Here is a 69,593-nt window from a genome sequence, read left to right as displayed (position 1 = left end):
GGGTTTATTTGCTTGGAAACCCGGTAAGTTGGAGTGAGAGGTTCCAAGCCAATGTCTTTAGCAAACTTTAGCTTAGTCTTGCTTCTGCCAGTTTCCTTCCTTCTCCTTTTGGACTGCCTCTCTTATTGTACTCTTAATGTTTGCACATCACGTGCACACGTCCAGCATGAAGTCCCAAATCTTTCTTTTTCTCTTGTGTAGGTGATTTGGTGGCTAAATCTGGTCACTATTGGGTTATATCTTCTGATAACAGTTGCCACTGCAGTGGCACTGAAGAGAGGTGTCCAACTGACATCTGAACTCAAAGGTGAGGTCAGTCTCCCTTTTCATAAATGCCTTTTGCAGGAACCTTAAAAGTGTGTGGATGGCAGGACTTTGTGTGTCAAGGGCGGGAAACCACTGAGCTTGGATTATCAAGCAGCGTCCACAGGGCAGAGAGTGGGATCTTCATAGCTGTAGTTTAATAGTGAACATCACAGATCTTCTACAAAAATAGTGCATGGCTACCTACACTGGCTGCAAGGGATACAGGCTAATTAATCAATGCCCTGCTGTCAAGCTCTGCATGTGCTCTGTACTTGGTAGTTTGCACAGTGTCTTAAGACAAGAAATGTTTTCTGATGTTTATGCAAAGCAAATGACAAATGCAAGAGATAAAATGATCCTTTATTATATGCATTGCCAAGGTTTTGAAGCTTTTCACAAGCCCTAATTAGTCATACTTTTACCATTCCTGTTTATTTCAATGGTTGCTTCATTTTGTAGGTCTCCTTATGGGAAGTCAGTTCTAAAATATGATGGGAAGCCACTCAGTTATACAATAAATTATTGGCTAAGCTGTATACAGATACCAGAGCTCTTAGTCCCTTCCCCAGGCTCTGAAAGCTAGGCACCACTTCTTTCCAGGAAGGGCTGACAAAGTGATCAGCTGGATGGCTCTCATTGCAGAGACATTGAAAATCTTCAGAAACCAGAATCACCTGGTTAGTCTGATGCACAGCCAGAAAAGTGGCATGTTTGGTCTTAGAGCATGGTCAACCTCCTGCCATGCCTGGAGACTTAGGACTTTGTATATCTTTTCTGGCAGCTGTTCTCCTGAAGAGTGCTTGTATGTTTATCAAGAATGCAGCTAGGATGTTGCAGAGGCTTGAAGCAATTCCAGACCAATACATGACTTCCTGCAAAGATCATTCCTGCTGAGTTTACTTAGTGTGTTAAGGTTTGCAAATAGGAGCTGTAGCTGAGTTTTTCTCTGCTGAAGTATGTTTATTTGTGTTCCAGAACTGTCCAGAGTCGTGCTACGTGCTGGAGGGCAGATCACACTGGGCTGGCTCCTTCATTACCTCCCTTTTTTTATGATGGGACGAGTTCTCTACTTCCACCACTACTTTCCTGCCATGCTTTTTTCCAGCATGTTGACAGGTAAATACTAGAGTCTTGGAAAAGACAAGGTAGGGAAAAAGGTGATATTCTGTTAAATTGAATGTTTTTCAGCCTAAAAGGTTTATTATTTTTATAGCCTTTGCTTGTGCAAATTACTTGAAAGCTTTGACTTACTCAAAGTGTTTTTCACAAAGCAGCTTGCAGTGCAAATTTTGTGTTTGTCTGTTTGGTTTTGGGTTTTGATAGTGGTTGGTTGGTTGGTAAGTTGGTTGGTTTTTTATTATCACCCTGAAGAGGCAGTCATGTCTAGTGCTTAGGGCATTTAAATTTAGAGATGGGATTCCTGGTCTCTGCTATTATCACTGTTCTTATATATTCTTGTGTGTAAGTTACTTCCCTCTGTTTACTGCCAATACCTTTCTGTCATGTCTGTTTATGATTTGGCCTTGGTAGTTTTTCCTGTGATTTTATACCACCTTCATTAGCATCTGGCACCCAGATCTCTTTTGCATTTATTCAAATGGAAATGTAGGATAAAAAGAACCTTTGCTGATGCAAAACAATCTCTATGGTTCTGAAGGTTACCAAGGTAAATTAATTTAAAAATTGACATGGTCTTTTGGTGCTAACAGAGTTTCATCAGCCTAGTCAGTGAACACAGCAGCTCTGTTCTTCTGACTTTTACCTCTCCTTCTCCTAGGAATCACCTGGGATGCACTACTGAAGTTCTGTGCTGGGTTCTTGTCACCCAGCACTACAGCTAGAAAGGTGTATGGAGGTGGATTCCTGGCACTGGTTCTGCTCATCCTGTACAGGTGAGTACAGCTGAACTTTTCATGAATGGAATGTATGACAATTACCCTCTCAATAGAAACTTTGCTGCCTGTTAATTATCCTTAGCCTTTGTTCCCTTTTCTGTTCTCTGCTGAATTTGTCAGACATCCTCAAGCCCAATCCTAAACCTTCAAATTTTATTAGATTCAGCATCTGTGTCCCTGTAAGGCTTTATAGAGCATCTTTCCATTGCAGGGAATCTTTCTTTTGTTGCAGCACACAGCACACTGTTCTCCTCCAGACCTGCCATTCAGTGGTTTGTGGTTCTATTCCCAATGATGGTGACATATTCCTCAAATACAGGCAAATTTTTCATTATTGTAAGTTTTTTCAGATTCTAAGAGAAAATACCACATGTGATAAAACTGTGTGCTATGTATATAATTAATTCAGCAGAGATTATGTGGTTCCCAGTAGAGCTTAGAGCAGCCCTAAGACAAAGATCCCATAGGCTGTGAACCTCTTGAGACAGAAAACTGCGCTGTGTTTGACGGGCATTTGGTTTCTTTCCACAGCTTCTACCTCTTCCATCCGCTGTCCTATGGGATGATAGGACCCATGGCCTCCAACCCGAGCAGCCCCATGGCAGGGCTCCGGTGGATGGACTCCTGGGAATTCTAGAACAAAGGAAGCCTGGGAACAGCGGATCAGAAACACGAGATCTGCTGCAAGTCAGGCTGATTCTGGTGCTTTGAGGACGTGACTATAAAAGGCCCTTTCTGGACGACTCTGGGTATAGTAACCCTGTTGCTTTGGCATTTGTTTGCACTGCCTGCATTGGAAGATGCAGAGGACAACAAGGTCCCCTTAAATTAAAAGACTCATGTCATGAATCCTTAGGTTGTATTAATGGACAGCTGGCTGCCTGAATGCCACTTCCTCGAAGCAGTATATGTCAGTCAAACAGCAGTGGCATTCCAGCAGCCAGACCAGTACAAGTTGGAGGCTGTCTGCAGTGGCGTGTACACTCTATGTGTGTGTGTGTCTTCCTTCTTGTAATCTAAGCACCACTACAGTTTGAAGCACTATAGGATTTCTATCAAGATTAACAACCTTTCTTATGATGAGGTTTTTGAAAGCTTACTGTAAGTATCTGGGGACCTTCATTCTACCTGCCTTGGCTGTCTAAAGGTTTTTTTGTTCTGACCCTGGGTTTTAAAATTTGACTGAAAGGGTCTGTTTGAAATCTCCTGAGCCATTGTGCCTTGCCTGTCTCCCAGGCCCTCTGCAGAAATGGAAATTGTTTATTCCTCTATACTGCCTTTCTCTCTGGTCACCTTTAATCAGTTATACAACTCACCTAGCAGGCCTGTTTTCAGGGCCAGACTGTTCCAGCTCAGCTCTTTGTAGCTTCCTTCAGTTCTGTCTGAAGGTGCCAAGGAAATTACAGTAGAAATGACAGGTGGTTTATTTTCAGCCCCAGTATGCGGTGGAGACCAGCAGGGGGATGTACAGGAGACTGTAATGATAGCCTGGAAATCTTACAGACAGCTGTCATTCAGCTTTTGTTCCCAGCTTTTTCAGTGCCAGTGCCTGTGCTTTTAGGGGAAGGCTGCATCTCAATGCATGTGGCATCTGCAAAACGGGCTGCTGGTGCCAAAGTATCTGCTCAGTGTTCCCATATTGAACAAGTTCCTTCTCTAGACTGCTGAACATCAAATTACAAGGAAATGTGAGGCCAGGCAAAAATTCTTTGTCTGTGAAGTGTCAAGAGCCATTGGATTTTGAATCCACCCCTTCCAAGAAAGTGGAATTTGATTTATCAGGTGCCTTTGTCTTGTGTTAGGTGTATTTTTGTCTATGTTTCTTTTATTCCATTTCCTACTCTTCATCCAGTGTCAATTTCTTGTCACAGTTCAAGTTGCTCCCTTGTAGTATCCAATGTGAATGACACTTTGATCACAGCTGTATTCCTGTCTCAAGAAGTAATACTTGAAAAACTCTTTTGTGTATGTTTCATTGAACTCATGCTTTTCATTTCTGAGTTCTTGCTTTGCTTCCCAGCCTTGCATCAAAATTACAGGTAGAGGAGAGGAACAGGTGGGTGTGTCAGCCTTTAAAAATGAACTCTGCATTTAATTCTCTTACCAAATCTTGGGCTCCAATATATTTCCTACCACATGGAAGGGCTGCATTAGCAAAGTTGTTCTGTGGGGGGGACTAGACTCCAGTCAGACTTGCTTTGGTTCCTCTTTACTGGAGATCCATAGCACTGTTCAGTAAGGCAGCTGCTTGCTTTGTAAGGCTCTGGCTTGGTATGTCACATCTCTCCAGAAACTGACTCCTATAGATACTAGCTCAGATAGGATGGGCTTGTGCTTTTGATTCTAAAGGTTTTGAGTTGATCACCTGCTGCTTATACATGGTGGGAAGTCATTGCAATAATTAGCTGCTGGGTTTGATGATTCTTTTCCACTTGTTAGTGCAGGAAGTGCTCTTACCTGCATGAGCCAGGAATTCACAGAGGTGATATACAGGCAAGAAGGATGTGGGGGAAGGCTGCAAACTTCTTCAGAACCTGCCAGATCTGACAGCAGCAGCAAATTGCTAACTGTTGGCAATGTGGAAGGCAGACAGTGCAGTGCTGCCTTGTAACAATGTGATCCCCCAATCTCTTGGTGAGATTATTGATTTAGTACATTGCTATCCTCAATATGAGCTTTCCCTAAGGGAGTCCCATTGTCATGGGGAGGATTTGCCAGAAGAGCTGGCAAAAGTCATGATTTAAAGTGCAGTTTTTTCCAGCACATACAATTACATACTTCTCCTTAGCATTAACAACAACAAAAAATCTAAGAAGTTTGCGAGTGTTTTGGAATTACTGTTTGTAACACCCTTTATTCATCATATTAAACCTTGGGAGTGCAAAAACTGAGCCAGTAACCTTGGTTTCTTCAGTTATCATTAAAGGGTCAGTTTTGTAGGAGTTGTCTGAGGAAGATGAGCCAGTCTGTTTCTTGGCTAGGATTCCTCCATCCTTTATTACTAATAGTGTTTTGGATGTGTATTGGCAGCTGAGTGCTGAAGGTGGCAAATTTAATGCTCCCATCCCACTTTCCTATGCACAAGTCCAGCTTCTGTTTCAACACAGACAAAAGGTTTATTTTTCTTTAGGACTGTCACTTCAGAAATTTTTTTGAGAGCATTTGATTGACATTGAGACTGTTTCTTAGGTCTTGTCTGATGGTAAGTGGTTGGAGGCATACAGTGAAAAAAATCTAGCTATTCCACAAGAGGGAGCAACAGCAGAATTTTTATTTTTGATCTGGAGTTAAAAGGATTGAAAGGTCTACATTGAAGACTAGAGGCAGACATTTCCTCTGCGCTCTCTGGACTCCAAGGGTTGGATTTTCGAGTAAGTGTACATTGATGTAGCTCTGTCTTTTTTCAGGAGAAAAATACTGAAAAATTACTCCTGTTAGAATTTGACCTTCAGTATTTGCTTCTTAAAACAAAATCTGTCAGGCTATTACTGAAACATAATAGTAACATGTTTTGTGAGGTCAGTAAAATACAATAATTTGGATTCCCTTCCTGACTCTGTCTTGAAATATCTTAAGTGGTACTGACATGAGGCAGGGGGTGCAAGGCACTCTTTGCTTTTGGGATGGAATTTGGGTTGCTTCAGTTCAGTTTTTCCAGTTGTTCTTGTGGAATGAGTTCAGGTTCTTTTTGAGAACTGCTCATTAGTCATCTTCTCCAGTCACGTGGAAAATAGCTAACGGTGCTTCTGAGGCCAGAGGTGCTGTTCTCTGGAGCAGCTGCTCTCTTTGAACCCTGCTTGACAGGGCTCCTTTTATCACTGACAAAGTATTTCATCAAACTGTATCCATGGATTCAAATCACAAAAAGCTGCAGGCTGCCACATTCCCTGCTTCACATTCTTTTTTGTGTGTAAACTCTATTTTCAACTCGTCAGTCTCTGAAAGATAGATAGATAGAGGGCCTCTAGGCTCATCTAGCTTTATCCTAGGCAATCCATCCATCTTAAAAGGTTTCTGCTAACAGTCGCTTCAGGACATCGATACGCACACATCTATTCCAGCAGCAGGGACTGGCCTGTTTCCAGGAACTGGACCACTCATGCTATGAGACACAGATGTGACTGTGAGGAGGATTTGAATGGAGATTTCTGTGCCAAGGTTGCCCTTGGTCCAGGTGGAGGACTTTGTGTCATCACTGTTTACCACCATTGTTAGCAGCCCTGGGAGCCACCACCATTCTTCAGTCTGTACAGGGTTTTCTTTTTGCATCTTGATTGGAAAGGCTGATTCATGCACAAAGGACATTGGCAGAATATACTCTTTTATATCTTCCTCCTTCCTTCTGGTTCTTGAAGAACGCCCAAATTAAAGGTCATGTCCTTGCTTTCCTTAAATTTTGGAGTATTCCCATTTCATACAGGTGCCTGGACAAGGGGTAGGACAGGACATCTTGTAGTAGCCTGAGTGAATGAATACCTGTCACGTGGTCTGAGAGCAAAACCAGAACCTTGTTATGGAAAGGTAAACAAACCTGTTACCTATAGTTCCCTCTTCTCCCTCCTGAATCCTTTAGAGAATTGTTTTTAAGGACTTGAGAGCAAACCAGCTGCTGATGTGGAAACACAAGGCATTTACCTGAAATTCTTCAAAATTCTCCGTTGCCACACTTAGCAGCTTCCCTTCCTTGCTGTGACTGAGTGACCCTCTGGGCTGGCACTCTGTGCACAAGCACTGTTTCCTCCTCTCAGGATCCTGCTGGCAATGTGAAAGCCTCCTTAGCCGTGCCCTGTGTCTCTGCCAGCTGGGCAATGTAGGTAAGATATTTTTTCTCCCCTTTAAAGCAAGTGACCCCATGACCCCACACATGGGCAAGTGTGTCATGAAAGCAAAAATGTGTGGACTGTTAGAACAACATAAGGTTCTTCCTGCTGGGAAAGCAAAGCTGAGGATAAGAACACCACCTCCGTAGCATGCTTTCTTTGGGGTGGGGCTGTTGGCAGCAAGCGGTTAGGACTGAAAATTCTCTATCTTTTTTAAAGCACTAAGACCTTGGTTGTATGGTTGGTTGCAAGTTGCTTCACTTTGTTAACTTTTTTATGCTCTTTATTTGAATGTCAAGGGCTATGGTTATCACAAATAATATCTGAGGCTGTCACATGTTGGCATAGATACCACTCCTGCTGAATTTATAATTGATTCTAAAACTTTGCCAAGTGAGCTTACTGTGTTTTACAAGAGACAGGGTTTAGAGGCATCCTTGAAGAGCTTGCTTCTGGCTAAGCAAGTGTTTGGAGCTACAGTGAGAGTAGTTCTTTGGTAATTCTGTTCTACATCCTGAACCTTTCTTACTAATGCCGGGGGATGTGTGCGTGCATCTGTCTGAACTGAATTCTTTTAACTACAGTGCAATTACTGTACCATATGGTGTGGATGGGAGAATGTTCCCTTGAGCTATACATGTGTTTTTTACAGGTGATAATGGAAAATGAGGTAGAATTTGGAATTTAATTTTGTAATAAATATCTCTTCTTTGAAGCAATCTCTTTGTGTCTAGATTTTGGGATGGGTTTTTTCCCCCTTTCATTTCTTCCTCACATACATGCTTGATGTAACAACAAGAACTTTAAATGGGCCCATTTAGGAATTTAATCTAGGATAGTGATGGTGTACATCAGGTTTTAGCACGCGAGTATTGCTGGTCTGCAATTCTAGATCAGATTTTACTGCAATCCAACCAATGTATTGGTAAGCACAACAGAAAGTAAAGCAGGTACATTTGGACAAGAATAAAGTATTGTCTGTTGAAGCAAGTTAGATGTGGTAAATTGTTAATATGTATATGTCAGGTTTAATAGATATTTTCCTCAAGCTTCTGATGGGTTACCTATGAAGACTTCATTTGACAGGTCAAGCACTTTATTCAGAAACCCAGCATTTTTCTGTAAGTCATGTTCAGTCTAGTGTTCATAACACCAGACAGGTGCACAATTTTGTACAAATGAAGCCCTTACTATGAATTAAATGTGAGAATCCATAATAAAATTAGAACACTGAAAATCAGAATCTGACTCTATACAAGGATGTAGTGAGGGGCTGGTATATACTTTTGAGTAGAGCACAATAAAGGGTTGCTTGGGGTGGAACTAGATGGGAAAAACCAAAATAAAGCCACCTTATCTGGGCCTATGCATTGATGCCCAGATGAGTGCTGCAGGAGAGCCAACCAGTCTGTTTGGACATGTTCCAAGGGCTGCTGAAGTACAGCCAGGACAGCTAGAATCTGCACTGTGGCCTGTGCAGTGTGATGTAACAGGCTATTAAATGGTTACTGGAAAGCCTATTGACTTCTTGTATTGCTCCACACAGTGCAAGTCTGTCTTTGGATGTTGTCTGATCAGGGCTTTGCTCTGGAAGGGAGGACTGCTGATACAGAGGCTGTGCTAGAATGTAAGGAGATGACCAAAAAAGAAGGAAGTATTGTTTGTGAAATGCTGATAATATCTGAAGTAAAACCTTTCTTCTCACTGACCTCTAAAGGAAGAATGGCTTCTTTCTTCAGGTAAGTGATCTCACGTGGGTGAACAGTGGTGACTGATTCCAATTTGCATTTGATTTGAACCTACCGGATTTGTAGGCTTCTAGATTCCAGCCATCACCCCATTATCTCTTCCTTAACAAGAATGAGGCTTTTTTACGACCTGTTTTAATATAGATTTTGTGCTCTGTCTTCAAGCTGTTTCTTAATCTTCTATTTTCTAACCAAATAGAAACTTCCCATACAAGATGCTTCCTTTGGCCCTCAATCTCCCATGACCTCCTTTTCATTTGCTTTGGTTTACCCTTAAGGTTTCCCAATCCATACCTTGTCTTCCAGCATCAGTCTCCTGAGGTCCATATGCTGAAATCATATGGATTTCATCTTCGCTACACCTACCACTGCTGCCTGGTTTATGTCTGAGGATTGTGGTACACTTTGGAGTTGTTTTCTAATACACCATCACTAACTGTGCTCTGGGCCATGTAATGCATGCTCTGGAAGTAGAAAGTTTGTGCTTTATAGAATGGGTGTAAGTCTGACAAGCATTATAATTGCTGTAAATTGCTTTTCCATTTTTATCCTTCTTGCAGTCATTGCTTTATCTCTGTGTTGCATCCAAAGCCTGTCATCTTGTTGTCAGGCAGCTGACAAAAGGTAGTCTTAAGGCTTCATTCACCTGACCTATTTTTTTCACCATGTATTTTAGGATGAGGTTGTTCTTAATACCGGGGTTTGTCCATTGACCAGAATGGGAGTTTAGATTATGTGTCCTTATGAAAGCAGCTGTGTTGGATCACACCCTGGCAGTGTGCTTGTGCCTTGCAGTGCTTTAGGGACAATAACTCTTCCATGACAAGGTGGAGAAAGAAAGCAGCTGAGGAGCGGGGGAATCAGATGAGAAAGTGAACATGCATTAAGATGGTACATTTTTGACATGCATCAGAAACAGTGTGGCCAAGCAGGACCAAGGCAATGATTTTCCCCTTCTCAGCACTCACCCCTGAAATCCTGTGTTCACTTTTGGGATCCCTCACTGCAAGAAAGACATTGAGGTACTGGAGCGTGTCCGGAGAGGGGCAACAGAGCTGGTAAAGGATCTGGAGCACAACTCTGATGAGAAGCAGCTGAAGGAGCTGGGGATGTTTAGCCTGGAGAAGAAGCAGCTCAGGGGGGACCTTATCTCTCCCTGCAAGTACCTGAAAGGAGGCTGTAGCAAGGTAGGGATCAGTCTCTTCTCCCAAGTCACAAGTGACAGGATGAGAGAAAATGGCCTCAATTGTACCAGGCCAGGTTTAGATTGAATATGAGGGAAAAAATTCTTTACTCAGAGGGTGGGCAGGCTGTTCCAATGCTTTTTGACAAAGCCCCAAAGCTGTAATGGCTGAGGTGAGGAGAAGAAGGTCTCAAGCCAGAAGTGTCCCATACATAGAAGGAATAATACACGGGATTTGCTTTGAGACCAGATGGCTGAGTGCAAAGCTGAAATGTGGGGATGCTGGCACAGCCCTGACATGAAGGAATGGGTGCAGTAAAATACAAAATTTTTGTTTTAATAGGTCTTATAAAAATGCTATTCCTGGAGACAACAGCTGTAGGTCAAACGTTTATAAGAGATGACCTAATCAATAGTGTGAATTAAAATTGCAAGGAGGGAGAGAACAAAGACAGTTGAGACCAGAGAGAAGATGATCAATGACCGCTTGAGAGACCAGCAGTGCTTCTGAAACAAGAAGTCCAGGGGGGAAATTACAGAGGAGACTCTGTCTCCATCTCTCTGGGTGCCTCCCAGTGAACCCCGGCCAGCCCCGGGTCGGCAAACAGCGGGGGGGCAGCCCCGAAGTGGCCGACAGCGGGGGGACACTCTCTGGTGCCCCGAGGGGACTGAGGGCAGCTAGGCTAGTCACCTTTGCAGCAGAAGAGACGTTGGAGACATCGGTGGAGGGTAAAAGGCCGACTCTGAACAGGGGGCCAGTCCAAGGTTTATTCGGAGCTCCCCAGGGAGCCCCACTCCTCAGGGGTGCGCCGTGCTCAGTCAGACAAAGGAATCTCAAGGTTACATTTAAAGGGCGGGAGGTAACCGAGGGTAGATACATTTGCTGACCAATAGGGATGTACCCTTAGGGATGGACATTTGGGATAGTGTATAACATCATCCTTGGGGGGCTGACCCCTGGCTTCGGGCTAATCACTCGACGGCTTTGACCAAAGATCTAGATAGAGGGGATGGGATGCTGAGTGACTGACACAGAGCCAGGGCGAGGATTTGGGGGATGATCTCAACACAGGAGAATGGTTACACAGGTAGAGGAAGGGGATACAAAAACGGGTACATCATCTGGGGAAAATAAGGGGATACAAAATCAAAACTATTACAAAGTATTACAAAGTATAAAAGCACACTACAACAATCATCCTCTTTGCATGTCAGTGAATTTCTCCAAAAGCCTCCCTCCTCTTTCTTCAAGTGCTCTACAGATGGAGCAGTCTGTGCTGCTGGCCTGGTTGTTCTTCACTCATGAGAGCTCCAGGGACAGCCTTGCAGGAATCCAGCAAGAAACCCTCAGGCCTCAGAGCACTGCAGTGCTTAACCTCTTGCTGAGATTCTCATGCTTAAAGGCTCACAAAAAAAAAAAAAAAAAAAAAAAAAAAAAAAAAAAAAAAAAAAAAAAAAAAATTTAGAACAAGAAGAGATGTTTTTTTGTTTGCTTCCTTGTACTTTAAATCCTCTCTAGACTCCACTTGTGCTCTCAGCACCTCGGTGCTGTGATAGCAGGAGGAACTCTGACAGCCACATAGCTGCAAGGGAGTAGCTGCTTTGCACACAGGCAAAGCACTGTCTCTCCCAAACCCTTGGTCTTTTAAATTGTGTGAATATTTCTTATCCCTGAGCTCTCCCTGTCTCCCACCTCAAGTCCCTCCTTGCAGCTCCTTCTTTCTGTGCTGGAAGACCTATGCTGTCACAGGGGAAAAATGCTGGGTTTTTTGAGAGAGTGGAGATGTATCAGTGCCAGAAGGCAGTAAAGGGATGTGTTCACTGTTCAGACAGTCAGGGAAGATGGGGAAACTGCTCCTGAATGTATCCTGCCCAGAAGGAGCTGTTGCTCCAGCTGTTGCTGGTGGTCAGGGAAGAGTTCTTGGACTCTACTGTGTGTCATACCTGTGTGGGGTATGGGTACCAAAAGGTGGGTGGGGATATGGCCAGACCATTGCCCCTTTCATCAGCTGAGGCACCCCTATTTTCCATGGAAGGAATGCATATCAGTCTCAGCCCTCTCATTGCTGCCCTTATGTCTGATCTGTTCTGACACTTGTGCCTTGTCTGTGAGTGTTCAGCTGCTACCTGCAGCACAGAGGGAAGGTGCAGGGACATCATTTTGGACAAGAGCCACCATTTTCTTTTGTCATCACAGCTTCACTGCTATTGTCTGAGACACCCTTTCTATCAAGAGCAATGGCTGAACCTGTACTTTGTTGTTGCCCTGGGATAGGGTAGCTGATATGGTGCCCTGTGTGGGTGGGAGCAAAGGTGTCCCACATCCCAACAAATCTTCAGGAACTGATCACTCTTAACTACAACTTGCTTTTGTGGAGTTTGTCTTCCTTCACTATCAGCCAGCTCTGAATATATTCAAAATGTTTTTAGGGAAATAATCAGCCTTGGTTGCTACTTTGACTGCACCTATGTGCTTCAACTCTACTCCTCAGTATCCTGTGGCCTGGGATGACTCTCCATGCTCCTTTCCAGTACCCTGGGACCACACCACTGCCTGCTGTTCTGCCCTTTATTGTTAGCAGGCCAGGCTGAACCTCCAGCCAGGCTCTGGTGAAGCTCCACGTCTGGGTGCCTGTGACAACTGGCTGAAATGTCAGAGTGCCTTGCACAGGTGACCAAGGATGACACTTCCTGCTCCTTGCTGGTTCGCTCCTGCAGCCGCTCCTGCAGCCGCAGGATGGCTAAAGGGTAATGTTTGCGGTGTCGCTGCCGGGCTGGTCTCCTCTGCCTGCTCGGATTAACCCTGTGTCTCCCAGCTGCCCTTTCTGGTCTCCTCTGCCTGCTCGGATTAACCCTGTGTCTCCCAGCTGCCCTTTCTGGTCTCCTTGCTGCTTCAGCAGTTATCATGGCATGATTTATTATCAGCCCCCGGTGTGAATATGCCCTTTGAAACCACACAGTCAGGATGCTGTTTTAGCTGACTCCTCAGTCCCATCAGTTCTGACTCGAGTGCCTGACTTTAGGAGAGGGTTTTTCAGCTTCCTTTAATGCATGTGGAGCTTTTCCTGTGCAGCTTCTTTTCTGGTCTGTGCTGAGAACGTGAGATCTCAAAATCCTAAGAAAACAGGTAATTTATTCTGGCACTTGCAGAGCCATATCAGGTGGCTTCCTGCTGCCACTGCAGTCAGAGCTGTCACTCCAGCTCTATAGGAGAAAGGCCCCTGGGAGACAAGCTAGGGCTGAGAACATAACATTGAGCCTTTGAACTTGTCTCCTCCCAGGGAATGTTCTCAATTCTCCCAAAAGAAGAGCCTCCTTTCTGCCTACACTTAGTCAATGTGCCCCTAGGATGGGTTGGAGGCTTCTGTCTTTTCTCCTGATTACCAGCAATAAGTCTGATGTACAGAAGCAGAACATGTAATAAGATCAGCACAATTGTCATTTTGGTGTAGATTGTGATGGTTTCAGTAATAGCTGCACTTTTGTATTGCTCTCATCCTTCTGAAAACCTTAACTTTCCTGACTTCCCTTGTGCTGCTTGGGACCTCATTTGCCATTTCTTGCTTTGTTTCCTCTGTTCTATGTAAATCCTGCAGCCAAATTAAGCAGTGTCTGAACAGCAAAGAGAGTCTGTGCATCCTGAACACATTTGACAAAGATGTCATGTATTCTCATCTGTTATTAACAACTTTGCCTGCTTCGGCTGGCATAATTAGCCTTAAATTAGACACGTACTTTGCAGTGTCTAGACTTCATCTGCCTGTGGAGATAGCAGGTGGCTGTGTGCCATCCAGGGTCTCAGTAAAGTGACCAAGAGCAAGAGGATGCTGTGGAGCATCGCCGAGGCCCTCCCAAGCAAAGTTACGCTCAGAGGGAGCTGTGCAGATGGGAGCGAAGGTGGTCAGGTCCCGGTGGTCTCCTCGCTGTCACGACTCACTATTGCTTCACTTGTAAAATCAAGACGACAGAAAATGTCAACCGTGAACCATCTGAACTTTCTGCTCTGCCCCGCGGGCCCGGGATAGGGAAGTTTGGGCATTTCGAATTTCTTTTTTCTTCCTTCCTTCCATCCCTCCTTCCTTCCTTCTCCCGAGTGAGAAACACTCGGCGAGCTCTTCCTTCCCCGGCCGGGGCCGCGGGTGGAGCGGCGTGGCCGCGGTGCCGGCGGGCGGAGCGCGGCTGCGGCCGCCCCCGCCGAGCCGCGGAGCCAGCGCCTGCCTCGGGCGGCGAGGGGCAGGGCCCCCGGCCCGCCATGGCGAGCGGGACGCCGCTGTCGGGCGGGCAGCGGGCGCTGATCCGGGAGAGCTGGCAGCGGGTGAGCGGCAGCCCCGTGCAGCACGGCCTCGTCCTCTTCACCAGGTGAGCGGCGCGATGCGGCCACCGCACCCCGGCGCCGCCCGCCCGCGCCGACCCGTGCGGGAGGGACGGACGGGCTCCGCTTCTTGGACAGAAACGCTGCCCCGTGCTTGGCACGGCTCCCGGCCGGCTCCCTCCCCGGCCTCTCTCCCCTCCCGCGGCTGGCGGTCCGGGGCGGCCGGAGCCGCTCCGCCGCCCAGCCGCAGGTGCCGTGGGGCGGCGGCGGGCCCCGCTCCGCGCCGCTGCCCTGCCTTTGCCGTCCTTCGCCGGTGAGAACTTTGCCGCGCGGAGACGGAGAGCGAGAGGGAAGATGCGGGCGGGTTTTGTGCGTTTCTGCCCGCCGATCCCCGCCTTGCCACCTCGACTTCTGCTCTCCGAAGGGGCCGCCCTGTCATTCCCTGGTCGGGGAAGTGCTGTGCAGCCCCAGGAGCAGACCTGGCCGCCAGGGAGGGAGTCAGTCGCAGGGCAGGGGAAATGGTGTGCCAGATGGAATGGCTGATACCCAGCTTCTTGCCTCTCCTCAGCAGATTATGTGCCAATTATGTGAAGAGAAAAAAGGAAAAATCAATGAAAAGTCGTTTAAAAAGGACATTTGGAGAGTTGATAAGCAGCTTTTAGAGCGAGAGGGATCCAAATCTCCCAGGGCAGGACTAGACGAGTGACAGCAGCGTGGGGGAGAGAGAGGGGTGCAGTAGTTTAATGTGCAGTGTGAGGAGAAGAGACTGTCTTGCCTGAATCACAGGTGGCCTGTTCTATCTGCCTGGGTGGCTGCTATTGAGTCCCATTTGTGCCTGACATACACTGGCAAGGGAGGATGGGGCAGGGGGAGAGGAAATGGGAGCTGGTGTCGGGGAGTGGGGCATCAGCTGAGTTTGTACATTCCCCCCTTGGTCCAGATGGCTGCTGGAGCTTGGGGACCTTCCCTGGTTTGGGAGCTTTTGGGTTCAAGGGGATCAAAAAGTGAGAATGGGAATAGTTGAGATAACAGCCAACTCTTTGAGGAGAAGGGCCAGGCTGGAAGAAACTCCAGAGGGTTGGATGCCAGTTCTCAGGTGCCATAAATATGTATCTGAGAGCTGGGGTTATAGACTAGAGAAACAGAAAGGTTTTGTCTATAGGCAATCTGGATTGCCCCAAACTAAAACTTTTCAGAACTTTTGGATCTTTTACAGATGGAGAGAGATCAGTAGGTGGGAAGAGAGGCAGAAGTAGGCTGTGGGTGTGCTGCTGATGGGGTGAGTGGGACTTTAAATAAAGCTGAGGAAGTAAGAAGATGGGGTGTTCTTTCTTGCTCTTGCAGGCTGTTTGACTTGGATCCTGACCTGCTGCCCCTTTTCCAGTACAACTGCAAGCAGTTTGCCAGCCCTCAGGAATGCCTGTCTGCCCCTGAGTTCCTGGATCACATCAGGAAGGTGAGAGAGAGGCTGTGGCATGGCTGGAGCACAGCCTCCATGGAGAACGAAACTCTTAGGCAACGATTTGGGACTGTGGTGTGTCTGACCAGGGAGCACATGGGAAGTCTCCTCCTGAGCTGGTAACTGCAGGGGGTTACTCGTGCTAGCAAAAGGCCAGGACAAAGTGTCCTACAGCAGTGGGGAGGGAATGAGAATGCAGGCTATGGTGGCTAAGAGGCACCATGCTGATTTCTATGCCCTCATCTCAGAGTGGATTGCTTCCTGTGAAAGCTGAAAGAATCCTTCTCCTACAGTGGAGGTGCCTCAGGGAGCTCACCTGCATCCAGGTGAGGACTGAAGCTCTCTGCTTGCCACACGCTGGCCAGGAGGTGGCACAGAGCTGGGCTGTGGGCCAGGCTACCCTGGACCTGCTGCTGTGGAGAGGTTGTTGGTGCAGCTGCAGAGCCAGCAGGCCCACAAGCACCTCTCAGAGAGCCTCCGAGGGACTGCTGCAGTTCCCCTCCACCCAAACACAGAAAGGAGCAATGCTGAGGAGAGGCTCTTGCAGGCACAGTACTCCTGGTGCAGCAGAGACCCTTTGCTGAGCCCTGAAGAGAAGCCACACCAGGACAAAGCACAGCCTTGGCTTGCAGATGCCTTCATAAACTGCCTGGCTCCATCTTTAAACCAGCTTGGTGCTTTCCTTGCCTGCCTTTATTCCTTGTTAAGAGGCTGTTTCAGGACTGAGCTCCTCTGATAGCTGCGAGCTTTTTGTTATTTTCCAGCCTCTCTTTATTGGCAAAGTTAAGATTATTGCCTTGAGCTGAAATAGTTTTTTGCTCTTGTTGGAGATAAATGGCCTGTTGAAATTACAGTGCACAATTCTATCACCTCTTGGCTTTGCCAAGATAACCATGCCCTGGCTTTAATCTCTTCTTCTAATTCGTTGTGTCTGTTCCCTTCATCCTTCATTAAATCTTTTCTGTCCTGTTTCCATTTGACTCTTAATGCTCCTGGGAGGCTATGGTATGTGTTCTGCCAGACCAGGTCAACAGACCTGGCTGTACTCTCTATCCCATCTCTTCAAAATGCCTTGGCTGATCTTAGAATTGGGGTGGCCTTATTCACAATCGCACCATTTTGGCAATTTCTAATGGGAAACTCTAGTCCTGGCAACTTCTGGGGTTCCCATGCAGCTGTCCTGGGGTCCTAGGAGTTGTAATGACAGCATCAGCATTAGGTCATAACCTGCAACTGCTCTGCTGCATGGCTGTTTGTCCCCTCTGGGACAGGGTGGTCAGCAGTGCTGCTTGCTGTGCAGCTCTGCTAGTGTCCCATGGAAGGATGTGGTGTGTGCTGCTGCCAGCCTCACTGATGTGGCACATGGATCACAGCAGAGCAAAGAAAAGCTCAGAGGGCATCTGGGCTGGGAGGGGGTCAGGCTGACAAGGGTGAAGTAAAGGATCAGACACTTTGTTTCCTCTGGGAGGGAAGCTGAACCTTTCTGTTAACGCCATTCTGCCTTTCTGCTCCTGTGCTAGGTGATGCTGGTGATTGATGCTGCTGTGAGCCACCTGGAGAACTTGTCCTGCCTGGAAGAGTATCTCTGCAACCTTGGCAAGAAGCACCAGGCAGTTGGTGTGAAGGTTGAGTCTTTCTCGGTGAGGTTCTCTCTTGTGTTTGTTCACCCCTGCCTGCAACCCTCAGCTGTCCCCATCCTTCCTCTGGGTTCAGCTGTCTGGAGAGAGGTGATGGCTCAGGCAGCCTGTCCAAGGTGCTGATACCAGTGTAGTGACATTGCCCAGTGAGGGAAACGTTTGAGCTCCCCTTTTTTTTTGCCCCTGCCCAGTAAGCCCAGGCAGAAAGGATAGATGGGAGCAAAGCATTTCCACTGTTTGAAGAGGACCATGGCTTAGGACACTGCAGTCTCTCCTGTGCCACAGGGCTGCAGGCTCAGCCTTTGCCCTGGATCCTTTGCATCTAATGCTCTGGGCAAACCTCACCACACCTGGAAAAGGGAGAATCCACCTCTCTGTGTCTGCACTGGGATGGGGTTGCTGCACCTCAGCCCCTGCTTCCTCCATGCCAGTAACACCCAAGCATCTTCCATATGAAACCCTTGATTGCACCTCTCCTGCTATCAAGCACGGACAAAAATGCAGTGGGAAAGGGTGGGCTGAAGAAAAGCTTTCTAACTCACATATGGCTCATTCCTATTGCTAGCTTTTGTTCTTTTGGTCCCTTTTGTTTGGGGTATGATGCCCACCAGCCCTGTGCTCAGTGGGAGGATGCTCCTGCTTGGGGCTGCTCACAGCTCTGTGAGGAGCAGTGCCCTGTGGAGAACCATGAGAGGCACTGAGACATGCCCTAAGCATCCAGCATGGAGTCTGATCCACTCTCCTGGCATCAGGGCATTGCTCAGCTCTGCTGCTCCACAGCTGTGCCACGGGATAGGGCCAGGCACCTGCACCTGGGAGCCACAGAAACAGGACATGCACCTCTCCCCTGGTGTTACAGGTGCAGTGTCAGCCCTTGCTCCCTGACTTCCACTCCACGCTCATCCATGGGGAGGCCATCATAGGGCAGGGGAAGAGGAGGACATGGGCTGGTTCGGGGCCCCCTCTGACAAGCCAGGGACTGGGGGGGCCTGGTACTGTTGGTGGAAGAGGAGCAGGTGCCCTGCAGCTGGAGAAGTCATAAAAGGTGGCAAAGTGAGATAAGAGACTGAATGTCATCCTCTGGTGCTGAGCTTAACCCCTCCTTGTTTGGTTTGCAGACTGTTGGCGAGTCCTTGCTGTACATGCTGGAGAAATGCCTTGGTGCTGCCTTCAGCCCAGAGGTGCAGGAAGCTTGGAGCAAACTCTACAATGCTGTGGTGAAAGCCATGCAACGTGGCTGGGAGACCCTCCCAGAAGGGGACTAGATCCTGCCAGCCATCCCTATCCCTATCCCTGACCATGCAGCAGTCCTGAGCACGGCGAGTCTCAGGCCACACTCGCTGCCTGTCCCCACCTCTGCCTTTGTGTGTGCACCAGCCCATGGCTGCCTCTGCCACTCACACGTGCTGCGGGGCTCTCACGTGGTTCCACCCTGCTTCAACACGAGCGTGTCTCTGCCTTTGCTAAGGGCTGGCAGGGCATGTCCCTGCAGCAAAGCCTGGCAGTGCCACAGCACAGGTATGCCACCCTGCCCCAAGTTCCTTCAGGAACACCAACACCCAGGTACCTACTCTGGGTTTTAGCTTGCTCATCTTCCCTCGTCTTGCTACCCACCCTAGGTAGGCGACAGCTGGCATAGGCCTCTTGGGCTTATTTGCCCAAAATCCTATTTGCTGTGCTTTACCTGCCAGGTCTGACACTGCTCAGTCCTCCTGTGCTGCTGTACCTGGTTCACCTGTAGTAGTGACAGATTTGGCTCCATCCAGGTCAAAAGGCAGCAAGAGAACGAGGCTGGTCACACCGTGTGGCTGTCCTCAAACCTTGCAGAGAGTTTCCCCCTCTCCCTTCATCAATATATCACTACCATATGGTTAATCCTGGTGCTTCTTTCTGCCTTGCCTCTGACCTGGATGGGATCCCTGGCTTTTCCCTGTGTCAGGTTGGCCACAACCCAGTAGGTTTCCTAGGGATGTTTCAGGCACTGGTGTCACATTAATCCCAAGGTGAAACTACTTTTGGCAGGGTTGGGCTGCCAACTGAAAGGCTTTGTGCTGATTTGGCCAGCTGGTTTAACCTTAGAGCCATCTGAAATGCAGCAGCAACAGCAGCAGTAGCAATGTCTGTTTACTGCTTTGTGTTAAGGAAAATAAAATAAATCCAAGGAAAAGATGTCTTAAAAATGAAGGTTACAATCGTGTCATAGCAACAGCTTCCAGAAATTCTGGCTCTTGGCCAGAGGAAGCATAGCTGGAATCCTTCTGCTGATGCTGTCAGAATCTGGAGCGCTTCCCAGCTGCTCACGGTGCCCATCTGCAGAGATCTTCACCCTCACAGGAATGAGGAGACAGCATCTGCTAGAAGAAATCCCAGAAAACTGCTGAGAGGCAGCACCTGAGGGGTCTGTGAAGGAGCTGAACTTGAGCACTTTGAGGAAGAGTTCATCTTTACGGGGAAGTCACTGTGGAACAAGCAGAACAATGTTTCTTTCCACCATTAGCCCCAGAGAAGGACATGGAACAATTATTCAGTTACAGACAGCACCCTTTTTTTTTTGCTTCTTCTTCAGGACAGGAGGAGCCTAGTGTTGAGGTCTGAGATGGCCCTGTTCTGAAGACACATTCCTTCTATTCTCAGATCTCCTCCACTCTGGGGTGGGAGAAGGCTGCCTGCTCAATGTGACTGCTCAATGTGATGGGTCTCCTAGGCCCATGCCATGCTGGGGATGATGGGTGGCCTGTAAGATGGGTCTCTAGTGCCCTGCCACCAGGCCTGATAGTAGCCATGGGCTACCATCAAAAAGCCCTCCAGCTGTGTTTGGGAGGGAAGGCAATAGGTGCTGTGAACCAGGCAGTGAACATCCCCAGGTTCCTTGTCTTCCCCATGGTACCATGTTCTGCATCTGCAGCCCTGCAGTGTGCTGGTGTCCATCCTGGCCCATGGCTCTCTCCATCAGCTGGGTCAGGTGAAGTCCTCCCCATTCTTGCACCCAGCAGTGAGGGCTGCAGGAGCTGGGGCTGGGGTGAGACACTAGCTTTGATGGCATGGTATGGGGCACAAGGGTTTGGGAATGGGGATGTCCTCTTTGCAACCCTGTTATGGGGCATCAGCCTTCGGCATCATGGGACATCTCCTGGCTCCATGTGACAAGTAGGCAGCTGTGTGATGGGTGGGGTATGGGTGTTACTGCCCAAACCATTCCTGCTCCCTCTAGCTTTCCCAGCTCCTTGACTCCTGCTCTTCTGTGCCACATTTTATGTAACTCCCAAGAGAACTGGTCTGTGTGCCTCTTATACCCAGCTGTACTGTTTATTAAAAAACAACAGTGAGTCTTTGCTGGTTTTGATGCCTTGTGTTTATTTTGATATAAAAGGACCAAGCAGACCAGAAAAAAAAGGATGACAGAGAGGGGTTTGCTGGTTTCTTGTTGATTCTAGCTTTGGAGATATTGGTCACTGGGAGCACTTGTGTAGTGTGGCTTTACTGACATGAGAAGGCATCCACCATCAAAAACATGTTGGGAGCTTTTGTGCCTGGTAAATGAGTGGGTGAGCAGTGGAGGGGCTAACAGAGACACCCTGCTACTGATTCCTCAGACCCTTCAAGTATAATAATCTCTAATGGAATCAGAATTTTAAGAAATCAGCCTAAAAATCCCTTTTCTGCTGTTCAGCTGCTGGTGTGGTTTTTTTTTTTTTTTTTTTTTTTTTTTTGTTTTTTTTTTTTTTTTTTTTTTTTTTTTTTTTTTTTTTTTTTTTTTTTTTTTTTTTGGTTTTTTTTTGGTTTTTTGGGTTTTTTTGACATAGCACAGGCTCACCTGTTGCTGGTCACCTGCAGCTGGTCGCCCATTGCTGGTCATCTGCAGCAGCAGAGCATAATGAAGCCCTGTCTGGCTCCATGGAGCATCATCCATCCTGCCAGCTGGATTGCAGTCATTCCAGCAGCCCTGCCCAGAGAGCAGCTGGTGAGGACGCAGGAGGTTCTGTCTTCTAGCATGTTCTAGCTTTGACATGATGGGTTTCCAGCCCTGTGAGAGTTGGGCACTTGATGCTGAAGAACGGTGACTAGAGTGGGGAAGCCAGCTCAGGGTCTGTAATAGCATTTTCCAAAGGCTGGAAGTCCCAGCCCTGGCACAGGAGAGAAGGGAAAACATCCTGAGAGAGCCACGCTGCTCATGTAGGATGGGCTTGTCCCACAAGGCAATGTGTGATGGGCTGTGAAGGGCAAGGAGAGCAGCAGAGATCTGAATGCAAAGAAATACCCCCTTTGGGTCATTGATAAAATGAGTTTTCCCACTCTTCCTGGCCTCAGGACTGATGGTGGGAGCCCAAACCTGGCACTGCAGGGAAGGGCCAGCATGGCAGCCTCCAGCAGCACTCCCATCTTTGACTGCCTGTGCCAGCAGGGAGGTTTGCCACAGCTCCCACAAACTGCCCCTTTGCTGTGGCTGCTGCCCAGTGGGGATGCTCCCGTCACTGCCTGCCACCAGCTGGCACAGTGGGAGGCTCCATGCATTGCTGGGCCCCAGCTGTCAGGGGTTCTGAGAGTGCAGGCTGCAGTCAGGGAGAGGGTCCTGAGCGAGTTCCAGGTGGAGGAGCAGTGTGACGGGGCTGCCACCCCTCCCTAGCCCCTGAGGGGCTCCCCGGTGTGAGGCTGCAGCTGGGGACAATCACAGCTCCCAGCCAGAGCTCCTGCCCCGCTCCTGGCACAGCCAAGCCCTGTGTTAACTCTGCTTACCACCCCTTACAAACCGTGGGGGGTCTCTGCAGGGGCATGCGATGGGTTTTAAATTTTCCAGGTGTTCACCCAAAGGGAAGCCCTCCCCATGCCTTCTGCCCTGTGCCATAAATGAGAGTGGCAGGGCTCACTCCAGGGAAGCTGTGAAGGAGCCAGCAGGAGGAACCTGCTGAAACCAGAGGCAAATCATTCAAGCAGGAATTCAGGTAAAAAGTGTGTGTTTTGGGAGGGAGGAGGGCAGAAAAAAACACTGTTCTCTCAAAATCTAGAGGACTTCCAATATGGTGTTCACCCCCTTCCCCAGAACTTGCTGGTGGGTAGTCAGCTTTGGGAACACCTGCTCCATCCTCAGATGGGATGGGTTCCTCCTGCTCTTGACCCTTGCTGTGGTCCCAGCGGGGCTCCAGGCCACCCTCCTGTTACCCTCAAGCAGCATCTGCACCTTTGGTGGTGTTCTGAGCTAGCTCTGCCAATGGAGTGACCGCTGACAGAAGGGGGGCAAGACAGGCACACAGCTGTCCCAGGACTGCAGCCCACCCCCAATAAGAGGATGGTGCCAAGGGCTGTGCCATTCTATCTGGGACAGAGTGAGGTGCTCTTCCACACCTGAAACTTTGCTGCTTCTGCCCACATGTTGGGGTTTGTTTTTATGGGGATCATAGTGGGCAGTCTGCAGGTGGGGATGTGTCCAAGCATTCTCTCTGCCATTGAAGCATCTGCAGGACGTCCCCAGGCAAGGTCAAAAGCAGCCCACAGGTGGGAAAAAGCTCCAGTGGCAAGGGTTCCCCCTAAACCAGTGCCAGGAAAGATGCATGGGGGTGACGACGCCAGGCAACAGCTGGGTGAAGTCATTTTATTCAAGGCACGGTCATAGCAATAAATCACGAGAAGGTACAGACCTCTGGCACATTCCTATAGTGGGGCAGCCAAGGGCAATCAGACCAGCAGCCCGAGCTCCCGAGGACACAGTGCCACTAGCAGGCACTTGCTTCTACCCTCAGAGAGGCCACCAGCATCCCCGTGCCCTGCCTGGGGCTGCCTCTGGAGCAGGCAGTGAGGGGAGCAGCTGAGCTGTGTGCAGCCACAGGGGCACCTGGGCAGGAGGCCACAAACCCCCCAGTAAACTTTTTGGGATTAGAAGGGTGTGTCTGAGCTCAAGGCTCCCCGAGGCAACCACTGTGGCTAGTGTGCCGCAGCCTCTGCCCCAGCATGCAGCAGCGTGGGTGGGACAGGGGCCAGGGGACTGCCAGCTGGCTGAGCAGAGATCCACCAGCCCCACAGGAACGTCCTAAGGGCCCCCTTAAGCTCTCCCTGCTGGGCTGCCTTTTAACCTCCCCCCAGCCGAGAACAGGCACCCTACCCCTCCTCCCAGTGGCACTACTAAAGCTAACCAGTGCCATGGCTGAGCATCTGCCTTCACACACCAGCACTCTGCATGCCAGCAGCCCTGGTGCCAGCAGAGCTGCACCTCCCACCCTTCCCTCCCTGCACTGCCCTGGGATGATGGCAAATCTAGTTGCTCTGAAGCTAGCAGGAGAATCAGGGACAGGAAAATCAGCCCCGAGGCCAAAGAAGGGCTGAATGAGGAGCCGGCATGCCCAGGTGGGCTATGGTTGGAGAGGAGCTGAGAGGATGAGGATAAACCCTTGTCCCCAGAGGCCACCACAGCTACTCTGGATGAGCTGGAAAACTCCAGAGAAGCTGTCTGGGCAGGAAATGGCACATTTACCTAATCACAGCAGGACTCACACTTGAGAGGCAGTGTGGCTACTGGGGGAGCCTCCCACAGCTGCAGCTTGTGGACAAGGGCAGGCGGGATGTGGTGGACCAGGAGAACCTGAAGTCCAGGTCCTGCCAGCCTCCACCTGTCCACCCTGTTCTGTTGCATTAGGATGGAGCTATTCTGGGTCCCATGGGCAGCCCCAGTGAGAGCATGAGCATGATGGGGTGCTGCCAGGAAAGAGGACTGAAAAGGAGCTATCCTCAAAGACATTAAACACACTTGTCTTTTGACCTCCCACTTCTCCTCAAGAGCTCCAGGGCACAGGCATTGTGCAGCAAGATGGGGGGGTGGGAGGTCGAGGAAGAGCTGGGCTTGCATTTGATGGCTGCCTTGGTACAGGGCTGTTGGTGCTCATGTAGGGGCTCTGGTGGCAGATGGAGGGACCCTCACCTCCTCCACCAAAGCACACGCATGTCAGCAGCCTGCAGGCCAGCAGCAGGGGAGGCAGCAGGACAGCTGCCTGAGCACTGGATAGATGGGGTGAGATGCAAGGGTTATGGGTGGCTGTCCCCTGCCACTGAGGACCCAGAGGACAGCGTGGTGGCAGGCACATTCATCTGGGCTGTCTGGGCTGCTTCCTCCTCTCAGAGGGGACAGGGCCTCCCTCCTGCCCCCAAAAGCATGGCCTCTCAGAGAGACCCTCTCCCTATACTGCTGCACCCCCTCTTCCCCACTGTGTGCTGGAAGAGGCAGGTGGGGACAGGGGGACACTAGGGGGCTCAGCCAGTGCAGGCAGCGGGAGGGACCATCAGACCCTCCTGCCACTGCCCATGCAATGGGGTCTCTCCCTCACATCACTCCTGTCATCCCCTGCCCCGTCAGCAAGGTGGCCCCACCAGTGAAGGGAAGGCTCCCTCCTGCCCCACGGCATGTCGTCCGCTCTCAGCACAGTCAGTTCCCAGCCTGTGGCAGGGATGTTCACTGGTAGCGAGCCTGGCTCTCTATCACAGGGCCGCTCCTGTACTCGCCCTCCACGGTCTCCAGCTCTGTCTCAAAGCTCTGCAGCCCCCCATCCTCCCCATCCTCCGCTGGCTCCAGGTGGTTGCCCATGGTGCCATAGGACTGGTGTGCCGGAGAGGCTGCCGGTGTCAGGCTCAGCTCAGGCTCCTGCAGGACAGTGGCCACAAAGAGCTGCCCCGGGGGGCAGTGGGACATCAGGACCCAGGAGAGCAAGATGGCCCCAGCAGGGCTGCGGAGGGGTACTCACATTGGAGTTAGGGGTGGAGGAAACGCTGCTCCGCTCCACATCATTGAAGGTGCCCTCAGACTGGTCAGACATCTGAGGAGAAGGAGGCCAAAGAAGAAATCACAGTTTGGAGGGCCCGGCTTTGGCCAGGGACAGCCAGATGCTATCTCAGATTCCCCATGGTAAGCAAGGAGGGGATTCACTGGGGTGAAGGAACAGAGTGGGCGGCTGGATGTGCTCACCTGGTAGCTAGAGGGTTTCCGTGGCTGCAGCTTCTTCAAGCAGAGGCCAAAGAAGGAGAAGATGATGCAGGAAAGGAGGACCACAAAGGTGAAGAGGGTGACGGGCCGGGTGGGACCTATAGCACAAAGACACTGGGGCAGCACATAAGCCTCCAAGAACCTGCTGTCCAGCTGAGCCCCAGGCTGGTGCCTGCTTTGGGTTTTACAAGCTCTCAACTCCCTTCCCAAAATACAAGCTGCCACTTCCTTCATCTGCCAGGTCTTCACACCACCTTCCCCCTTACCACCCTCCATGCCATGCCTAACTCAAGGGTGACACCAGTGGCTCATCACCCCCAAACACCAGACACGACCCTCAGCAGTGGCAGGGCACAGCCCCAAGCTCTCCCTACCAAGGCGCAGGACGGAGAAGAAGAGCAGCCAGAACATGCAGAGGATGGGGGCCACCACCACCTGGCTGATGGCGGCGACGTGGAGGCGCTGGTTCAGTTTGGTGGGGATGTACACGTAGTAAATGTTGTACCGGTCAACCATGTGCTTGAGCAGCATGTAGAGCAACCCTGGTGGGACAAGAGGAGCCATTTGGGTGGAGGGCAGTGGGGACAGCCAGGCCAAAGGGAGAGCAGGGCAGGCCCTGGGAATGATGCCCAAGGGTTCTGCCCTGTACCATGCAGGAAGCCTGCACTCCCATGCTGCTGCTGGTGGCTAGGACAGGCTGTTCTTGGCATGGCTGGGACATGGGCATGGGATCATACTCACCAAAGGGGACGATGATGGGGCAGGTGATGCTGTAGGTCATGACAACAGAGAAGATACAGCAGGTCCAGGCGTACTCTAGTCCAAACTGGAACTGGTATGCTTGGCTCTGGGGCACAACCAACAGCGTAATTGCCACCTCTGTCACTGCAAAGCCTGTACTTGCCTCTGCAGCCTGGCCCACAGACTGCCTCACCCCCACTAGCCCCCAGGGGGCCAGAAGAAGTCCCCATAAGCATCCCCACAGAACCATGACAGCCTGAGTTTCCAGTGAGTGCATCTCTGCTGTGCTGGGGGTCACGAAGGCTCAAAGGGGACCAGAGCCACATACCCGCTTGACGTGGAGCCGCTCGGGCTCCGACTTGGCAAAGCAGAGGCGAGCAGTGTAGACGAGGAGGCCTGGGATGCGCAGCAGCTCCATGGCCGTGCCAATCAGGCTGGAGGTCACTACATAGTTGACGAAGAAGGCGCCATTGTCTGGGAGGAAAACGCACCTGCCCCAGGGACAGAGAGGTGACACGGTGAGAGAATGCTCAGGCAGGAGCTGCAAGAGCTGCTGGCGGTGGACAACAGGTGCTCCCGCTTGCCTGGGAAGTTTGGGAGCTTCCTGCTACTCACTGGAACTTGATTTCAGCCTCATCCAGAAAGTGGGTGTCGAAGAGCCAGCGGAAAAACAGGTCCAGGCTGGAGAGGACAGAAGAGGAGCAGCTCAGACAGAGGGGGAGCAACAGAGCGATGTGAGAGACACCCAGCAGGCATGTGCTCTTTTGCCCTGTCCTGAGCAGGCAAAACCTTCTGCACCCTACACTGCCAGAGCAGCCCCTTCTGCCACACGAGACCACTGTGGAGTGTGTGCTCACCTCCTGGATGGCCAGGATTACTGTAGCTGGAACTATGCAGATACCTGACCAGGTCCCTTTAGGGTCTGCTGAACCCAAGCAGCAGCTGATCAGTGCCACGAGCCCCCTTGGGTCAGCTGTGGCAGCCTGGTAAACTGCTCTGCTCCACTCCTCTGCAGGGAAGGTTTCCATCCACGACCACGTATGAGTGGCTCAGCAGTGCTAAAGGAGTGTTTTTCCTCCCTAGAGTTCACTGTGTTTTGGTGGCAATGAGATCTTAGCCCTTTGGGGCTGGATTGCCGGGGCGAGGGTCCTAGGTGTGATCCTGGCAGCTCAGGAGCAGGGAGAGCAGCCTGGCAGAGTGGTCCATACCTGCTCAGACCCAGCGAGGGCAGGATGATAACCATGAACACCAGGAAGAAGAAGCACTTGTGCATGGTGATCTGATTTTCACTTGACCTGCAGACAGGGAAGACAAGAAAAGAACGTTGCACTTGTTTGGGAAAGAGCAGCAGGTGGGGTGAGGGCCTGGGCTTGGTCTCGCTTTTCACCAAGGAGTTACTTCCTGCCTCACAAACTGTGTGCATTCAGTCTGTGCCTCCACAGGGGCCTTGCAAAGCCTCTCCCAGGCGAGGGTGTGTCACCATGAGGAATCTGCTGTAGCCTCTCATCTTCATCTTTGCCTCTCCTATAATCCCTGCTGGTATAGACACCCAGCAAGAGGCAGATGGGTGTCTAGTATGAGTTTATGAGTTCCTGCTTTCCCCAGAAAAAGGAAGGGAGGTGGTGACAAAGCTCCTGCAAGGACTTATCAGATGAGGCACAAGGCTTGGGGCTGCTGGAGGGTCAAGACAAAGAGAGCACATTGTAGGAGCTGGGCAGTTTCTCCTACTTTAAGCATCTTGAACCCATAAGCATCTCTGCCTTGGAGGGCTGGAAGCATGCCTGGGATGGCCCTGCTGCTGCCAGTCCACCATCACACCAACCCTCTTACAAACTTCTTCAGATCCATCTTAAAACCACCTGACTTTGTCAGGAGCCTGAGAGTGTTGAGGACTTTGGGAAGGAAATGGCTCCTTTGTGCATGGACTTGGGGCTCTTTCAATGGAGAGAAACACCATGGGGCTCTGCTCCACTGTGGGGGTCTACTGCTCACTGCCTGCCTCCCTGCAGGCTGGGCTCCCCTTCCACTGCAGTTCCTCCCATCTGTGGCAGCCCTGGGGGACTGTGGGGGCCAGCCCCATTACCTTGTCCAGTGAGACTCGAAGAACGCTGAGTAGTAGACAAGGAAGGGCAGGAAGACGGAGAAGGCCCAGAGCAGCAGCGTGGGGAAAAACTGGGTGATGATGGGGTTCTGCAGGAAGAGAGAAGCCAAACACCCCCTCAGCAACCCACCACAGCACAGCCATACAGGAGCATCCCCTCCCTGAGCAGGGGCATTTGTTTCAGGACATGAGAACTTGAGGCCAGCCAAAGGCATCACAGCCATGTTCTGAGCCCCGGTGCCACCCAAAAGCTCACAGGTCAATGAGCAAGAAGGGGTTGTGCTGCTGGCAACTCCTGACATCTCCTGAGCTCTTTCCAAACTTGTCTTCTTGAATGGACAGCAACCTGCCTGCCTCCATGGAGGCATCAGCACCAAATCAGGTGCTGCCCCAGGGCTCTGCCACTGGAAACACAAGGAGAAGGGGATGGATAGCAAGCACAGACACGACCTCATCAATGACCTTGTTTCTCATCAATGCCCATCCTAGTGATGGCTCATCTTAGGACAGTGTAGAGCTAGTGCCCCCCACCTGTCACAGATAAGCCTGGAAAGTACAACCTTTCAGGAAAATTGGCATGGGTTAGGGACTACCTTGAGGCTCTCCACAGGGTGTGTGACATTGAACATGTCCATAGTGTTGACAATGATGGCTGGTGTTGTGAGGAAGAAAAGAAGGATGAACAGGCAGATATTAAGCAGAATGAATCGCACCCACCACGATGTGCCACGGACTGATAAATTCTCCCTGTAAGAGGAAAACACAACTTGAACATGATGAGGAGGAAAAGCCCTGTGTCCTGGGCCTCCCAGCACAGCTTCATGAAGCTCTGCCTCCTGCTATCTGCATCCAACCATCCTTGTCAGCAGACATTGTTCTGAGCTCGCCCTCTTCCCCTCCCCATGCTGCTTTGCTGTCACATGCAGAGCCCCCTGGACCAGAGAATAGCCACAGCGCAGGTCCATACCACCAGGAGGCTTTGGAATCAGGCCAGAGAAATCAGAGTCTGGCAATCTCCCCTAATCTCAGCTGGCTGGGCCCTGCCACCTTTGGGATGATCACTGCAATCACCCCTGTTGACTTCTGCTATGACAATAGGAGGGATTTTCAGCCCCCATGACCTGGGAAAGTGTCCTACAGATACAGACACAGGTTCCCTACAGCTACATGGGCTCCCTATAGCTATGGGTATAGGCTCCTTATAGCTATGGACATGGGCTCCTTATAGGTATGGACATGGGCTTCCCCATATCTGCTTGTTCCCCCTTCCTCCCTCCCTTCCGCCATGGGGGTTCACCAGATGATATCACTGGGTGAAGGGGCGTAGCGAACACCCCAGTGGTGTGACTTGACCACGGTGGTGACAGAGGACTGCTGGGGGTGCTTGCGGCAGTGGATGTGGTTGTAGTCCTTCAAAATCCTGCAGGAAGAGGGAGCCAGGGGTCAGGTCTCGCTTCTTGTGAGACCCTTCCCACAGCCTTAACAAGGCAGCCAACTCCACAGATGGCAGAGGCATGGAAGAGACCGACCCACTGCCTGGCTTTGGTGGGAAAAGCTGGCAAGGTGCCCCAGTTCCCTGGCAGTGGTGGCCAACAGGCTGAGGGACATCCCTGTGGCCATTGCATGAGGGGCACTCACACAGCTGTCATCCGCTCATCCTGGAAGGTGACGAAGGCCATATCAAGCCGCTTGAGTGTGATGCGGTTGCGCTCCGCGTTGAACTCATCTGTGAGCTTCTCCTCCAGCTCGCCGTAATACTGCTCAGCATCCACCTGTGGAAGCAGCCAGGGCTGTGCTGGGCAGGGGCAGGGGCAGGGGCAAGCTGCCATGCTCTGCCTTGCCCATGGTACAGGTGTGCTGCCTGCAGCCCTGCCCGCAGCCTCCTACCTCATCAAAGCCACAGAAGCGGCAGCAGAAGATGCGGGCGCAGGGGTGAGTTTTGATCATGATCTTCCCCTCTTTCTGTGCCTTCGTAGTGAAATAAAGCCGCCCCTTCATTGCTTTGCGCCTGCCAGGGAGCCGATAGCAAAGTTCATGTGGGGAGCACCAGGCATACGGACATAAACCCAGACTGGGTGCCTTGATGTGGGGGGCAGGAGCAACACACCCTCCCACAGAGGCAACATGGATGTGCACGCACTCACCTCTCCGCATCCAGCTTCATCAGCTTGCGCACGTCAAAGCAGAACTGGACATTGGTGACGGTGCAGCTGGGATAAGCCTCGCTGCAAGCACAGGGGCATGGTGGCACCAGAAGCCAGGGGACAGGGACAGTCCCTGCCACCTGCCTGCCACCCACCCAGCAAGGCTGTGGCACATGGCTACTCACTGGAAATGCTTGATGATAAGTGAAGGGTCTGTGATCTCCTTGGGGATGTGGGTAACCATCAGTGTCCGGGCGACCTTGGGGAAGAGAAGAGGCAAAGGGATCTGCAGGATGGATCTGTAGGATGGGCAGGGATCTGCACGATATAATGCTGCCACCCTGTCCACTCAGCAGCAAGCTGGGGCACCAGCTGCCACCCCAGAAGCACGTCAGCACAGATCTCCTCAATGCCTAGTCCCAAACCCTGAGGGCACAGCCAGACAATGCCATACCCCATGCAGATGTATACAGCAGAGCTTCAGTCTCAAGAGACAAGACAGCAAGAGAGAGAGAGAGATTTGTCTCGAGGCTGTCACTTTATCCAGAAGCTGGTGAAAATCAGCCACACCTTTTCCTGCCAGCCCAGTTTCATGCTGTTCCTAAAAACCTCTGTACCTACTGCGACCAGCATTTGTGCAAAGCAAGAAGTTGGCCATTAGCAGCACTGAGCAAGGCAAGGTTGGAGGAGGAGTGGTTTCTCACCTTCTCATTCTCTCTGTATTCCAGGTGGACAGAGTGGTGAGCCATACAAAGGATGGTGAAGATAAAATATATTAGGGCAAAGATGCTGTGCAGCCACAGGAGACGGTCTCTGGAAGAGAGGAAGTGGGGATCAGTGAGCACTGTGATGAGCATGTGGCATGGGGACCAGCCTGGCACTCAGCATCTCACCCATGACCACCCCTTCCACCCAGCAGGACCGCCCTGTGCCAGCTGTCAGACACCCCAGGAACTAGAGGGCAGCACCCAGGCTGGTGACTGAGATACTACAGAAATGAGGCCACACAACATCCCCAAGAGCACTTCTGCCAGCAGCGGGGTGCAACGAGCAGTGCCACTGGCTTGGCTGCCCTGACTGTGCCTATGTAGTACAGAGAGACAGGAGAGCCAGTGTGAGTGGTGTGCTGCTCACATGGACATGTCCCTGTCCCCAGCACAGGGCTGTGGTGAGTTCTGTGCCTAGGTGCTCCCAGCAGTGCCCACCACAGCAGCACACACAGCCCCCCTGCCTGTGGGAGCACCTACTGAGTTGGGATGTTGGCGATGGTTGTCCGGCCAAAGTGGGTAGGATTGTGTCCTGCAGAGGAAGAGGAGAAGCAGAAGGTTAAGGGAACCCAGTCCAGTGTGCATGTCCATATTGCAATTATTGGCTGTGGTCTTTGGACCTTTCTTTTCCATCTCCCAGGGCCCCAAGTCCCCACTGCCCTGAATTTCCCAGCTTTTTCCCTTTTATGCTCCTCTGTCACCCAGCTGACGGTGAGCTCCTGCTCAAATGTGGGCTTCTGACAGAGGGTTTTTTGCCTTCTTTCCCAGAGGCACAATGCTTGCCCAAAGGCTTGGAAGCTTGCATGGCACTCCCGAGTCATCCCGTGACAAGGGAAGCACCTACCCAGGAGGTCCCCTGAGAAGTTGACAGGCAGGATGACAGCCACGGAGAGCACGCAAACCAGCATCAGCAGGACCAGGAGGTGCCGCTGGAAGGACAGGTAGGTGGTGGCATCGATCCCACACTTGCTCTGAATCTCCTCATCCCTGGAGAGAGGCAGGTGGGGGTCAGTGCTGGTGGGTCCTCCCCACCACCTCCTGTCATGGGAACACTGGCTCGCTCCAGTCTCCCATAACCCACACCAACTCATGACATCCTGATAGTGGCACAAAGGGTTTGAGCACAGAGGGAATGAGGGACACAAGCAGCACTCCAACTGCATCTCATTAAAGCGGTGGGGCAAGACCATAATGCCAGGCACACACACTTACTTCATCTGGTAGATAGAAAGGAGCCAGGAACAGAATCCCTAGAAAGAAAAGAGTCAGGATGAGACGAAAGCAACTACCCCCACCTCCCTAGTGAGGGACTGGGTCACAACATATGCTGGGGAAACACGCAGAGGTGGTGCAGTGCCTATGGCCAGGGGCTTGAGCAAATGGAGGCAGTGCCCAAGGCAGCTCAGCAATGCTCAGCCCAATGGCAAAGGCAGCTGCCTCCGGAGAAGCAAGGAAAACACACTCCAAAGAGCTGATGGGAAGCTGAGCACAATCTCTCTTCCAGCCCTGAGAGACCATGCGGCCTTCCTGGAAGTAGTGACAAGAGAATTTCTGTGAGTGGGAACAAGGAGTCTGCTGGGGTATAAAGGGACAGGGAAGTCTTTCTACAAACATCAACCATCCTGATGAATGTCAGGTGCATATTTTTGGCTGCAGAAGGATTTGCAGAAGAAGCTGAAGTCAAGCATTAACTCACTGTTTCAGGGGTGACTTTCTGGACTTCAGCTTCCTCTGAATATTAAGGAGCATCACTGCAACAGGCTCCTACTTCCAGAGCTCCCTCCTTTTCCCCTTCCATGACAGTCCCTAACATTCAATGCACTAGCAAGTGCTGTGATGGTACTGCTGTAGAGTGCTACATGACAACCTAGGTTCTTGTGCACTAACTAGCTTATTCCCTGCCATTGTGTACACAGATGGGTTGTCAGACTTTCCCCTGGTGAAGGAGGATTGGGTTAGAAAACACCTAGGCAGACCTGACATCCACAAGTCTGTGGGCCCTGACAGGATGCATGCATGACTACTGAGAGAGCCGGTGGACACCGCAGCAAGGCAGCTCATGGTCATCTCTGAAAGGTCGTGGTGATCAGGAAAGGCGCCTGAGGACTGGAAGAAAGCACCACGCACTGTAACAGATTGCCCAGAGAGGTTGTGGAGTCTCCTTCACTGGAGATACTCAAGATACAATCCTGTGCCATGTGCTCTAGGATGACTCTGCTAGAACAAGGAGGTTGGACCAGATGACCCATGTTGGTTCCTTTCAACTCCACCCGTTCTGTGATTTTGTGATTCTAGTCTTTTTATGCTCTCTACAAATTTCTCCTCAAAGCTGCTCTTCTCTCCTCTTAGTATATTTTACACTTAACCTGGCAGAGTTGAGATTTTCCTCATTTGTGAACAGTTTGACTTTTTAAAGGATGTCTTCTTACTTCTAATAATCTCCCTTAACCTGCTCTTTAGTGTGCTAGCTTTCCTTGTAGTCTTTCTCACTTATTTTTTGATGAGCAATATACATTTGCCTCAAGCATCTGGTACAGAGCCTTTAAACAGGCCTCCTGCCACCTGCAAGGATTTTGCTTCTTTCACTTCTTTCTTACCTAGATTCTTTAATTAGTCATGAAATTTTTTCATAGTCCTACCAGTGATTGATTTTTGAGCTTTTTTTGCCAAAAAAGAAAGAGGCAGCAACATGTGTCAGTCTGTGTTTGTTTCCAGGCAAGCCTGGTGTGCTAGAGAGAAACAGAAGATTACTTTAAAGCCCCACCATGCTGGCATAGGAGGAAATGTGGTGTGGGGGGACTTTATCCTGAGGGGTGGGAAAGATCCTTGTAGACATGCAGTTGGACTCTGGCCATGCATCACACTGGATCCACACAGCTGCAAGGAGAGCCATCCAGCTGTGAGATGCTTGCCAACAGGAGCATCCCCTCCAAACTGCCATTCAAAATAGATGCCTCAAATAATCCAGGACAAAAAACCCTCCAGCTTCCAGGAATTCCCCACTGCTGAAGAGTGTTGAACAGGAGATTTAATTTCTCACCCTTAACTTCTGACCAGGGTTTCTGATGAAGAACAGGACAGGCTGGCTGGGACAAGCCCAGCTCAGGTTCCCTCTGCCACAGCCACTGGCACTCACCACATCCTTGTTGTCGGCATCCAGAGGGCTGCTCTCTGATGGGGACTTCTCCTTCTCGCTCTGCTCTCCATAGAAAAGCGATGTCAGGCTTTGCAGAGAGGGGAGGAGCGGAGGGGTGAGGCAGAAGAGAAGCAGCAGACACGAGAGAATAAGCACCCTTGGAAAAATCCCTCCTAGGACAGCAGCCCAAGAAATGCCTCCCCCCCTCCCTGCATTCTATACTGGGGCTGGTACAGTGATTACTTCTGGGCTTGGGACAAAGGGGTTGCATCTTGCTGCCTCCACACCAACAAGTCTCCCCGACTTCTTTGCGGCCCTGACCCATTATGGGCTCATGGAGCTGGAGCCGTAGCTCCATTACAAGGGACTGTTGAACCAGATATTTTCTATTCCACTGTTTTCAGATGTCTCAAATGGTTTTACAGTAAAAGGAATCTAATCAGAGCTTGCATTTTAAATCTTGATTGCCCTTTGATCTCACTGGTGAAGGGAAAACGTAATGTATTCATTGCCAGATTCAGCTCCAGACTGAGAGGCCAAGAGGAGCTGGAGGGGAGAAGGCAGAAGAAGGATTTTAACAGATCTTACTCTTGTGGGCTGCCCAGCCTTGCACAGACCCCTCCTGTGTGCACCAGCCTGTGCAAAAAAAGATGCTTTGCTGCTGCCCAAGGTGAGCTGTGCTCTGGCAGGCAAGCTGTTGTAGGTAGTACAGCCCACCTGGAAATATGGTCTGGGCTCTACTTTTACCAGAACACTGCTAATTTTTGTGGAATTCTGCACCTAGCCCAAACGATGGGCCAGGCAAGTTGCTGTGGTGACATGAGGAACAGTGTTATTGCTGTGTATCTCTCTCTGCCCTCTCCACCAGGCAGTCCCATTCATCCCAAGAGAGTGGCAGGAGAAGCAGCAGCACAGTCCCCACTGAAAATAGCTCTTTGTCCTTCCCAGAACAGTGTCCTCAATGGCACCAAGAACACTGTCACCAAATGCTGGAGGGAATGAAAGCTAGCCTGGGCTTTCCCTCTCCCTGCAGCAGATGGTGGCTGTGTCTCCATCGGAAATGGGGGCGTCAGGCCATTCCCAGTGGGGAGGAGGGACAGGAACACCTGCTGAACTCTGTATGTCATGGCGCAGTGCTGGCCTTCCTTCCAGCCCTCTTGAAGAGAATGGAGCCATCACCTGCAGCAGCGTTACATCCTCCTCACCTGTCATTGTCCATCAGCAGTGCCAGGCGCCCGTAGTCCCAAGCCGCTTTCCGAAGACATGAGAAGACCAGAAGGAGAAGCTGGAAGAAGAAGAAAGAGAAGTGTTTTGCTGCAAGGTCTCACCCCATGGGATGTCCTTTGTGCTTTCTCACTCATGAGCCCAAGCTCATGCAAAACTCTTACCCCAAACTGTTCCTGCTCCGTGATCTCACCACTGCTGCCCAGGTGTCCTTTGCTGCCCCATGATGTGGGACCAGCCCTTGGGCCCCTGCACTCACCCCTGTTCCCCCGTCAGCCAGGTGCACCAGTGCACTCATCCCTGTTCCCCGGTTTGCCAGGTGCACCGTTGCACAGGCTGCACTTGTGCATGGCTGCAGAGCCCGTAGGTACGGCTCCCTCCTGGCCCGCTCACCAGCCAGAGGATGAAGTTGATGGCGAGCACGGTGGGCACACCACCAAAGGGCAGCCCCTCCAGGACGGTGCTGCGGGAGCGGGCGCTGAAGCACTGCTCCTCCGTGCTGTTCACCGGGGCGTCCAGGACGATGAGCACATCCAGCGAGGTGAGGCCGGCACCATCAGGCGCTGGCTCCATCGAGTACGTGCTTTCCATCGACGCCGTTGTGAGGTCTCAGCCTGCAACACAGGGGCAGGAGAGTGGATGGAGAAGCCTTTGTTTGAAAAGGGGCCATGCTCTTCCAGGTCCCTTCCATCAAGGTCTGAAGAGCTTACTAAGGGTAGGGAGGGGAGAGGACTGGCTGGTGACCTCAGAGCTTCCCCAGTGCCAGTCTATCTCAGGGAGAGGTTGTTTGACACAAGGCAGGGGGTGTTGCTGAAGAAATCTCACAGCTGCTTCCTGCCCTTTCTCCACCCCATTAAACCCCATGCTATTTGGTTGTCTCTGTTATACCTGAGACAGGTCTCTCACCACCTCTGCCCCTCAGTCCTGGAAGCTGGGTTGAATCATGGCCACCCTCGTGTTGTCAGCAGGCAGGAATGAGAAGCTGAAGCATTTGTTTGAATTTCTGAAAAAAACAGCAATGATAATATTGACAACTGGGCTGCTGGGGCTGCACTTGCTTCTCTCCCCACAGCTAGGTATCCACTGCCTATGGAATACCCCTAAGCCTCCTGTTCTCCTTCAGCATCATGTTCTGTGTGACTCAGGAGTTAGAGGACTTACCTTTCATCTTTCCACCTAAGCAGAATTATTCCTCCCAAGATATCTTGATCTCTTCAGAAGAGTTAGCTTCTCAAAACCCTAAATGTCAGGCTTCCCACCACCCTCCCCAGGAGCTGATACCACAGGTTACAGTCCTCACTGGCAGGAGATTAATTAATGGCCAACACAGTGGCTTGTTTCCAAAACTTTTCCTACCACCATGCTTTAGGTAAGAGAGGATCCTCCCCAAACCTGCAGTGCCTGGAACCCCTGTGAACAAGCACCCTACAGCAGGCAGCGTGGCAGTCTGTTACCCATGGGGATGCCACAGGCCAGTACCAAATGGCTGCTGCACTCACCAGTCAAAGATGAGCAGAGGGAACCAACACAGCAAACACTAACAAACACGGGGTGAGGACAAGCGGGCCAGAGTCTCTTGTCCTCATGTGCCTGTCCTGCCTCTGTGCTTTGGAGTCACCCTCAACACTTTTAGCCAGCTGCTTCTCATGCCCAAAGAGCTGCATGGCCTTCAGAGAAGAACAGCTGTCTTCTGAGAGAAGAACAGCTGAGGTGAGATGATTCAGTCTTTGGAGGCCTTGAGCAGCCAAATATATTTTTGAAGCCAGCCTGACCCTGAGCAAGGGCTTTTATCAGATGACCTCCAAGGGGGCCCTTCCAGCCACAATTACTCTACATCCCTATTCTCAGGAACTTGAGCTCCTGACAAGAACATTTTCAGGCCTGCCTGAAGTTTATAAGGAGCTATACAAGTGCCTTGCCCTGCAGACATGATGGGCACAGTATATTGAGGTCAGGATATCGTGACCAGTGCCAAGGCTGTGTGAAAACTCGGTGGAGGAGAATGCAAACAAACACAGATGGGACCTCCAGGGATGTGGAGACACAAAGTGTTTATAGCAGTTTTTGCCACCAAGACCCAACAAGATCAAATCTTCTTCAACACCAAAGGAAACCTAATTGAGAGCTCCTTAGGGAGCACAGAGACAGTACACAGAAAATGACTTGGCTTAGAAAGGGGATATTCCTAAGCTCTACACAGATTTGCTCCTGTTGGGAAACATTTACTTGTGCTGTGGCAGTGTGACAGATGGGGGACTACAGTAGTGCCTGATTTCATATGCATGGCAGTGGCCCCAGCCTCTCTCTCTTAGACCTTGCAGTATGCTGCTTGAGGAATCATGTCCTAAAGTTCATGAGAAGGAGATTAGTCCTGTCCCAAAGTTCATGAGGAGCCCAGACACCCTCAACCCTTCAAACCTCAGCTGACCAGAGTGGGCAGGACAGGAGTGTTGGTGCAGGAGCATATGTTGCATGCCTGAGAGACTGACTCTCTTTGACCTCCTCATCCAGGGAAAGAAAAAACTGAGGAAGAAGGAGGTTTTCAAACACGAGAGTTGACCAAAAAAAATAAAAAAATTCTGACAACCTGGACACTGAGGATTCCCAAGGGATTGTCAACCCAAGCTCTCCAGAGGACTGAAGAATTTAAGAAATACTCTTGGTGCTTGCAGTTCCCAAATCAAACACAAAAAAAAAAAAAAAAAAAAAAAAAAAAAAAAAAAAAAAAAAAAAAAAAAAAGGTGACCTGCTATTTTCTTCATTTCTGAAGCATAAATTCCACCCCAAAGCCCAAAGGAAAATCTCCACTGGAAGCCTAACAGTGGCTGGGATGATTGGACCAAGGCTATGAACCCAGAAGAGCTTAAGAATCTCACCCCACTACAATATTAAGCTGGCATCTGATTACCTGCATAGATGCCTTGAAGGGTGTCAGAAGCTGCTGAGCTACAGGCACCAAGCTCCGCAGGACATGCAGACATGTGGCAGTCCCTTTTCCTGTGTGTATGGTGCAATGTCACCCTAGCCATGGGCTTCAGTGTCTGCTACAGACCTGCCCATGCTGCACCTTCAGTTCTCCTTGGAGGTCCCTATCCATACACACATATACATCCATCTGCCCAGACTGTGATGTCTGGAGACATCACTGCCCAAGCGAGGACAGCTGAACATTAGTGTGACTCTCAAAAGAACTGCCAGGTCACTTGAGATAAGCTGGTAGTTCTCCAAAGGGCATCCCAGTAGACTTGGGGCTGATGCTTCCACCTCATGGGTGAATGGATGGGCTGGCAAAGCCTCCCTGCAGTGCCCTCAGTCACAGCCTGTCCCCCAGCCATGGCTGGGAGTCCTGTACCTCAGGGGCAGCGTGGTCCCATCAGGGTAATGACCCCTGACAAGAGACCTCTAGAAGAGACCTATAAGAAATGAGGGGGCTACTCTGGCAAGCAGCAGCTGTTTGCCCTGGCTTGCCTGCCTCCTGCTTGTCACCTGGGCCACCAGGACCTCTAGCCAGGGTCTGCTCTTTGCTATGGCAATGCTCTCAATCTGTTCCTCACCATGTGCATGTCTCTCTCTCTCCCCCCTCCTGTAAGCAGCAGAGCCACTGCCATCTGGCATTTGCAGCTGCTAAATAATTCACTGCCTTTTTGTTAACAAGGAGAGTGTGTCTCTGACTGAGGGAGCTGTTAGACCATCAGCAAACAAACAAGGAGACCCTTAGCAACTTCCAAGTCCTTTCTCCGTCACCACCACTCCACTACACAGGAATAAGATCCTGCAGCTTGTTTCTAGGCACCGGCTTCACGCTTGTAGGAGGAACATCCTGTCAGGGATGGTAGGGTGAGGGGGATTTTCACAGGGATCAGTACAAGTTGTACTTCTCTATCAAGTCCTTGTTGCTATCCCTTTCTTTCCCATATCCGATATTTTGCTCCTGGCGGCCAAAAGCAATGGGTTCCTCCTGGAGATGGTGTTAGTATCTCCTGGCCCCAGCTCTCCTGCCCAGAAAGCTCCCAAATGCAAGCCTTCACCCTTCCAGCCCAACCAGCTCATTTATCTGCCCATACAATGTCAGACTGCACAGACAAATTTCAGGAGCAGAAGATACTTGAAGACCCAATCCAGCCCTGTTCCCACTCTCTTAAGCACCTCCAACTAACTCCAAAGGGAGTTCAAAGGAGCTGTCATGTCATGCTCAGGCTGTAAACACAGATTTTGCAGTCATCACAGCTCCTCTGAACCTGGTCTCAAGCCACTCTCCTGCCCTTTTGCAGTCCTTTCATCACCAGATAGCCACAGAAACTCTCCTCTAAATACCCAAATCACTACTTTTCTAGATAACTTGTTCCAACTTGTCTCACCTTTTATGGTGCTGCTCTCAGAAAAGCTTATGCAAATTATATAGCTGCAATATTACCATTAAAATAACTACTGGGGGCAACCAGCTAAAAGTAAATCATGTATATGTTCGAGGAACAACATGCAGCAGAAACAGTGAGAGGAGATTTCTGTTCACATGCACCAAGAACAGCTTAAACTCAGACCTATAGAACATGTCCAAACTCCCTCTGGTTGGAGAGGTAAGTTTTTTGGTATACAGACTGAGAAACCACAGGGACACTGCAGGTCACACTTAAAGTCATTGTTGAAATGCCTAAGCTAAATTTTCACATCACACAAATGAGAAAATTCAGCACTTTGCAATATTCAGTTGAAGGCACTCTGCAATAGTACCTGAAAGATTCAACAAAACCCACTGCATCACCAAACCAGTTCCTGTTCCCTGCTACGCCACTGCCATTGTGCTTTTCCCAATTTTTACAGGCCAAAGGAACAAAAACTGTTGAGAATAGCAGAGCTGGATGGGTGCCACCTCCAGAAGGTGTCAGGACAGCTTCCCATTAGCTGTGTATGAGGCAGGGCCTCTAGATGCCAACCACAGACAGATGTTCCTCAGAGCAGCTACTGTCCTGGAGAAGCGACAGCAATGGACAACAGAAGAAGAAAGTCAAGAAACACAGGGGTGTGCAGGGTTGCAGGTGAGAAAATGAAGCAATAAGATAAAGGCAGAAATCTCGATATATGGTCTATCCATTATAGGTCTTACTTAGAGGGAAGATACTAAAACAGGGTCAGAAAAAAAGTCAGAAAACATGTAGAGCAATTCTTTCTCCTCTTTGTGGCCTGTGAATGCACAGTGAATGCATGAGATTTGCCATTGAAAGTGATTTGCTGGATAATTTCTATGAAGCATTTTCAGTGCGTGTAAGCTTTGCCTTGAATATTCAGTGCCCTCTTTGTTTTGTTGATACATCAGCATATGTTTCTTCTCTCTGGTTGGGTGGGCACTAATCCAGAGAATCAGATTTCCAATTAAAAATAAGGCATGTCTTTTATGCGAATGCAATTTTTCATAATTTGTCTTCCCCTTGAAGCATCCTGCCAGCAAACTCATTTGCTGGGGGATTCACGGACAGCTGGAGTAGCAAAACATCAAAACAGTCTTGGGAGCATGGAGATGACTAAGCTGGGTTTCCCAGCATGCCTACGCTCATCCAGCCTTAGCATCCCACTCTGGAACAGATGGGATCACTGACTTCGGCTGGCCAGAGGGCAGCCAGGGCATGGTGGAGCAGTCTGTGGCCACACAGAAAAGCCAGACTGAGGACCCGGACCTAGAACAAGCATCTATGTTGCCTGACTGCCTCTACATCCTTCTTCCATTACAAGTAGATTGTGGGCAGGCTGTGGAAGGGAAGATCAACGACTGCTGTAACAGGGAGATCAGGTTCATGCCCTGGTGTGCACAGGACCAGGCAGGCAGGCAAACCTCCAGCATCCCACTCTGTAGGACTGCAGTGACTGACCTTGCAGGACTGCAGTGACAGGGAGGGCAGGAAACCTGAGCCACTGCCACTTACTCAGCATGGCTAACCAAGTACCTCAGGACTTCAGGGAAAAGGCTCATCAACAGCCTGTGCTGAGCTCAGCACACACCCCGGCAGTTTTGGCACCACAGGGCATGGTGACCTCTCCATTCCTGTAGCTTGGTGCATGGGAGAACAGGCACACCATGGGCTACATCTGTCCCCAATGGGTACGAGCACAGAGGGGATGGGACCAGAGACACAGCCCCCCAAAACCCCACAGAAGTCCAAGGCATTCCTCCCTAGCTCTCCTTTCAACCTTCCCTCTTAAGATTAATGGCCTCAAGATCCAAAAAGCAAGGAGAGGATCTGGCTGCTCATGGTCTGTGAGGTGAGCACCTGTGGGGCAGCAGCATCCCTGGGCAGGGCTCATTGACACTGGTGTGAATGCTGTGCTCACACCCTGTCAGGGTACAAGACAGACAACTCTCCAGCAGATGATCCCATCCTATCACCAGCAGGACATGGACATACAGCAGCCTGTTCTGTCAGCCTGTTGCAAACCAGATGCATCTTTCAAACAAGAAGAACCATACAATGGCTTGTGGGCTAGAGAGGCTGGGGTTAGTAAGGTTTGGAGGCAGAGGGCCACTGTGCAGCAACAGATGACCCTTAACAGGTTAAAAAACACCTGCTCATATATTAATTTTGTCATGATCACTCGGAGGGGTCATGACAATTCGTGTTTCATTGATCCTACTCCATCTCGCCCACATACCCACCACTCAATGAGAAAATGAATGTGAGTACATGACTGCTTAAGAAAAACCTGCTTAAAAATGGTACAGATAAACTTCATCTTCCCTATCAGTAAGCTCTGGCACTGCTCTCTCACTGAGGAGTACAAAGCCAGACTCACTGCCAGCCAGGCAGGAAGGCTGGGCAAAGAGCCAACCCATGAGCCCCGCCAGGCCCTGGGGGTGCAAATCCCACAGCAAGGTCCTTTCCCTCAGTGGTGAGCCTGCCTTTGGCACTGCTGCTCCTACCCCCAATGCTTCACCATTCCCAATCTGCCTTGCCAACTCTGTTCATCTAAATAACATAACGCACTAGGAGACTGAGACTGACCCCATTTTGGGGAGCTGAGCATGTTTTTCTGCACTTAGGACTGGCAGGTTGCCACTACCTTCAGGAAACCCTGTGCAGGGTCAAGCTGCCCCAGGGACTCACCTGAAACCAATACATACCCCTCTCCTGCTATGTGCCCCTGTGGTGGCTGCCTCATCATCCACAGCTCCCTGACCTCCCCTTCTTCCCTAGCACCACCAGGCAGGGCAGGTTTTTGGCACTTAGACAGACAAAGTTCTATGAAATTTTTGATTGAGAAAGCATCCCAGTCCTCTTGGGAGTCTCTGCAGGACAATGGTTGTGGCCTTCCAAACAGCCACCTGCACAAACCCCTTCTCCTGCAGGTATGCTGTGGGCTGAGCAGACCAACGCTGACTTGCTGCAGTGCTCCTTGGCAGAATAAAGCCAAACCCCAGGCAACCGTGAGCAAACAGTGCTTACAGTGAGATCTACAGCCAGGGAGATTTGTTTGGGCCAGTGCGTGGGAGATGCTGTGCAGGGAGCAGCGCTTCTCCAGCCTCCTCCACACATGTGCAAGCCAGAGGCTGCTGGAGCCAGCACACTGAGACTGGGAAGGAAGAATCGGAGCGGAATTTATTTATTCCACCCCCAGCCATTTTTGCCACATTTGACTAAGCTGCCAGTGCAGGTTGGCTCTAACCCATATTTGGTTTGCATTTCATTCTCCCGCTGTGCACACAGCCCCTCACACCACACTTTGTGTGTGCAGTGCACCAAGCAAACATCAGCTAATGGGGCTGCAAGCTCCCCAGAGAATCATGCACCTTTTGTCCTCTGATAAAACTTAAATCAACACTCCTCAGCACAAAGGATTACCTGGACCAGGACCAACCCAAGCAGAGAGCAGGGCGCTGCTGGTAGGTGATGGCTGGGAGCAGAGAGATAGGAAAAGGGCTTTATAATAAAGATGTGAACAGGCTTTTTAATAGACCTTGTAGTGATATAGTTTTAAACTAAAAGAGGGTAGATTCAGACTAGATATAGGAAAGAAATTTTCTAAGTTGAGGATGGTGAAACACTGGTACAAGTTGCCCACATAGGTGGCAGATGCCCCATCCCTGTAAACGTTCGAGGTCAGGTCGGATAGGGCTGTGGGCAATCTCTTCAAGTTGAAGATGTCCATGCTCATTGCTGGGGCATTGGACTAGAAGACATTTAAAGGTCCTTTTCAACCCAAACTTTTGTATGATACTATGACAAAGCCAGAGCTGACTTCAGGGAATGGAGACCCAGGTAGCTCACATGTGGGAAAGGGGAAGGGTACCATCCCGGGCCTCTCAGCTAACCCACACACATGCACACACACGTCCATTCAGAAAAACAGTATTTCAGGAAAACAGTAAAGAGACACCCTGGTACCACCAGATCCCTGCTCCATGCTGGGCTGCTGCATGCTGTTCAGAGTCCCCAGAGCAACCCCTGCACTTGCAATTAATTAATGATGGTACATGCTGATGAGAACAACTCCCAGCCCCTGCTGCCTGTGTGACTGAGGAACATGGCAGCAGCCAGACCTAGAGAAGGGCTTGAACTTTTCCTGGAAAGGGTATCTCCAGGTTCCTTACTGCCTGTCAGCTCCAAGACCACAGCATGTGCCCCCATGCACACAGCCCACTCTGCAGAGGCAGCTCCCATTTGGCATTAAAGACCAAGGAAGATACCTCTCAGCAAGGCTGAAACTGTGGTGGGATGTCAGGCAATTACTGCAGATTGCTTCTTCTGCCCCCCAGGTTACAGTGTTCACACAGAGGATTTTAAGGTCTTTGTGAAGAAAAGTGCCACCTTCACTGGGAAAAGCACTTCCTTGTGGAAACTTGTACAGAAACCAGAGTAGCTGTGCCTTGGTCAGGGCCCAGACTGAAGCTGTCACCATGAGCTGCAGGCTCTTTCACAATGCCACAAGGGGCCAAGTGCACTTTGGTTCCTGGAGATGGGAAACAAGATATGATGGAAATAGGGAAAAGGCAGCTCTTCCTCCCCCATGTCCCTTCCACTGTTTGGGGAGCAGGGAGCTGTGGGAGGCTTATCTGATGCCTTTCATAAAGCCACCAGCTGCAGAGGCTGTTAGCCATGGGAGCAGCCAGCTCACCTGGAGCCATCACCCGAGAGAACTCCACCTGAGGGTAGAGGGAAAGAGACTGGCAAGGAGAGGAGCTGGGTTGTGCAGGAAAGGATGCAGACTGGGAAGCCCAGCATCACACTGTTTGGGCCAGGCAATTCTGGTGGCTTTGCACCTCGGTGTCTGGCCTGGCCAGGACAGCATGACACACCTGGGAATGGCAGGGACCTCACTGCTGACTTGGTGGAGAAAACAGGCACATTTCAAGCCCTTGTGCAGCTGCACTCAGCTGCTGAGCTCCAGCCAGCCCTCCTCACGGCTGTGGAGTGAGCACACATGGTGGGCTACCAAGGGCCTGGCGCTCATGCTGCTGAGCACAGCTCTGCTCCATGCCAGCCTGCTGCTGCTGACAGGGGCCTGGGAGCACCCTCCCACCAAGCACCCTCATCACACAGCTCCCTAGGGGCCCACGGGCAGTGCTATAGTTATCCTGTTGATCCCCTTCTCCTGGATCCAGATGTGCACCTTCCTCCACGCTGCTCTGTGGGATGCCCTGGTGCCTGGCTGCCCCCAGCCTCTCCACTCTTCACCCCTCCCCATCCTCAAGCAGTCACAACATCCTCCACAGCTGACTCTGCTGCAGAAGCAAAGAAACACTCCTGCCCTGCCAAGCTCCCCTCTCTGCAAGCACAGAAGCTTCTTCCTGAGAATAGTGTATTATAACACCACACACACATATACACACAATTATTTTAGAGCATCTAAAACCTAGAGCAGACCTAAAACATTTCTGTTGGCTGTGCTTGGTGCCAAGAGCAGAGTAAGGTTTGGACTGTAGCAGGAGCCCATAAATGTAACCATTGGCCTTGCATAAGCCTAAGCATAAGCTTGGCCTTGACAAGGCTTTCCTCCCACCTCTGCCCAGCTTCTGAGCAGATTTGGGTGACACCATGTGACTGGGATGAATCACCCTGCCCTGGGAGCATGGGAGCTGGCAGCAGTGGGTCACACAAGTGGGGATGGCCCTAGCAGCCGCTGTGACAGTCACATCCAGCCATGCTCATTGCATCCAGCTGTGCCAGAGGGATTAGCACTCAGCACATCGGTTTGAGTCAATAGTGCATCAAAGGGAAGGGAAAGCTTTTGATGGTGCACACCATGCAGGGCAGTCCGGGGAAGTGGAGGGAGCAGGTTGTCACTCTCCTCTGGTCGCTGGGCCCACACAGCTTTTGGGGGAGATGAGAGGAAAGCCGCTGCTGCAGCCAGGAAGGAAGGCAGCTCTCCCAGGCACAGGTGGAGCTGCAGACATGTGGCTCTGCAAGGCATGACCGTTTCAACCTCCTTCCAGTGTGGCAGGTGCTCACGTATGGTGACAAGACTTGTCCCCATAACCTGCATCATCCCCACGAATTCCCCTTGCCCACAACACTTAAGCACAGCTACAATCCTCTACCAGCTGCAGTGCACAGCAGAGCAGACAGCCCATCACACCCACCAGCATGCTCTCATCTCCTCCATGGAAAGGATCTGGGGAGTCAAATGGCCCTGGAGCACCAGAGGTAAGAAGGAAATCATAGGACTTTTGGGACAAGAACTGGGGTTCACGATTCCCCTCCAATTCACACCTATCACAGGCAGGTGGCCCAGCACAGGGGATGAATGGGACACAGATGCTCAGCAAACAGACTCTGTTCTGCCAGTGCTGCAGGCTGGCACTGCCTGCACCCACTGTGCTGCTGTCCTGCCCTGTTCTGCCTATACCCACTGGCCAGCAGCTGCCCACACCAGCGCAAGGGGGGCAGGGAGTGACAGACGTGATGGAGAAAAACACAAGAAATGCTTTTTTTCCCCTTCAGGCAGAGAAGGAAGTGTCACATCTGGACATGTACAGCAGCCAGGCTGGGAAAGGGACAAGGCACTGGGAGAAGAGAAGCCGTGGGCTGGGAGGCACAGCATCACCCAGAGGATGTGAGACAGATGGCAGATTTGGCAGCGGGGTGGTCACAGAGTGACCTGCAAGCTTTTTCCGCTGCAAGAGCACACAACACAACACTGCGTGGGGGCTGCCAGCCTAGCCTGGCAGGTCTGCTGGGGGGCTGCATCCTTTGAAACAGCCTGCATCCAAAAGGCACCATCAGAGATGCTTCATGGACAATTCAGCCTTGGAAAAAGGCTGTCTAGGATCAGGGAAGGCAGAGAGGTTGTCCCTGGCTTCTCTTCACAAGCCTACCCTCCCTGCACACAGGGCCACACAGGCAGCTCAGGGAAGGGCTGGCAGCTCCTCTGCTGATTCGCCCACTCTGCCAGCAGCACAGGGTCCTCAGGCAGCCACCCCCTGCCCTCCTCATAAACACTGCTCACATGGACCAGAAAAGAATGGGAAATTAAACACGAGGCACTGCAGAAGATGGCTGCAAAACAAACTTCCCCAAGTTCATGCCTTCTTGTCCTTCCAGCGTGGTTTGGGTACAGCAGAGCCAGCAGTAGGAATACAGCTGGCTGAGATTTGGGGTGTCAGCAGGATGGTATCTTTCTCCCTGATTCCCCCATCCTGCAGGAATCAGTGTCCTAGCAAGAGCCACTGCAAGCCTCTCCACAGCCCAGCAGCTGTTGAGGCCCTGGAATGAGACAGGCTCTGTGTCCATTTTGGAAGGGATGTTTGGGGATGCAGCATTGAAATGGAGGTGTTTGTGGAATGGCTGGGTATCCTGGCCCGGACAAGGCTCCTGGTTTATGCCTGGCTTTGTACATGCTGTTCTCCCTTCCTGCATCCCCAGCCAGCATATCCCAACTTGCCACCATGTATTGTGGCTCTGCACTGACCACGCTGAGAACCTGATCCCACATTCAGCCTTTGCAGTACCAGCAAGATATTTACTAAATGAGTGAGGGTCTCCACCTCCTCATCCACTATGTGACTGACATAAGGGGCAGTTTGGTGTTCACTGTGCTTCATAGCTGCTGTCCCTGCTCTAGGAAACGTCTCTCCTCCTGGAAACACCTCCAGCCAGTTTGGGAAAATGCAAGGTGTGAATGCATGAGACCTCAGCACAGCTGCCACCTCCCTGGGGCAACCAGCATTTCCAGTAAGGCAAGAACACATCCTGCAGCAAAACATCCCTCTGCTCCACTATTGCTAGCAGCACACCTGCACTCACTAGAGACAAAAATATGTACAACCACAGAAGCTATGGAGGTTCTGGCTCATGCCAACATCCTTGTGCCAACCACAGCTCTGGGAGGGTGAGCAGAGCTCTGAACAGGCAGCCCAGAGCAGTGGCACCGACATTTAAGTGAAGCTGAATCTCACGCTGTTGCTCTTTCCCTGACGATACACTGATACCTGCAGGACACACTGGTCTCCAAACCCTGCCCAGCAGCTTTCCATGCTTCTCCTGGCAGCACAGCTCTGTCACAGGGCACATGAATGTCACGCTGGAGGGATGGGACCAAGAAGTAACAAAAGCCAGGTGTGAGGAGCCACAGGAGAACACTGGAAAGGCTCCTCCTAATGCTCACCATATCACAGAGAGATCCAGAGCTGCAGGACCAGACTGAACCCGAGAGACTGAACTGAACAGTGTTGCTGCTGCTGCTGTGCAGAGCACCAGGCTGGCCACGCACAGGGCATGGCCACAAAACCCAGCTACTCAGTTCGGCTCTGTTCAGTCCGGGGGGAGATACCTGCTGAAACAAACACTCTCCCTGCTTTCTACCTCTCAGACAAGGCGAGCTCTGAGGAACAAGAGAGCTTTCCTCGGGGTGTTGAGGGAGCACACCAGCCTGCAGCACCGAGAGCAGGACTGGAGCCAAGGGTCAGCAGGGTCCCATCAGATGGCTGTGCAGCTCTCCTCCTGCCCCAGGGGATGGAGAGGACACAGCACTGACATGGAGGACTCCCATGGGCAGCTGAGGAGGTGGATAGATTCCCCTGAGTATTGGACTTTTAAGGCTACACATGTACAGAAATTGATGCTGCCTCTAGGATATTTTCCATAAAACAAAACCCAAACAAGCAAAACCCAAAACAACAACAAAACCCCAAACAAACAACCCCAAAACAAAAAATACCCCCAAAAAGCTAAAAATCAAGGTCCAAAGAAATATGGAGTGACATCTCTTCTCTGCTGAAACAAACTTCAACACGCCTTTTAGGAGGGCTGAAATTCACCTTCCCATAATGGAGGGAATGAAACCCCTCAAGTTTAACTCTGTGCAGAGACTGTTCAAATAAACAGCTGGTCCTTCAGACTTAGCTGCCAGGATGAAGGGAGCCTGAAACCTGGAGCAGACATAAAGCTATGGTCATCCAAATGTATGTATGTACCTAACACAAGACCTAGGACATGGTCATAGTTTCTCTCCGTTACTAAAGTTTTCCACAGCTAGCTTTTCCCAGCCCAATGTGTAGGATATCAGAGGACTCTATTTGCAAAGCCATCCATCCTCTGACTCCTGAAATGACTGAACAAAACATGTAAGTCTCTAAAATGCACAATTCTCAGGAGATACACAGCCACTACCACAATTATTATTAATATTCCCTTTGTTTGGGGTTTGTTTTTAAAGAAGTAAGAAATTGATGAAATTTTATGGAAGAAAACATAAGAAAATAAAAACTTGGATAAAAGAAAATTGAGCTTGATGAAAACTTCCCAACAGAAAAATCAAATGAAACTGCTTGATGAGAAGATTAGCAGCAGTAATATGAAACGAAAAAGCAATAAAGAGGACTTGGAACCAGAACAAAAAAAAAGAATTATGACTCTTGGAAACATACACTTGACTGAAAAGTAATCAGATTTTGTCTGAACTAAAAACTTTTTAAATTAAAAAGACAGCCAATTTAAAACTGGAAGTTCTTAAAACCTCCATGATAAGACCTCAGATCCTGCTCATCAGTGAAAAATAAGTCACTGGAAATTCATGCAGTATGTCCATGCTGCCAGATCTGCTCAGTGGCTGAGAAACTGGAGCTGATGAACTGCAAAAGTGGTTCTGACAGCCACAACCTTTCTTGAAAGTAGAGGGGAAAAAATATTTCCATTAACTTAGTACACGGATTAGTTTAGTAAAAGTTCTGAAAAATTACTGCACGCTAACACAGGAAAGCCAGGTTCCTTTTCAAAGCCTAATGAAGATGAACTGTGAGAGGATAATCTTTACTAGTACTGAATTCTTAAATGTCAGAAATAATCAGATTATATCACTGGCTATATTTTGTATTTCCTATAATAAAATTTTGTTCCAATGATACAGCATTATAATAATACAATACAGTATAGAAGTATAGTACTGTTAAATTAATTACAGATATAAATAATGTCTTCATAAACTTATTCTCTTTTCTTTTGTGGACTCATACATTTTAAGCAGTTTTATTTAACCAAGCAGAAACCACCTTTTAAATGCTCACATTCTGCATTTTCAATTGGACTGCATTTTCCATTGAAATACAGCTGGACCAAATTTATAATAAATAATTAAGTGATATCTAGTAAGAGATGCATCACTCACCATTTTGTAATGCAAGAAATATAGACATTAAGTATCTAAAAAACCATATGTTAGCTATAAACCCACTCACTTAAGCACAGTGCAGCCTCCTGCTCAGCCCTAAGCAACACATCATGCTCATCAGTGAGAATCAGCTTGTCCTTAGGAAGAGAGCAGAAGTGCACAAACACACCGAGATTAAAAACAGGTACTTAGGTCGTGGCTTTCTGATCATTAATTAAAGTCCTGACTTTAATTCATCCGTCCTATTCAGCAGCAGGTCAAGAGCCAAACAAGGCACAGACCAAGTTTGCTCTTAAGTCTATAAAGTTTGGTTCATTTTTCTGTCCTCTTTGCCATTATACTTCCACATGGTTCTGCCCTCCCTGCGAAAAGCAGCCCAGAAACACAATGAACAGTGCATGCCTTCAGCCTGGAGCCTGCAAGCCCTGCCAGTCTTCTACTCTTGTAGAAACCTCCAGAATGCTGCTTGCAGACAAAGGGAAGCTAGACAAACTTCAGCTTCTGGTCATTTCTCTAATGCTGCCTTGGGGATTACTCCATGGTGACTGAATTTGTCAGAAGACAGGACAAATAAACTCAGAAGCACTGAGGCTGAAGGGAGGTCCTGTAGTCCCGCCTCCCTCAAAGTACTGAGCTAGAAGAGGTTCCTCAGGGCTGTGTCCAGGCAGGTTTTGAATATCTCAGAGTATGAACATTCTGCTCCAAACCACAGCCATGCCAAGAAGACCATCCCAGCCTGCTGTTGGAACCAGATCCTCCAGCCAGGTGCGTCCCAAGCCCCACGTTACCAGAGGCTATCCCAGTGCTGGCTGGGATCCCAGCTGCACAGGTGCCTGTGGTCCATGGCCAGCCACTTTTCATGTCTCAGGAGTCACCCCCCAGCTTGCCAGCCCTCACATGATCTCAGCATCTCAGCCTGTGCCACTTCCCTGGTGTGTCAGCTTAGTGTGGAGCACCTTGCTGCATGGGTAAGAGGATTCCTCCTACAGGGTTGCAGCTTGGCCAGTGCAGAGGCCCCAGACCTTGCCCCAGGATACCACAGGCTCACTTTGGGCAACAGCTGGGAGCCACTCCCCAGCTACATTTCCAAAACTGTTGTTTGCCATAACTCCCGCACCCCCAGCTTCTCTGAATTTCGGTCTCCCCTTGCCCATCCAGCACAGCACATTAAGGGGCTCATTGTCTCAATCTCCATCACCTCCTGCCCCAGCTCTCTCCTGCTACCAACTCCCAGCATTTTCCAGTGAAGCAGGGCCAGAGCACTTTCCTATCTCTGTTAGAGGAGCTCAAAATTGCATGATGACATGTTTTTCCACCTCTCACAAGCTGCCTTTTAGCACTTGGGGGTGCAGTGGAGCTTGTCTTTGTTCAGATCCTGCCTTCCTCTCTGTTCACCCACAAATCTGCAGATGACAAGACACAAGACTGGTGCTGGGGAGGGGGGATCAGGTCACCCAAAGTTTTCACACAGCTCCGATTGAACAGGAGCATTGAATCTCCCTTCTCCTGTACTCCATTTTAAACACATCTTTATTTACCAAATAAATAAGACCAAACTAGGACTGCAAGGAACGCCTCTTTGGTCAAAATGGTACCCCAGCTTCTCATGGGGACTCTACTTGGAACGAAACAATTGATTCCAATGTTGAAATGCTCCTATGCAATGGTGTTCATGCTCCTCAGAGACTGGACAACATTATGTTAGGTGAGAGTGACACAGGGACAAGGGCAGCAGGCTGGCAGAGGTAAGTCTGTGCCCCTCTCCAAGCTACTCTGTAGAGAGACCCAGGGGGACTTGCTGTGCCCTTTCTCACCCATTAACCAGCAACAATAGTGCCCAGCTGATGGGAAGGGCTGTGCACAGCTCTCTGTCTGTCCCATTGTTGCAGTAACAGCGTGAGCAAACTGCTGACATTGTCCCCACCTAATACCAAGGTGTGATAAAAGCCTAATTACTAGTCTCAGACACATTTGAAGCAGTAACTTCAAACAAGCTTTGAAAGGATATTTAGGCACCTTAAAGTGCAGGTAGATGCCAAGTGGGATCTTTTAAAGCTCTAAGTTCTCTTGTGACAGCTGGTTAGGGACTGAATGTGTTCAAGCCATAGCTGAAGGAAATTAGGACTGGAGCTGCTTCTCCTGAAATAATCTCAAAGCAAACCCGCTTTTGCTCTGAGCACAGCACATCAGCAATGCAACGTTTTCTTTGGTCTTAGGGCTAAGTACACAAAATATGTTTACAGCAACTAAAGTAAGTAAAAAACACAGGAGTGACAACAGTAGAAGGCTTTGGTGTTTGTAGGACTCATGGAGGAGCCAGCATTTGCACAGCATACTGATGTTTGCCAAGGAGTTTAGGTGATTGATTAGTTTAATATCAATTGAATTCACTTGTGGGTGCTAGAAGCATTTCTCCCTCTTCTTTGTGTTTTCAGAAAGCTCTCGAAGTCTGTTAAGATAAGAGTATCGCCTGCAAGGAGTATTTTAAAGCAGAGACATTCATCCTTTTACAACTGTGCAGATGCAGGCTCTGAAGCTGTGCTGAAATCTGCCTTATATTCCCACGGGCCAGAAGGCTCTGCATGGAAAGAGGACAGTATTTACCTGCAAGGGCCTACACACACCCCTGATCAGCATCCCCAGCAAGCACCACTATTTCTGTCCTGCACAGGACCACCCTTTGCTTACCATTGTCAGCAGCCACCAAACCAGAGATGAAATAGTTAACTTCAGGGAAAGCTCTGAAGAGGAGAGTCATTACAGAGCAATTCAAATGTTATCATAAAATAAAATTTAAAAAATAAAAACAATTAAAAACCAAAGCTGAAATGCATTGGAAAGGAGTTTCAGGAGCCACGGGAAGAAGGCAGAGGTTTAAGCTCACAGGGAAGCCAGAAAAGCCCATATGTGCTATGGAGTCAGAGGCTGCAGGGGTGCTGGTGGCCTCCCTGCTTTTATTTATTACTTATTTGTTTGCCAGTGGCTCTTTGCCAGGACACTTTCGACAAATCCTTCCTGAAGGAGCTGCTTCTGCTTCCCTCTCCATCTGTTGCCCAGCCTTGACCACCCCTTTGCAGGGCAGCAGGGAAGGCAGCGAGGCCAAGGCTCTGGTCTGGTATCAGAGTCAGTCTTTCTGCTCCCTATTTTTCCCACTTTCTATCGTCTCCTCTCTGAATAAACACTGCAAATCACTACACGAGCACCTTTTCTCTCAAATAGCGTATATTGCTGTCTCTCTTTCTGCTCAGACAGGCAGCCTGACCAGTTTTACAGAACTGTAAATCTCCACATGGGACAAAGTGCTTTCTCATACCTTGTTTCCCCACCCAGTTTTCCCTTCACACCCTGCACCCCCATGAACTCTCTGAAAGGGGAAAAGGCTGGCATGTACCTCAGTCCTGGAGATGGTGGCTAAACAGTTAAAAGGAAAAAGATGTTCATGCAGAAATAACATCTGTCAGCCAGACAAAGGTCTCTCTCATTCTCCTGGAAAACACTCCTTCTGTTCAGGAGGTTTCTGAATAGCAAACCCACTGTGCTGATAGTGAGAATGGGGAAGCAAGCAAGGGAGAAGGCATGGCCTTCATCCATGGACAAATCTGGATGAAGTTGAAGACTGGGGGAGAGCAGCTTGGGTAAGAGCATTAGACTGCCCCGACATACCAGCCCTCTCAAAATCATCAGTATAACAAAACTGGAGGGAGAAATGGGGAGAGGTTACCCCTCCTCTCCCCTGCCAGCACAAAGCATATCTAACACCCTCAGGTGTAGCTCCCAGAAGGCGAATTCTGTGGCCAGGATGACGTGGGGACGAGCACAAGCCATGACATGACACAGTGGTGGGGTGACATTTTATCTCCCATCACGGCCAGCGGCATAGGCCAGTACACTGGGAGAGGGACACTGAGGGGCTGGGGCTCGCTCCCTGCTTCTGCCACCAACTTGTTCCAGCAGCCCAGGGAAGACCCTGTGCCTTGCTGGGCCCTATCCACCCATCAGGCTGGCAGACACAAGCATTAGTTGCAAACACTTTGGTACATGGTCCACGGGCAAACAGTGTCTAAACAGAGCCAAGTACCCAGAAATCTCCCACAGCACCGACCCAAACCCGTCCGTGCCCCCCGGACCCGCAGAACGGCCCTGGCGAGCTGTCCCAGGGCTGCCCGAGGAGACGCTGGCTCACCCGCCCAGCGAGCATCCCCCGCCGCAGTCGCACCGGCAGGCGCAGCCCGGCGTGGGCAGGCCGGGCTCAGTCCCACGCACGCTCCCTGCCCACCCCGGCCACCGCACCGCCGGGTCGCGCCCCGGCCCCGTGCTGCACCCCAGTCCCTCTCGCTGGAGCCCCGCTGCCCGCCGAGCCCCGCAGCCCGGACCGCGGCTCCCGTCCTGCCGCCGCTCCCGCCCGCACTGACCTGCTGGGGGTCCCGGCCCCGCTCGCTCCGAGCCCCGCGCCCGCCGCCTCCCTCCTCCCCTCCCCGCGGTGGCCTCGGGCAGCCCGGCAGCGGCCCGGGCCCGGCACCGGCCGCCCCGCTGCGGCGGAGAGGCCGCGGGCCGCGGGCTGCGGTGCTCGGGCTGCTGCCGCCGCCTCACCGTGCTGGGGCCCGGGCCTGCGCTGCCGGAGCTCCGGGACCCGCGTGGGGAGCCGCAGCCGCCTCCCGGCCCGAGCGGGATCGGGCAGCCCCGCCGCTCTGCGTACCGTGCGCCCCTGGCATCCGTGCGGGGAGGAGGGGGCGAGGCGGCGGCCCCGGCGCTCGGAGCGGGGAGCGGGCGGGGAGCTGCCGGCAGAACGCCTGGGTGCGGGGTCTGCGCGTCTCAGGCTATTTCTGGCTGTGAGGCTGTGCCCGCCGCATCCGCCGCTCCGAGCAGCTCACGCGGCGCTCGGGCTCCTCGGGATGAATGCCCGGCGTGCGCCCCGGGGAGAGAGGAGCGGGCCTCAGGGGCCATCAGCCGCGGCAGTGGGGCACACGGGGATCAGCCCCGCAGTGGTAGGGTACATCTGAGACCTCAACACCGTTTGCAAAAACTCTCCCCTTAATGAAGCATTGCTCAGATGCTTGGAAGAGGTGGCAGCAGGGGTGGTGGCTAAGAGACTTCCTAGGGGTCGTGTTCCTGCAGAAGGTCTCTGCCTTCATCAGGAATGACAGGCAGGAGAGAGAGGAACCTGACCCACCAAGTGTAAAGGGATGCTGAGAACCTTGTTTTCCATGAGCATCCCAGCCTGTTCCCCATTTCTCCAATCTGTCAGAATGCAGGCAGTGCACTCTGTGCTGGCGAAACCACCCGCAGCACGCTCAGGGCTGCACTACTGGGTGTCTTGCACGGCCAGCACTGTTCCCAAGTGGTGGTCAGAGACACATCTGCAAGTGCACTACCAGGGAGCAGTCACAAGAATGTTGCTGAAGAGAAGTCTCACTGACATGCCAAGTGTTTCATTGCTCCCACCTCATTCTGGGGACCTGGGGGTCCCACATCTGTGACTTCTCCAGATGCTGAGTAAATAATGTTGTTCTGCAGCATCCTCTGAAAGCTTGTTTTGGCTCATTTCATCGGTTTGGGGCTGAAGAAGCACAGTCCAGTGGTTAAACCCCAGCCATTTAAGTAAAGGACCTTCCAGCCTCACAAGCACAGCTACGAAAATCACTGGGAGAAGCATCGGGGGATGAATATAATATAAGAGCTGCCAGCAAAGAATCTTCGTTCATACTGCTAGTGGAGATGGCTGGCACAGCTCACACACCATGAGGAACTAAGGGGTGAAAGCCCGGTATCCCCTGTAGTGTCTTTGTAGTGTCTTTCTTTTTTTAGGCTCCCCAAGGCTGAGGTGGCACTCAGCTGACTTCTGGTCTGCTGGAGCACGGTGCAGAGAACAGGTTGGCTACAACATGATGACTTTTGACAAAACTTCAGTTTCATGTAAATGAATTTCATATAAATGAGACTTTATCTCCAACCAGGAGCTACCATAGCCCAATCAACACATGCCTAAAACTTTAGGGAGAAGCTGAGTAAAAATAAATTTCCAAATCTCTTTCACTGCTATCTTCTTTAGCCATATGTATGATGAGCAGAAGCCACACAGCTTGCCCTCTTCACTCCAGATAAGCCAATGCCAGTCCTACAGCATCACTGAAGCTTGGAGACCTTGACTGCTGCCGTGCATCAGGAGACACTGTCTACCTCAGGAGAGAGCAGAGACCACCATGAAGCTTAGTAATGGGAGCTTGTGGAAGAAACAAATCCATGGGGATTTTCTAGAATGCCTCATGACTGTGATCTGCCACTGAGTCCCCAATATTTGATCTCCTATTTGTGAGCAATGAAGAAGCGTGGCTTCTCTGACTTACTGAACTAGAAGCTAACATGTTTGATCACTTACATTGGCAAACACTGCTGGGAAATGTTGACCTCTGAGCAGATCTGGCAACCTTGCTGCTGGTGAGCTGCCCCAGTCCCAAAGGAACACCCTCTCCCCTTCCTTTGGCCTGCCAAGACATCAGGGATCACACAAAGCTGGACAAACCTTGCCTGTGAGTAAATCATTCCTTGGAGATACTTGTTTCTTCCTGCCTCTGGCCCAGACTGTGCCTAGTTGGAATAGAATAGAATAGAATAGAATAGAATAGAATTATAAACAAAAAAGGAAATAGAGACCAGCCCCAAAAGGGAGAAAAATTCCTTCATTTTCTGTTATATACTGGGCCTCAGTGGCAATGATTTTGGTCCAAAAAAACCTTACAGGTGCAGTCTCACAAGGGCTCATGGTTTTTAAGTCTTCCACATGCCTGAGAACCATGAGTGGTGTGTGGCTCAGCTCCAGCTCTGTGTGTGAAGGAGCACAATACCTCCTTCCTGCATCGCTTAGAACCCTGCAGTAGTGTGGGAGAGATGTGGAGCTGCAGCCAGAGGCAGCAGGAGGATGAGGCACAGGATGTTGGGCAGCTGGGACTCTAGCACTGCATTCTGCTGTCTGTATGAATCTCTCAATTGTAATTCCTCTTTTCTGTCATTTATGGCTTTAATATTTATGCTGAATTTCTCCAGGAAGACTGAGGGACTCAGGCTGAATTTCTCTAGACACATTTCAAGCAAAATGGTGCGACTGTTCCTTAGAATAACATCTGTAGAAAAAGGCTATTGTGTCTATGTTTTTTAAAAAAAGCTGTTGGTTTACCCTTGGGCAGCACCAGTATCTCTGAACTTCAGAGCTAAATACTGTCAAAGGTGTGGCCTTTAGCTGGAGATGTGCCTTTGAATACCCTTATGGAGCTGATGCTTGTGAAACTGGAAATCTGCAATTTGCCCAGATCGGTGGCAAACTTGAAGGGTCAGGCAATGGAAACACCCTTTATTCCTTGATCCCTACACCTGGAGCCAGCTGGACTGTGTTTGTGTCCCAGGCTGGCAGCCCAGGCTGGCATGGCACATGGCTCTGCCAGGATATCCCCATGCTGGCTGCTCCTCACCAGGATGAGTGGGCCAGCTGGAGTGTGGTGAGCACAGCATGCCAGCCCGTGGCAAATGGCTGCCTGTAGGCAAACATCGAAGAGAGCCCTGAGCCCCTGGTGCAGGGGTGGGAGCCAGTGCAGGGCTCCGTGGGGCTTTGCAGTGTGGGCAGGCCTGGATACAGAACCTGGGAGATGAGGCTAGAAATGGGCAAAAGCACAAAATGGCATTGCACAGTCCTGCATGTGGTGCCAGACTTTCTTATCTGCAAACTGCTTCTAGGAGAGAATTACTATTTCCTTGGAGGGCTGATAGAATCATTACATTATTTTCTTGCTGCAAAAGCAGGAATTAATCTCTTCTCATCCCCGGACAAGTGGGGGGTTTCCCCCTGGGAAGAGACGGAAGCTCGCACCTGCGGAGGTCGGAGGCGCGCTCTCCCCGCCGTGCTGGTTGGATGCTCCCTGGCACGGCCCTGCAGCCCTTCTGTGCCCATTCCGGTCCCGGCCGTGGGCGCCCGGCATCCCTCGCTCTGGACTGCGGGGCACCGGGCGGACAGCCGGGAGACGGAGCCCAGGGGGCTCCGACACGGTGTGAGGGGCTGGTGAAGCCCGGGCCGCCAGGGCTGTCTCCCCACAGACCTGCCGGCCTTTCCCAGCGCTGCCTGCCTCCTTCCCGGAATATCTCCCGCCTGCCGTAACTAAGGAAACGGAGCTCCTGTCGGCAGCAGCTCCTTGCAGTGCGCACATCGGAGGGCGGGGGAGCTGCGGGTACCACCCGGGCTGAGGCAGCCCCAGCCCCAGCCCGGCCAGGGAACGCTGCACAGCCCGCTCCCAGAGCCCGAATGAGGGGCAGCGCCCCCCGCACAGCCCCCCGACATGCGGCGGAGGCGGCTGCAGCACAAGCACAGCCGGGGAGGGCTCTATGCCCTCCTCTGGGGGCTGCCTGGCGGCGACCCCGGGCCCCAAGCAAGGTGCTTCTCCTTCCCACGGGACTTAAGCTGCGCAAAAGGAGGAGCTAGAAGAGCTCCAGCAGAGGCTGAGCCACCATCACACCACGCACCTCAGTTGCGTTAATTAAAAAAAGTTAATTTCTTAATTTTCAAGTGCTCACCCCGGACCTTCTCAGGGCTCTTTGAAGGCAGCTTGCCATTAGGAATAGGTGAGAAATTGGGACCAAAACTACTACGTTGGGAAATCGTCGTTCCCCCATGCCAGCTCCCTTGAGGTTTGGTGTCTGCATGCTTATAATTTCAAATCTGCTTCAAAAATCACCCACCACCCAGGCCGTGTGACCATGCACTAAGCAGTTGCATTAAAATATGCTAATTGTCTCTTCCTAGTTGCCAGTCAGGTGGGACAGTGTGGTTCAATACTTGCAGGCACAGGATTTCTCTGTGACTCTGTATCTCTGTTCCTTGGCTGGCCTGGGTAAGCAAGATATTCCCATGGTGCTGCCCAGACACCACCAGCCCTGCTCCAAAAGACACCATAGCTGGACCCTCAGCACAGGCAGCTCAAGTTGTCCGAGTCCCCACAGCAGCCTAAACCCAACATGGTCATCTTCACAAATGCCATCCCCAGCCCTCCCGGCTGTCAGCCACTCCTGCCTGCAGCAGTGTCTGTGGATGCTCCCACCTGCTCCTGCATCACCACAAGCAAATGGTGCAACTCCTTGCTTGGGGATTTCCTCTCTTCACCCCAACAACCTGCCACTAATCAAATGTTCCTCTGCTTTACCGTACCCTGATAACAACATGGAACAGTTCACTCACCTCCTTGAAGAAAGGCCCAGTGGAGAGCTAGGCATTCAGGCTTGCACTTGATAGCCCCAGTCCAGCTTTTGTGCATCAAACATCCTTGCATTATTCTGTGAAGAGGTAGTCTGCATTTCCCCACAGGTCAGGCCTGCTGCTCACCTACCCTCAATAGCAGACATTCTGGCATGGCCCCTCGTGTCTGCTGTCAAAGCCTGGGACGTGCCGTGCCACTTCCTTGGGGAGATGGATGCAGAAAGGAACATGGGTTCATTCACTCTGTGTAAAACACATCTCCCTCTCTTAGACAAAGGTGTATGAGAGAGAAACAAAATAAATACATGGTTATATGGAGCTTGAAATGGAGGTCATGGGTCAGAGTGAAATGTTTTCTGGAAATCTCAGGGAAATGACCCCTCTGCTTCAAGAAGTGCAACTGGTAATTCCTGACATAGAAGAAAAAGGTCAAGGCTGAGCACTTGACCTTCTGAAGCAGTAAATGGCATTTTTATGACATTTAGAGCAATGAAAGACTGATTGCAGATAGACGAGGGAAAAGTGGTGGTAGTTTTAATGAGAATGGCAGCGGAATATAGGGAAAGATGTAAGATAACAGGCTGGGCTAGGAGAGGCAGTGAGGAAGATGCACATCATGAAATGAACCATACTGTTCTGGCTGAATGCGGGGCTCTGCACGCGGGCTGTGTCTGCCCACATGCCAGCCTTCCTGGGAGCAAACACTCAATGCACTGATGTTCTCCCTGACTAAAACAGTTGCCAGCAGCACAGCTAGCTAATGCACAGTGGCACAGTCCTTTGTGAAAGTCATTAACTCTAAATAGGCTGTCTCATAAACAAAATATTCCACAAAAATATATTTTCTAAGTAGCACATTGGCCCTTCTTCTATGTAAAGAATAGTGCCAGAATAATTTAAAAAAAAATTAAAAAAAAAAAAGAGAGGGGCTGGTTTAGGTCAGAAAACAAGTTTGTTTGTGTAGCTGTCATTCTATTTCTGGAAGTGGCTGGCAGCAACCACCTTGAGAACAGCATAATAACAGAGCAGGTGCATGATGCTCCTTTAGTGTCCTCTCCCATTCACCAGCAAACACATTGTTCTTGAAAGAGATTCAGAAACATATAAAATAAGGACATCCACAGCACTTTGCAGCAAGGTGTTCCCTGGTGAAGCCAGGGAATGAAGTACACAACATCTCCCTGTGTCTCTTCTGACCCACTGACAAGCTGTTTCACCCATCTCTCTGCCTGGAACATGTGGTCAACATTTGAGCCTAGTCGACAACAAAGAATTATTTATTAATTTCCCTGCTCATGCTGCTGGCTTTACCTATATTTTTACTGTGTGTATAATTTATCACATGCAACTTCATTCATCTTCTGTGAAGATGGGCTGAGAGAACTGGGATTGTTCAGACTGGAAAAGATAAGGCTCCAGCAGCCCTCCAGTACCTAAAGGCAGTGTACAAGAGAGCTGGAAAGGGACTCTTGCAGGGGCATGTAGTGATAGGACAAGGGACAGTGGCTTCAAACTGAACGTAAGACTGTTTAGATGAAATATTAGGAAGAAATTCTTTACTGTCAGAGTAGATGATCAGAGAAATTGTGGTGGCCCCATCTCTGAAAATGCTCAAGGCCAAGGCTGGATGCGGCTTTGACCAACCTGTTGTAGTGGAAGGTGTCCCTGCTGATGGCAGGACATTGGAACTAGGTGATGTAGAAAGTTCCTTCCAACCCAAACCACTCTGATTCTATGGTTCTATTCTTTGCACCTCCTTTATCCCTCCCTTCCTTTCCACATGCACTGAAATGAAGGGACCACTCAGGTGGAGAAAATATGGAGTTTATCAGGCTGGAGTTACACCTGGGAGAAGCTGGGAATGCTCAACTGAACTGAAACCAAAAGGGAAATGTGAGTGAATGACAAACAATTTATGGCTTATAAAGCCACCCCACGACAAGGAGAACAGTGGTGGTCACTGCTGATCACAGCCCTACATCTATCTGGTCCCTCATCCACCTTCCCAGGCAGCTCAGCTACTGGCAGCTCTGCCACTGCTTCAGCAGATCTGCTAGTGTCGGAGGGAGAGCTCCACCATACTGAGACAAGGCACATGCAGCAGCTCTTTTGCTCTCTGTTGGTGACCGGTGTAATATGTGGCGTAACAAACAAGGAGAAAGCACTGCACCTCCCAAGCAAAGTTTGGAGGACTCCTGGAGCATATTTAGCCATGTGGCAAAAGAACATCCCACTGCTGGGTAGGATTCACATCTGATGTACCTTTTATCCTCCTGTACTGAGGACTGCAGTCCTGACCAGTGGCAATTTGGGGAGCTGTGGCTGGGGGATGCTGCTCTGCATGTGGGTCCTGCTGGTGAAGAAAGAGCTGCAGGGCTGGGGGATCCCCAGAGGAGCTGGAGAGGGAGACAGGGCAGAGATTTCTCTTGGGTAGTGATGGATGGCTGGTGATGGCACTGAACAGGTGAACAGCTCCCACCGCACACCCACAAACGTCCTCGCCCTGTGAGACCGCGGGCAGGCCGCGCACTCCTCCCCTCCCCTCTCCGCAGCTCCTTCCTCCTCGCGCTCCTCCCGCAGCGCCCGGCGGGTTCCCGGCGCCATCTGCCGACCCGGCCCGGCATCCCTGCCACGCCCAGAGCCGTGCTGTGCCGGGCCGGGCCGGGCCGGGCCGGGCCGCTGTGTCTCTTCATGTGCCAGTCTGTCCCCAGCAGCCCGCCGGTCGTTCCTCAGGATGTGACAGATGGCCTGTCACGCGTGGACCTGCCGCCCTTCCTGGCTGTGTGGGAGAGGGGCCAGCAGCAGCTGGGGAGCCGGGCGGGGGCGGGTGCCCCAGAAGGGTCGGTGCCCGCAGGGTGCCTGGGAAGCAGTGCCCCTGACCCTCTCATCCCTGCGATCACCCTAGCCTCTCTGCTGGATCATTCTGACCCTGGCCGCCCATGTTCTTTCCAGCTTTCACATCACACCGAGATCCCCTCCATCCCCACACCTTCATCTCTTCCATTCTTGTTTCCCAGCTCCTTTACATCCTGTCCTCCACACCATGCCAGAATTCCCACCGCCTAAGCTCTCCACAGGGCTCCTCTTGGCCCTGGTCCCCTTGAATCCCCGAAAGTGACCTTGTCCCTGCTGTCCAGTATACACCCAGTGCTTCCTCTGCTCCCAGAGCAGAAATGCCTGCTACCCCCTCCAATTCTATGGGATAGCTCCCTTTCCCAAGCTGTGAGTGAAGCGCATTCTAGCTTCTGCTTCTGGCACGTATTTTGGAAACCTAGCTGCTGGCTGTGCTTACCCCAAATCCACCAGACATGAATTTGAGAGAAGCAAGTGAAGACAAGTCTGGAGAAAGTCCAAGTCCCACTGTTATGGAACTTCTCCCTTATATTTACTCTTCGTTTTTCTGTTTCTTCCCCTAGCTCCTCAGTGGGTCTTCAGATGGGTATAATTCACTCTTCTTCTTGCTATTTACGCTGTGATCCTCAGTAGTTATCCCCTACAGTCCTCCCCTGAGGAGAACCACTGCTTCTCCAATGAAGTCCTCTGGTTTTCCTCATTCAGTCACTACCCCTGCAAGGAGGGAGAATATGACTGAAGGTGTTGTTCCACAGGAGACACCACAGTGGCTCTTTAGTCCTTGGACTGCCACTGGCCTTCAGAGGTGCCCTGAAGCTTGTGGATAAGGGAAATTACCATCTGACACATACATGCTCTTTCTTCTGGCAGACTCACGTGAAGCTGACCTTGATGCAGTGCCATCAGCTTAACCTCAGTCTTACTCAAAGCAGTGCTGAGGTCTTCATTGGTTTGATACTGAACACACCAGGTGATTCCTGAAAACTGGCAAACATCTATCCATGATCAAACCATGGCTTTCTTTTCCTACAGCTGAGAAAAGAAAGTAGCATCTCAATTGTTTTTCCTTGGCTCATCTAGGCAGTTGATATTCCTAGAACAAGATTTACCCTTCAGCCCTGTCTAGCCCAGAGGTGATATTGGCCTCAGGGGCCTGGGGTTTGCCCCCAGTATTTGTAGGGATAGCTTGCCCAGTCCCACCTCCATCATTCTCTCACAGAGAAAGAGGTACTTCCCCTGAAAGTCCAGGTCACATGGGGGCTGGGAAGAGGTGAGCGTGGGGCTTCCTCCAGCCTCCTGAGGAGAGGACATAGTTCTGCCTCTTCTTCCTAAACACTACTTTGAATTTCTTCTCTTAAAGCAAGCCAGATTGGCTCCAGGAAAAGATGCTATTCCTCCCCAGCAGGGACAGAGAGCTGCCCAGAGCATGCCCTGGCTGGTGATGACACTGAACAGGCGTCTAGCTCAGAGCTGCACAGAATGCACCTTGACCAGGGAAGCAGTGTGGGAAGCCCCTCCATATGGGCGCCTGACTGGCAGAGATAATGGCCCTTCTGCACCAAATCTGGGGCTTAAATGTGCGCTTGGAAAGTGAAGTGCCCGGGCTCAAGGTCCTCCTAAATCTGCCACAGTTTGAGACCAGTGTCTTTCTTACCTAAGTATTTGATGGCAAGGCATGGCATGGCATGGCACCATCTCCTTCAATGGAGCTGGGCAAGTTTATGTGTTGCACATGGGGACAAAGAAAGGCAAGAAGCAAGATGGTTTGACTTGGCATTGAGTGGCTGAGGGCCTGGTCTCTGCTCCTGGTGCTCTTAGTACATGTTATGTAAGAGATCATAAAAGAAAACTGCAGCCAGTTTTCCTGGGGGAAAACTGGCATGGGTGGAAATGAAGCAGGCAGAGTCTGGCCCTCCGTGTAGCAACAATTAAAATCAGTGAGTTAAAATTGTTGCCACCTGCAGTGTGGCTGGGTGGTGGTCATGTGCGGTACATGTAGTGCACTTGCTGCTAGCTACCATTTTTGAAGAGCAAAAATAATTTAGGAACTGCTTTTACAGACCCAGTGGAGGGACATCATGATGACAGAGGCAGCAGCCATGTGACAGTGGGGAGAGAGATTGCTTCTCCCAAGAGCACTGCTGCAGCAGGCAGGAGGATTAATCCAAGTCTATTTTCTGGAGCTGATTTAACACTGTGTTCATTTATCTGCAGCTTCTGCTGAAACATTTCATATTTCAGATCTGATTTCAATGTTTCCAAGGCTGAAAGGCTTTTTTTTCTCTAGGGAGTAGCAGTTCTACAAAAGAACAACAAGTAGGAGCCCTAGGGAAGCAGCAGAGGGAAGGAATATTTTATCTTTAGTAACTGGTCATTTCCATTTTGGAGGCAGTGAAAGAAGAACCATCTGGTGTGTGCTGAATATTCACTACTTAAACAATGACTTGGTTATGAATATGTGCATGCGTTATTGTTATTTATTATTTATAGGATTCCCTAGGTGTGCTTGACACTTCACAAGCAGAAAGGAAGACCAGGGCTCCTGCCTCTTGTGCCCAGTATAAATCTGACACAATGCTGAAAGCATCCAGTGATGGCAGACGAGGGTTGGGCAGCCAGCTGGGGGTGAGAAGGAAGATGTCAGACCTGTGAAAAAGGGCAGCACACAATTTCTGGAGCAGTAGCTGCTTCTCCTGACAGAAGATTGCTTTGGAAGACCATCCTCACATATTCATGCCTGTTAGTTTGGGGTTTAATTCTCCCTTGCAATGAGCACCATTTCCATTCATTAGTTTAATTTTCTACTCCTTAAGACCTTTGTTCCTGCAATGTCTTGCCTGGAAATGATGCAGAATGTCAGGAACCCCGCTCCAATAAGTTTCCATGATAGCCCCTGGGAGTGATGGGTCTGCTCAGTTGGCTTGAGTATTATGGCTCAGGAGCTCAAATCAGCCAGCTGAGACAAATGTTTTTAGATATGTTTTATTGTGTACTTTACCTGATAGTTAAAGTATCTTGAAAGCAAGAATAGTCCCATCTAGTGGCAGCATGACACCTTGTTGTCAGGATATAACATCCGCTACTGAGGTCTGCTGGAGATGACGGGAATTCAAGACCACCCAGGCACTTGCAGATGATGCTCAGAGCTTTGCAGGGACAAAATGCCTGTGGTACTTTCCCCTCTCTTGTCCTTCTTTTTCTTTTCACTGCTGGAGCTTTTCTGCAGGGGGTTTTGCCACAGCACTCAGCCATTCCTCTGGTGCTGAGACATTTATTATGGGCAGGGTTTGGTGAAGGGAGCAGCCATAGGCACTGGAAGGGAAGATTCTTGAGTCTTTTATGGGAAGAATTCCCACACCATTATGAGGACAGAGTTCAGGGGCATTTGCAAGGCCGGGGGATGGAGGAGAGAGTGGACAACAGCCAGGGACAACAACCCTGGCCTTGAGCTTGGGCCCAAGAGTGCCTTCCCTTCCACAACACTCCCTTCTCATCTATCACCAACATTTTCTCTTCCTGCTGTTGTGCTCTGGCACAACAAATTGAAATTTACTTGACTGCAAAAATTTGTTTCCTGACACCACCAACAAGCAGCAAATAAATGAAATGTTGATTTTTGCAACAGCTTTCCTGACACAGCAGGGCATATCATAAATTGTGGCTTAGAGCCCTTTTTTCACACAGGCTGTTGCTCCATTGCATGGGCAGCTAGATGGGACCAGAGCATCATGAACAATGTGATATCGCAACTCCTTGGAAACGTGTTACCATCTCTTCCTTTGTTAATAAATGTCCTCCTCATCAAACTCCTCAGCACAACTGAAGCAGCACAATGGGCAATCTACACAGCTTAAAACCCAGCTGCCTAAAACCATACTGTTGGTCTGCCTGGCCTCAGTGCTGGGTGCCCCTCTCAGGTGCCTGTACAACAGGAACAATATGCCAGGACCCCTGCTCTTTCTTTCAGAGGTTTTCCAACACAATCCAAGAGGCACAATTAAAGAGTATTTAAGCACTTGGATGGCTTCATCTAGGAAAGACATGATAGCCACTTTCAAGTATGTAAGAGACTGCAGTGAGGAAAGGATTTATCTTTCTCCGAATCCACCGGGATAAGGACTAAGACCTTAGACTGCTGTAAGGGAGCGCCACATTATGTGTAAAATGAATAAGAAGAAATTCTGAATGAATAAGAAGTAGCTGAATGGAATGCCTGGGGGTGGTGGAGAATCTCCATCACCTGAGTTCTGCAGGACTTTATCAGACTTTTGTCTGCAAAGGATGGGTAAACTTGAAACAAGGGTATGGAAAATTGGGAAAGATGGTTGAGTTGGCCTCTGAAAGCCATTTCTTACTAGAAGTAGAATATTGGCATTAGATTTGTGTTTATGGAAGATCAGATCCTGACAACCTGTGTAGTATAACCTAGAACTGAATGAGGAAAGGCTGAGCACCCTTTTGCTTTTGGTATTCATGCCTCCACCTAGACAGATTTGAAGCTGGTCAGCATAAAGGCATGAAGCTCAGCCATGCTATATTTATTTTGTTGCTAAACTGAAGACATTAGGCTGCCCAGTTGCTTTTCTTGGCTATTCAGTTTTACTTAATCAAACAGGAGACCTCTCCAGACATTGTGGGTGCTCAAATTTTGAAGGTTAACTACCCAGAGAAAGAAAAATCAAACCAAACCAGAAACCACTTCATAAAACTTGTAGTTAAGTGACAATTTAAATCAAGCAGCACCTGGTTTACAACGGAGAGAATTCATTTCTTTAAAAACGTCACAACAAATAACAGAGGTTAAATTACTCATTCCAGAGAAAAATCACAATCAGACTGTATCTCAAACAATAAACAAATGGTGTGGGCTAAGGCAATGAACATTTTGAGAAGGATGAAAGTATACATAATTTGGGATGCAATTTAAAGTGAAACCTTCAAAGACGTTGGCCAGGCTGTATCAGAGCATAGCATCAACTGGAACAGTATTTTATTCTGTTTGAAATCTCTTAGCACAAAGAATTAGAAGATCTGGGGACGAAGATACGAAAACTGTCATCTGCCAGTCATTATCAAATGTAGCCCAGATGATTGAATGGGAGGATGGAATCACCAGCTGGCTGACAACTGATAGATTCTGTCAGTGGTTTCCTACCCTGCTTGCTAAAGGGACATATTGGGAAAGAGTGCATACTAAGGAAAGTCCCTGCACACAACTGGCCAGCAGGGAAGAGTAGAATGCTGACACTCAGAATCATCAAGGCTGGGGTGAGAGAGGGACTGGCTGTGGTATGCTGTGCTAATTTCTGGACAACATCTTCATAGTAGGTAATGAGAGCAATAAACTCCTCTTACATGTGTTTCTTATGCCCAACTGCCAAGTTCTTCCAGACAAAGGCATATAGCATCATCCTTGTCATACTCAAAAGACAAGAAAATCTTGACACACGAGAGAAGTGATTTTACTTATGGTTGAAAAGCAGAATGGGGAAATACTCCATCTCCTGGGTCAAAACCAGACTCAGAGAAGAAAAAGGGAGAAAATAACACCCAAGTTGTCTCATGATGTTGATTTTACAGCAGGAGAAAACCCAATTCATGCAGTACATGTTGTTACTTTTTAATGCTTGCTCCAAATTAACTACTGTTCCCATTTTTTGCTTACTTCCTGTGCTAATCTCCTTATTTACCCATCTTTCTCTTATATACACATGCATATACACAGGCAAATTCATTCCCAGTCAACTTCTCCCCCATCCTGCAAACAGCTCATAATATCAACACAACAGCACTGAAAGAGGATATTTTTCTGTATTGTTAAATATGAATCCACTATTTTGACAGTGACAAATCATAAGCATCATTGTGCAGGAGCACTTTAATGAGCATGTGGGGAATAATCTTCCCCACCAATCTTCCATTCCAGTGGAAACTAGATTTCCCCTTCCCTTCCCTTCCCTTCCCTTCCCTTCCCTTCCCTTCCCTTCCCTTCCCTTCCCTTCCCCTTCCTCCCCCCAGTTTGGCTACAGCTTTGATGTTCCCTATGCAGGCAGGCTTAATGTCTTTCATGAGATGCAGTCCCCTCAGTCGAGAGTCTTTCATGACATGAAAAGATTTCTCTGTAATTTTCTTTTTTTTTATTATTTTGATGTAAGCTGTTAAAATATGGAGAAAACACTGTCTGATTATCTAAAGATAAAACCTAGACTGGGTCATGTATCTCTATTGCAAGGCGCAGTCTACTTTAAATTGATGAGTTGAGGGAATATTGGAGGAATTTTATTCTCAGTAGTCGTGACAGGAGAATGAGGGAGGTGGGAGTGAGAACTAGATCCGCTCTGAGCAGCTTCCCCTTCAGTTCTGCCAGAGGTGTCTCTTAGCTGTTCGTCACTGCAGATCCAGTGCCTACAGGCTTGGTTTGCACTTGTTTGTGTTATTGTCACTGCTCTTCTCAGAAATGTTGAACCATTAAATACCTGGGAGAAAAGTTATTTCTAATAAAGAGCCCTTGAACACTTGGTTGCTGTCATCACGTTCCGTGCTAGCGCACATGCAGGAGACAAGCGCAGCCGCTCTCTCCTCCAGTCTTCTCTCCCTAGAAACTGAGACATGAAACACACTTTCATTTTGCTCTGCACCTTCAGGCAAAGGGAGAGTCTCTTGTGGAGTTGCAGAGTCTGTGCTGAGGGACTGACCAGGAAACCTAGGACCTAAGATTATGTAAAATGTATGTTTCTTTGACTTTTCACCAGTGCAGAGTCTGACTGTCTCGAGGGACACAGCTGCAGCCCAATACCCTCTTCTGTCCCCTTCTCCTGTTACGGGTGGCTCATCTGTGGAGGGAGACAGGGATGCTATTCATGAGAGCTGGGAGGGTGCAGCACGTAGGTGTGTAGGAGCAGGAGAGGCCGTGCACAGAGCCTGTGCAGACAGTACAAGAAGAGTGTGGGTGGGCAGAGGGGGGTGAGGGTGTGTAGCTGTCAGAGAGCAAACACGTGTCGCAAAACTTCTACCAGCACCAGGCTACTGCCCAGGCACCACCTGCCCAGATCAAAGCCTTTCCTGCTTGTGTTAAGGGAGGCTTTGAACCTGCAACGACTCCCCCCCACACTTCCCCTTGCCTCCAAAGCTGGTTCCAACAGGGGCAGCTTTGGGGAGGCGCGGGGACACACAGAAAACTCACCTTGCCTCTCTCACCCACACTGTAGGAAGGAATGGTGTTCTGCGCGCTGGAGGGGCAGAACGCCTCTTCCCACCTTTCTGCTCTCCACGTGGGAGTTGTCAGGACCTCAGAGGCCCAAGAACACTTTTCTCCTGGACCGGGTCGGTGGGAGGTGGACGGAGCTGCTGCAGGTGCGGCTGGTGCTGAAGGGACAGCTACGGCGGAGACAGGCCTGGGGGGGCAGGAACGCGGGGAGGGTCGGGAACGGAGACGACCGGACAAGAACAGGACGCGGGAGGGACATATGGAGAGGGA

General features: G+C 50.3%; 3 protein-coding genes across 4 annotated transcripts in view; 2 read left to right on the top strand and 1 right to left on the bottom strand.

Moving 5' to 3' along the window:
• POMT2 (protein O-mannosyltransferase 2) overlaps nucleotides 1–7,821 on the top strand; it is a 27,892-nt gene extending 20,071 nt beyond the window's left edge. For both annotated transcript variants that reach the window (XM_041399149.1, XM_041399158.1), the window contains exons 17-21: nucleotides 1–23; nucleotides 202–307; nucleotides 1,282–1,422; nucleotides 2,084–2,198; nucleotides 2,733–7,821. The exon at nucleotides 1–23 is cut by the window's left edge and continues 37 nt beyond it. In XM_041399149.1, the coding sequence (XP_041255083.1) occupies nucleotides 1–23; nucleotides 202–307; nucleotides 1,282–1,422; nucleotides 2,084–2,198; nucleotides 2,733–2,838 (491 nt within the window). In that variant the 3' untranslated portion in view covers nucleotides 2,839–7,821. The remainder of the gene's footprint in view (nucleotides 24–201; nucleotides 308–1,281; nucleotides 1,423–2,083; nucleotides 2,199–2,732) is intronic.
• Nucleotides 7,822–14,204: 6,383 nt separating this feature from the next.
• On the top strand, nucleotides 14,205–18,625 carry NGB (neuroglobin). Its single transcript, XM_041400540.1, has 4 exons — nucleotides 14,205–14,311; nucleotides 15,609–15,720; nucleotides 17,244–17,363; nucleotides 18,479–18,625. Exons 1-4 carry the CDS (start codon nucleotides 14,205–14,207, stop codon nucleotides 18,623–18,625), a joined length of 486 nt encoding a protein of 161 aa, XP_041256474.1.
• Nucleotides 18,626–24,795: 6,170 nt separating this feature from the next.
• TMEM63C (transmembrane protein 63C) lies at nucleotides 24,796–54,485 on the bottom strand. The gene is made up of 24 exons (XM_041398061.1): nucleotides 54,441–54,485; nucleotides 36,325–36,439; nucleotides 35,830–36,050; nucleotides 35,418–35,497; nucleotides 34,213–34,300; nucleotides 32,289–32,326; nucleotides 31,921–32,063; nucleotides 31,557–31,608; nucleotides 31,014–31,122; nucleotides 30,495–30,568; nucleotides 30,310–30,390; nucleotides 30,053–30,173; nucleotides 29,804–29,937; nucleotides 29,463–29,585; nucleotides 28,759–28,912; nucleotides 28,148–28,254; nucleotides 27,273–27,359; nucleotides 26,680–26,745; nucleotides 26,393–26,555; nucleotides 26,065–26,170; nucleotides 25,698–25,865; nucleotides 25,306–25,421; nucleotides 25,085–25,156; nucleotides 24,796–25,008 (listed from the first exon to the last, which is right to left on the bottom strand). The coding sequence occupies exons 3-24, from the start codon at nucleotides 36,025–36,027 to the stop codon at nucleotides 24,796–24,798; spliced, it is 2,493 nt and encodes an 830-aa protein (XP_041253995.1). The 5' UTR covers nucleotides 36,028–36,050; nucleotides 36,325–36,439; nucleotides 54,441–54,485.
• Between the last annotated feature and the right edge of the window lie 15,108 nt (nucleotides 54,486–69,593).

Source organism: Onychostruthus taczanowskii, unplaced genomic scaffold (genome assembly GCF_017590055.1).
Source record: "Onychostruthus taczanowskii isolate IOZ18803 unplaced genomic scaffold, ASM1759005v1 scaffold1, whole genome shotgun sequence".
NCBI classification, from domain to species: domain Eukaryota; kingdom Metazoa; phylum Chordata; class Aves; order Passeriformes; family Passeridae; genus Onychostruthus; species Onychostruthus taczanowskii.
The sequence above is the reverse complement of the archived record's forward strand: the minus strand, read 5'-3'. Positions and strand labels throughout refer to the sequence as shown.

Excerpts from the sequence above, each read along its gene's own strand:
- TMEM63C (XM_041398061.1), bottom strand. The coding sequence starts at position 36,027 with ATGGAAAGCACGTACTCGATGGAGCCAGCGCCTGATGGTGCCGGCCTC. Across the intron at positions 31,609-31,920 it reads CTTCTCAGGGGACCTCCTGG|GACACAATCCTACCCACTTT; the intron begins GTAGGTGCTTCC and ends CTTCCTCTGCAG. Across the intron at positions 25,866-26,064 it reads CCCCATCATCGTCCCCTTTG|GGTTGCTCTACATGCTGCTC; the intron begins GTGAGTATGATC and ends TTGTCCCACCAG.
- NGB (XM_041400540.1), top strand. The coding sequence starts at position 14,205 with ATGGCGAGCGGGACGCCGCTGTCGGGCGGGCAGCGGGCGCTGATCCGG. Across the intron at positions 14,312-15,608 it reads GGCCTCGTCCTCTTCACCAG|GCTGTTTGACTTGGATCCTG; the intron begins GTGAGCGGCGCG and ends TTGCTCTTGCAG. Across the intron at positions 17,364-18,478 it reads TGAAGGTTGAGTCTTTCTCG|ACTGTTGGCGAGTCCTTGCT; the intron begins GTGAGGTTCTCT and ends TTTGGTTTGCAG.